General features: G+C 44.2%; 1 protein-coding gene across 1 annotated transcript; it reads right to left on the reverse strand.

Moving 5' to 3' along the window:
• Positions 1 to 10,837: 10,837 nt before the first annotated feature.
• On the reverse strand, positions 10,838 to 52,129 carry TSHR (thyroid stimulating hormone receptor). Its single transcript, XM_066607606.1, is given in 13 exon segments — positions 10,838 to 11,736; positions 11,738 to 11,814; positions 11,817 to 12,820; positions 21,808 to 21,996; positions 22,386 to 22,463; positions 27,724 to 27,792; positions 27,875 to 27,952; positions 29,130 to 29,204; positions 31,081 to 31,155; positions 37,259 to 37,333; positions 38,993 to 39,064; positions 50,449 to 50,661; positions 51,981 to 52,129. Coding segments are annotated over 12 exon segments (2,271 nt in total). The 5' UTR covers positions 50,613 to 50,661; positions 51,981 to 52,129; the 3' UTR covers positions 10,838 to 11,421.
• Between the last annotated feature and the right edge of the window lie 19,960 nt (positions 52,130 to 72,089).

The following is a 72,089-nucleotide window of genomic DNA, read 5'->3' on the forward strand; positions in this document are numbered from 1 at the left end:
AAAGCAACAGAAGAAACTCAAAACTTATTACTAAGACAAATAGAAGGTGTCAAACCGCAACAAAGTAATTATTATGGGAGACAAAAAATCTAAACTTTAGTAAAGTAAAATTTGATCAGCTAAGAACTACTCTTGACAACATTAATTGGGACAACGTCCTCAAAAATAACAGTACAAGTGACAAATGGGAGGAGTTTAAAAACATTCTAATTGCCTCATGTGAGCAGTTCATACCCTTTTAAAATAAAAGAACTACAAGTAGAAGGAAACCAATGGGGCTCAACAAGACTGTAAGGGGGGCAAAAAGTGAAAAAAAAAGGGTTTTAATTAAATGAAGGCAGCGAAAAGCGCTTAAAACATACGGAGAAAAAAGATCAAAACTGCCAAAGAGGCGGCAGAATGACCGATTGCAAAAAAGAGTAAAAATAACCCTAAAACTATTCTCAATTATGTAAACAGTAAAAAGATTTGCACTGAAAGCACTGGCCCTTTAACAAATAATGCAGGAGTAATCATAGAAAATGATGGGAGGGAGGCAAATCTATTAAATTTAGTCATTTTCTGAAGCTTATTCACAAATGAAAAAGAAATGTCACACGAGATGCAGGGGGATAAAACGAATCCCCCTCTCCTGCAAAATATTTGCCTAACTCAGGAGGACGTGCAGAGCTGGTTAAGAAGGATTAAAATCAACTAATCGATGGCCCAGATGGAATACATCCAAAGATTCAAAGGGAACTAAGTGACTTGATAGCTAGACTGCTATTTTTTATATTTATAGACACTATTGAGACCGGGGTTGTACCACTAGATTGGCGCATTGCCAATGTGGTTCCAATATACAAAAAGGAGTCAAGAAGAGAGCCTGGTAACTACAGGCCGGTAAGTCTCATTTCAATAATTGGAAAAACATTTGAGGCTTTCTGAGAGATGCCATCCTAGAATAAATCAAGGAAAACAACAGTATAACTCCTCACCAGCATGGGTTCATGACGGGTCAATCATGTCAGACCAATCTGATCAGCTTCTATGATGCAGTAAGTTCTAGGCTGGACCTGGGAGAGTCTATTGATCTCGTATATGTAGACTTCTCTAAAGCATTTGACACCGTGCCGCATAATAGACTGATGTATAAAATGAGACAGCTTGGATTGGGTGAAAACACGTGTATTTGGGTAAAGAACTGGCACAGAGATGGAAAGCAGAGGGTGGTAATAAATTGTTCGTACTCTGATTGGGCCACTGTCGCTAGCGGGGTGCCACAGGGTTCAGTATTAGGCCCCATTCTGTTTAACATATTTATCAACGACCTGATAGAGGGACTGCACAGTAAAATATCAAAATTTGCAGATGATACAAAATTATACAAGTTAATTAATACAACGGAGGACAATGTATGGCTACAAACGGACCTAGATAAGCTGGGGGTTGGGCAGAAAAATGGCAAATGAAATTCAGTATTGATAAAAGTAAGGTTATGCACATGGGCAGGAGAAACGGATGTCACCAATATACACTAAATGGGGTACCGCTAGGGATTAGTGATCTGGAAAAAGACCTGGGGGTACTATTGTGTTTTCCCCAGAAATAATTTTTGCCCTAAAAGAGGCACAGGGTCTTATTTTTGGGGGGTGTCTTATACTCACCTAGCAGTCGCCATCTGGGTCCCTCCCGATTGGCTGAGGCGGCACTCCTGAACCAATCAGACCAATAGCTTGCAGGAATAAAAGTCTCTCTGGAAAAATTGGAAAGGATACATGGATGGTAACCCAAATTTGCAAGGAATGGTGTTGGTTTAGTGGAGACATTCTGAGAATCATTATAGGAAAACTCTGCCAAGGGAAGCAAATCCGTCCCATTCTCTTGCAGATGACAAATCTAGCATTGGAGATACTGCTGCAAGGTTTGATTTGTGTGCTCAGTCTGACCATTTGACTGGATATGTAAAGCAAATGAAAAAACTGCATCACTGCAAAGTGCTGTGCAAAAACTTTGATATAAATTGTACTTCATGATCAGAAACCACTTCATCTAGTACTCCATGATGACAAAACCTCGTATTATAAGATCAGCAGAAGGCCGTCCAGAGCAAGGCTAAAATGTGCAGTGATCAATCACTACTAGAAATGAAATCTTTTCTTTGGGGATCTGTCTCTGTGAACTTTATTGTCAACCTACCCATCTCCAATGGTGAGATGGAATAGACGGGGCTGCAGCAAACCCACTGGAAGTTGTATACATAGCACAAGTGTTGCAGAAAGTAATACCCCATTTTCCCGAAAATAAGACAGTGTTTTATATTAATTTTTGCTCCCAAAGATGTGCTAGGTCTTATTTTCAGGGGATGTCTGTTAAACAAAAAAATGAACATTTATTATATACTGTAAAGTAGTTGTCATCACAAACCAGCATAACCAGACAAACTGAATCCTATCAAGAATTTCTTGTTACTACCATTATTTCCACGTACACACTGGCTGGAGACTGTAATGATTACCCCCTAAGTAATCAAAGTGACCCACTGCCTGGTACACACAGGGCCACAAAAAATAAGGGCTGTAAAGTGCCTGGCTCCCACACACTGTCTGGCGACTGTAACGTTCACCCACAGCATTTCCGGGACCACTTGTACAGCAGGGACGGTATTGCAGCTTCAGGCTACCAGGGGGAGCTCATCACAGCAGACTCTCACAGCAGGGACAGAGCTAGGTCTTACTTTTGGGGGATTCCTTATATTTAGTACTTTGGCAAAACCTCTACTAGGTCTTATTTTCAGGGATGTCTTATTTTCTGGGAAACCCGATACATCTCTTTACATCTTTTTGATAACTGGGCCACCAAAAAAAGTGAGACAAATAACTTTATGTCTTCTGAACTTCTTTATGACTTGCTCGCTTGGAGCAAAAAGAATAAAATAGGTCAGCACTTCCCAATAGAAATGTATAGGTGCATGTTAAACCATGGCTGCAACATACAATAGAAGCAGAAACCAAACATACCTATAATAAATAGAGATGAGCGAGCATACTCGCTAAGGACAATTACTCAATCGAGCATTCTCCTTAGCGAGTACCTGCCCGCTCGGAAGGAAAGGCTGCCGCCGCGGGTGAGTTGCGGGCAGTATTGCTGGGTAGAAGACATTGGCCTTACCATTTCAGGAAACGAGCCTGTAAGATCAAAGTTGAACTTTAAGAGACAGAGACACAAGCATTTGGCAGATCTGACAAATTCTAGTTTATGATGGTCCTTTCAGAGTATTATTTGCCAAGTTGCTCCTTCTAAGGTTCCTTTTACACGAGACGACTTGTCGTCCCAGCGATAATCGGCTCTGTGTTTTTGCACAGAAACGAGCATCGTTAGAGAATGAAGGTGGAGTAGCCCAGAGTTTATTCGGACACATCCGCCTCCACTTACAGTAAGAACAGCAGTCGTTCATAAGTGAATGACTGCCTGTTTACACGGGACTATGCCTAGTTCAGTCTTCTGCGTGTAGAAAATGAATGAGAAGCGAACAAATTCTTGTTTGTCGTTCAGTCGGGGCATGCATTTGCATAATTATTTTGTGGAGTAGTCAAATGTCGAGTGATATGAGTACAATGGTATAGGATATCTTTTTCTCCAGTTCTTTGTGATAGAATGGCTTCTATTGCTCAATATGAAGCATCCACTTCATCCACTTCAGCACATTTCAGGTCCCAATGAACCCGTATGGGGTCTGCTGTGAACTTTGTTTTCAGATGGAAAACTACATTCCATGCCTGAGGAGACCAAACAAAAGATGTTCCTTTCTTTGTCAGTTGAGTAATTGGTGCATTTATCCACAAAAAAATTGTTAAAACGTTTGTAAATGTTAGCAAATCCTACAAATCATTGAACGTCTTTCACATTTTTGGGACTTGGCCAGTCTGTGATTGCTTGGATCTTGCTAGTGTCCATACATAACTCTGAGGGAGAAATTATAAAACCTAGGAACTGGGTTCTGTTGGATGAAATTTGCATTTTTTCCAACTTGATAATAGAGTTGCTTTGCTCTTAGACCTTCATGTACAATCTTCATATGACTCCGATGGTCCTCTACAGAATCAGATAATAACCAGAAACCAATTGAACAAGTCCATGAAAATGATTGCACGAAATATTGCAAGAGCAATGTCCAAAACGTGATCTGAATGCCGCTTTCCATTCAACACCCGGTCTAATATGAACCAGGCTATATGTACCTCCGAGATCTAATTTCGTGAAAATCTTTCCTTGGCACGTAGTTTACAGCAACTCGAGAATCATTGGCAGGGGATATTCTTTATTGTAGTTTTTGTTCAATTATCAATACAAGGTCTCAAAGAACCACTTTTTTTTTTCTTGACAAAGAATATAGGTGCGCTTGCTGGAGATGAGGAAGAACCAATAAGCCCCTTAGCTAAATTCTAATCTATACATTGTTTAAGGGCTTTTAGTTCAGGCTCTGCCAATGGATATTAGTCTCTATGGGTGCACCAAGTAAATGTTTCATAGGACAGTCATAAGGTAGATATGGAGGGAGTTTGTCTTTTTATAACATACGTTAGTGAATTTTTTGTGTACAGAAAATAATTTTGTTGATACTTCAAGGTATCCACAGCTTTTTTTATTAGGTTATTCTGACAGATTCTCTGGAGAAGTGACCTTTGGTGAAAAATATATATTTTTGGGGGGTTTACCGGTCAATATTGGGTTTCTGAGCTTGCAGCCATGGTAATCACAAGATGATAGGGAAATGTGGAAGTGAAGTTAACTGGAAGGACAGAGCGTCATGGTGGTTAATTAGGTTCCAAGATGATCCCCAGTGGTTCAGTCTTGAGATCAACTTGGCCTAAGCTCAGGGAGAATCTAACTACAATTTTCATAACAATGGGCAATAGTCTCTCTTGTAATGTCACCCCATGTTTTTTAGCAAAAGCAATGTCCATGAGGTTCCCAGTTGCTCCAGTGTCCACCACAGCAGAAATAAGTATCCACAGACAGTTAATTTGAAACGTGATGGAAATTAAGCAATTAGAGTCTGTATTTTCCTTTTTAATATTGGATGCAATGCAGGAAATGGAGAAGATAACTGCATGCATTGGTGACATTTATTTAGAGGCAAGTGATTCCTTATCAGTTAAAGGCCCATTTAGAAGGGATGAATGTTGGGCAAACGATGCCCGACACTCGTCCCTGCACATACTCGCTCTCGTGCTGTTGCAAAGGAGCGGGTATTGTTGCTTCACAGCGGGGTAGCTGCAGTAGATTTCTCTCGACGCGCTCCTCCGCCCCTCTCCATTGACTTAACATAGCGCCCGTTCAATATTGAACGGCTGCTATTTACACTGAGCAATCAGCCCGTCTAAATGGGCCTTTACATAAACAATTTGGACAATTAATAAGGAAGTGATTAGACTTTCTACAATATAAGCACAGAATTTCCTGAAGCCTTCGGTCTTCTGTCAGCTCTTTCACGTTTGTACACTGTAAATTTCCATAGGTTCAGGTTCATGGTAATTTTTCACATGAGAATATCTTTAGGCATGGAGGCTAGAACAAATGAGTATTGGTTATTACAGGACCGTTTAGAATCCCACTTTTCTTGTCTGCACTCAGTCAGCCAAATGTCAATCTGAATACATGAAGGTATGCTGCCTTCCAATAGCTGGCACTGTGGAGGTTTTATTCCATCTCCCTAATTTGCATATTACCCAGAGAAGCATGCATGCCCATTTGAATCTCCCTAAGGAGAAAAGATAACGTTTCTGCCCCCAAAGCCAGACTCCTACTGTACACTGATGAAGTGCAAATACCCTGAAACAGCTGTATGTACATGGAGTCTGGCTTTGCTTTTAATTCCCGGTCATTGTTACAAGGCTTGAAGGAATGCTGCTTTCTAATAGGTGGCACTGTGGAGGTTTTATTCTATCTCCCTTATTTGCATATTACCCAGAGAAGTTTGCATGGCCATTTGAGTCTCCTTAAGGAGAAAAGATAGCGTTTCTGACCCCCGTCCCAGGCCGCTCACTAGCAAAGCCAGACTCCTACTGTATACTGATGAAGGGTAAATACCCTGAAACAGCTGTATGTACATGGAGTCTGGCTTTGCTTTTAATTCCCGGTCATTGTTACAAGGCTTGTATAAAAAGTCTAACTTTGGCTTGAAGGAATGCTGCTTTCTAATAGGTGGCACTGTGGAAGTTTTTATAAGGGAGTATTCCAACTTTCTTATCTTAATACATTGACGCACAAAATCATCTTTATAAGTGGGAGCTTCAATTTGTGCTAATTCACTTTTAAGTACACTAGATAGTCCGTTTCTGTAGAATGTTTTGCAGCATTATTCCAGTCATTATCAGTCACTCAACTTTTGAACTCCACAGCATATTCAGCAACAGAGCACTTGGTCTGATGTAGCTCCAATAATGTTGCTTCTGCTGTTGTGTATCCTGTGTATCTATTAATTAGGAATGTTAAGGACTTAGCTCAAGGCTCTCAAGAAGGCCTGCAAATCATTCAGCCAAGCATTATTAGTATTAATAAGTGGATTTGCCCATGCTATATAGCCTTATGTGTCAAAAGCATAATGATACACAACAATATTGATCTCTTTGTAATGAAGTAAGTAGTATGTACATAAAAGTACAGATTGCACTGCTTGAGAAGTTTCCAATTCTTGTCCCTATCCCGACCAAACTTGTAAGGTAGATGCGGGAGGGAGGGTGAAGAAGCTAGAGCCAGGCCACACGATCTGTTAGATCCCGTATAGAGCACTGCGGTTCCTTGATAGCTTGTCTATAAATTTCAACATTATGAGATGTTTGAGTTTCAAATGCTGTAAACTTGGTCTTTAAAGCTGGCATGAATGTTAGTAAGTAGCCCATTCATCTTGTTCACATGAACCTCCAAACTCTTTACTAGCAAATATCACGGTTGGGCTTGAGTATCCTGTTACAATACTGATGGCTCCCAGCTGAACTCCAGTTGCCTTTAGCCAGAGAGCTGAGCGCAGTGAAGATGTTTAGTAGGGGTCTTCAGAGAGGTAGCTTGCAAAGTGATCACTAGGAAGTGGGGAATTAGCAGGGTTATGGGAACAGCCTGGGAAAGAGAGTCCCTTGGGGCCCGAGACTGGAGTTAGGCAAACAGAGCTTATCACAATACTCAAGCAAAGGAGTAGGCTTTCCATATGAGCTGAAGAAAGCACTAACAGGAAGCAAAATGACTTCTATCAGGGGCAATATTGACCATCTTAGTTAAGGGCAAGTTTAAGGGAAAATAGTGGCCTCTAGTGGTAAGGAGTAAAAAATGCAGCACAGTACTTTTAAGTATGAAACAGCAGCCACTAGTGACTGACTTATGAAATGGCAACAAAATCCTGACAACTCACCTGTTCTCTCAGATATTCCAGCGCTGCAGAATCCTACAGTTCTCCCAGTCTGTTTACAAACAGCTGCAACGTGACCGCTGCAGCCAATCGGTGACTGCAGGAATCATGTGCCGTACTCCTGGCATCATAGTTCCCATTATTTAAGTAGTGATGCCAGGAGTACAGTACATGACTTTTGTATTGGCGGCAGCATTCCCATGGTAGCCGTTTGCCAACAAAAACCAAGATGACTCCAGGAGCTCCAACACTGGATCACCAGGGTAGAGAAGGAGTGAGTAGTGTTGCTTTCATTATTTCTCAGCATTTGCGGGGGTTTTTTTCTTACACTTTTTACAACACTTGGATCACCCCTTTTTACCGTTTTAGGGGGATATTCTGATAGAACATATCCTGATGACTGTAGATGGTGTTATTTATTAGGGCAACTAGCCCTTTAAATGTTTGATGCAGGAATTCACTGGAGATCTATTTCCTACTTTCTTCCAAGTTCACCAGCAGATGTAGATTTAGTTCACTATAGAAGATGATCCTTGTATAACCCGTACATCAGCCTCCAGCCACAGCAGTCTGTAATCCCCCTACTCAGGACTAATGTACTTCAGTAGTCCTGGATCTACTGAGCTTCTGTTCACATTAGGCATCATGGCTTCCATTTTTATAATGGGAGGATGTGATGTTAATTATAAATCCTATAGTACAAAACTGCTGTGTGTGACCAGACCCCTACCTCTTGTGAATAAGGCCCTTTCAGAATTAATGAGATCACTATATTGTCTAACCTATGTTAGATTCTCATTGGTTGACCTGTGCGGTTGCTCCATTTTCTTACCGCACACTTTTTCAGATTGGGGGCATTTTTTTGTCTTCATCATTTGATTTCAGGAACAGATTGAGTATAATACAAGTCAATAGAGAATAAGTAATGTGTGCACAGAATGACTCCATCGGCAAAAGTGAGTGCAGCTCTGGAGTATAACACACGAAGTAACTGGGGATCGGTGCAGGATAAGTAATGTACATACAGTGACTACACAAAGGATTTGGCACTAAATTCATCAACTATGCTATTCTATACTCCAAATACAATGGAAACTAACTGAATCTTTGTTAAATGGACAACAAAGTGCTGTCTGATTAATGGAAGTCAATGGTTCCGATCGGCGGTTCCGTTTTGTGATGGAACCCAGAGGCAGAATCCCACAGCGTAGTGTAAAACATTGTGGGAATGCATTGCTCCCTTGTGGTGGCTTCCCACGGGTGAGATTCTTGCGTTGCGAGATGCACAGATCTCACACAAATATGAACCTCTGGTCAGGTGTGGTGCTGTAATTACAAAAAAAGGGTCCTGTTTTTCTAGTCCCGTGCAACCCCAGTATTTCACAGGCTAAATGTAATAACATTGAGTAATGTAACTAATACTTATTTTGTACCAACTTGCTCAGATAGCTGTAATGTGGCTGTAAGATCTGGATTCCCCAGATTCAGTAGAAGCATGGGTGGTCCTGATATTATGGCCGCATTATGCACATCTGAGACTAGCCTTAGGTCAAGGGTCAGCAGTGAGATGTGAGCTCCAGCAGCCCCAGAGCTACAATATACTGATAACCAGAACTGTGACTGCAGCTGTGGTTGTGAGTGGAGTATAAGACATTAAGTAACTTTTTACAAATTTTACCTGATAAATGTTGTCAGACTCTTCTCCCTGACGCATCACCCTGTGGCTATGACACTTGTTAGCAGCAGGCAAGCCCCAGCCATATGCTCACCTATCACTGATATCCTGGATTACGTTTTCTATTACCTGCGCAGACGTCAGTCGTCTATGAATCTTCACTGATAGCGAGCAGTCAAACGACTCTCACAATGCTCTGCATTTTCAGTCATTTCAAACCCAAAATGTTGATTTAGAACTTTTAACTTTATTAAGTTGAAGAATTTTTTTTCCTTTCTTGTGATCCATCATTTCCAGGAACCGTCGGTACTGGTGTATCTTGTCGACACTGGAAGTTAGGGGTTTGACAGCCCTTAGCAGGAGCGAATGTCCTTGTCAGGCCCCTAGCTACTGATTGGCTGCATTTCAGTCCAGCAGGGAACATACTTACAGCTGCCAGCACACTGGAGGCCAATGGGGAGACTGACCGCCTGGCTGGCAACAATGTGCCACGACCAGTCCAGATGTAAGTGCTGATGGGACGCCGACGGGGAGAGTGACACCGGAGGATGGACGGTACCAGACAAGGCAGCTGCGAAAGGAAGAGCGTCAGTGGAAACAGTGACAGGTGCATCCAGGACATATTGCAGCGATTGAAGGGAGACTGGCTGGGAGACAGAGCCGGGGAAAGCACACTGAAACGAACCACCAGTGGACATGATGTGACAGCGGTGCTATTGGGAGGACGGGGGGTGAGACTATTACAGCACCGCAGCCGGGAGGGGAGAAGGAAGAGCGCCGGCAACACTTACAGGAACGGGGAGGGTAAGTGAGCAACGGCGAAAGGGACAGTGGGCTGAGACAGTTACAGCACTGCAGCCAGGAAGGGGAGAAGGGAGAGCGCCGGGGACACTTACAGCAACTGGGAGGGTAGCTGACCAGCGGCAAAATAGATAGAACCATGGCTAGAATGTTAGCTAGCCAATCGCCAGCTGTGGGCATTCTCTTTAACTCCACCAGGACAAACCCCTGCCTCCACTCCTAGTTCTGGTGGAGACAAGATACACCAGAACCGGAACAGTCTGCAGGCAACACCCTATTTGCGTGAGTGGACGTTTCTGCTGTCTCTCACTGCTTTGAGAAGTCTGCAGGATGGGCCGAGTACCAACATCTTATCCCATTTTCCAAAGGAAAAAAATTTGTTTGTGTAACTGAAATTTTATCTTCGCTGTCTGTCCCCCTAATCCCACGATGAGCACAGTCATTTAAAGGAGAAAAGCAGAAACCAAATGGAACACATTTATTTTTAGTCATTTTCTGCTTTATTACATGTAATATTTACATCTGATCATAAGTCCTTCCTTCCGCACATTGTACTGAAGTCACACAACCTCTCTATCTCACCCAGGATCCATCTCTAGTTAGATAAAAAATTTTAATGCCCTGAATCAAAGTTTTATTAACAAAAAGCATTTGCCTCAAAAATTCAACCAAAAGCAAATCTCTGTATCATCATTTCTTCGTTAGAAGGAATTTGTCACCTAATTTTAGCTCTATAAGCTAAGCATATGGGTTGAAAGTAGGTGGCCCGCCGAGTTCAAGGATATAAGTGTTACACTTACGTTCCTCGTCGTTTGCCCAATGTGAGTGCTGAATGCCGCCACTCAAAGCATTGATCGGCATGTGAAGTAGTCCGCCCGTTTTAATTTTATAATGGGAGGACTATTTAGCAGTGCCACTCAATGCACTGAGCGGTGGCTTTCAGCGCTCATTCTGAGGTGGGTTGGGGAGGGGGGGGGGGGTGGACCACAGGGCTGGTAAGTGTAACACATCCCTGGTCACTCAGCGGTTCACCTACTTTCAGCCCATAAGCATAGCTTTTAGAGCTAAAAGTAGGTGGCAGAGTCTAACTGCTTTTGGGAAACGTGGGTGGCAACCAGTATGGACAGTACCATTTACACAAGAGCTTTCATTCAGCTTTTCTAGAGTCCTGAACATCACGCTGGGCCAGCTACACAAGAATGAAGGGTATATCACTAGATAATAATACAAATTTGCCATTAGTGACTATTTCTGTATAAGCTCATGTTACTCAGCTTTCCCAGACCCTGAATGGGATACTGTATCCACCAAGTTATGCAGCAGTTTTCATTGCTACACAGCTAGAAAGATTTGCTATTCGGGGCTCTAGGAAAACCTCGTATGTTTTTTTTTTTTTTTTTTCAAAGAAAATACACTTTACGTTCTAATCTATGTCAGCACAGAGAGCTCGTACAGGTTCCACTTGAATGGAAGTGACAAAACCATCATGGTTAATAGGTAGTGGTCACTAGTTAGCACCAGGGATTCCTTGGTGGTCAGATTAGTAGTCTCATTATAGATGCTACAACGCTGTCATTCTGTAGTCCTCCAGGAGTTCACCTTGTTTTGCGGCCACTTCTTGGTTTTCTTTAAGGGAATCAGGAATGTTTGCCAGGGTCTGCCCGGTGCCCCCACTGCTCCTTTGTCCATATGAGCCGCTGCTATTTTTAGGAGAAACAGTCTGTCCACGATAAACCTGCGCCTGATGCTCACAGACACCGAACTTGCTTAGAAGGATGAAGACGTCCCTTCGGAAGGCCTTGGTAAATATGGCATAGAGAAAAGGATTGGCGCAAGAGTTGAGAGGGTAAAACAAGACCAGAAGGATCTTAGAGTTGGAAACTGTGATAAGTGGCTTATTCATTATAGCGGACAATGCATAGAAGGAAATGGGTGCCATGCAAAGGAAATCTGTGAAGATCAGGACAGCCATGCGCTTGGCGATCTTCGTGTCTTTGTCTCCAGACTTGTAATGAGGGTTTCGGACAGTTATGTAGATCTTGATGTAGCAGGCGCAGATTATGACAAATGCCACGATATTGAGCGTCAACACGAAGATGATGTAGACTTGGGCCACCGTTGTCTCTGTGTCCATCGGTAAACAGATGCTGACTTTGATGTAGCTGCTAATCCCAACCAATGGTAAGAGCGCCACAAAGAAGCAAAACACCCAACCACCCAGCATGATAAAGGCGGCTTGTCTGAGGCGAATCTTGCGATCCAGGCGCATGGCAAATGTGATAGCGTACCAGCGTTCCAGTGTTATCACAGTCAACGTATACACAGAGAGCTCACTGGCAAACATAGTAAAGAATCCGGCTGTGTTACATCCGGGCCCCGTCTGCCAGTTAATGGCATAGTTATAGTACTCGGATCGGGTGTGAAGGTCTTCAGAGGCAATGAGAAGCAGGTAGATGCCCATGCAAAAGTCCGCAAATGCCAGGTTGCACATGAGGAAACGGGGCACAGTCAGCTTGTAATGACTGGTGATGAGGATAAACAAGACGAAAGCATTGCCCAGAATGGCCAACAGATTGACAAACCAGACCACGATCCTCAGGAAGTTGTAGCCCATGATATCCTCACAGGGGTTGAATTCATCTGGTGTGGGTGTGCACACCAGTGTTTCACTGCCATCACAAATATCATACACATCATAACTCTCAAAAACAGTAGTATACTGCTCCTGAGCGTTCTTGATCTCCTGCCCAAATCCAACCTCTTCGTCTCCTTGGTCCTCAAAGAAGATAGAGAAATGGTTGCTGCTGTGAAAGGTTGTAGACTTGGTGTTCTCAGTCTGATCTTGATCTCCATCCATATAGTCTTGGTAGTATGGGCCGATTCCTACAAATGTTCTGACTGAACGCTTCCGGTGGCTGCTGTGCACATAAGACTGGTTGCATAAGAAAGACTCCAAGTCACTGCAGAGGGAACCAGACAGACAAGTAGTTAATGGATTACGATGCAAATGTGCAGAAGACAAAAATATCCAAGCAATGGGGTAACAAATGCATCAACCAAAGATCCACGGCAGCAACAACCAGGGAAATGCATGGGATTCTGCGATCTTTGACTGAGATGTTATATGGAGGTTGCACCACAGCTCTACAGGACATTGTCTAAATGTGATTTCACATCTTTTGCTAGGGATAGATTGGAACGATCTAAGCTTTCCCAATATATTATCACACAACCAGCAACCAGTCTGTCTTATAGAGCACTTGTCAGCTCTTCTGACATGTCTTGGTAAGTAAATACTTATGTTCCTCCTAATTTAACTATTCCGGAGCATGTTTTCTCAGAATTCTGCTTTGTACTGTCCAAACTAAAAATTTATGAATAAATTGACAACTGTATATTACTGTCCAATCAGAGCTCAGTTTCAGACTACGCAGGGACACACCCCTTTTACAAGGGGATGCTAAGGCCTATTTATCAATAACAGAGGAAGGGCACAGTGCAGAGACCTAAAAAAATATAATACAACCCAGAACTGATGGGGAATGTTAACACGGCCTTGTTTTATTGGAAATACAAGTATTTACCAAAACAGGTATGTCGGAATAGGTGACAGGTAGAGATGAGCGAGTATACTCGCTAAGGCACATTACTCGAGCGAGTAGTGCCTTAGCCGAGTATCTCCCCGCTCGTCTCTAAAGATTCGGGGGGCGGGGAGGAACGGAGGGGAGATCTCTCTCTCCTTCTCTGCCCCCTGCTCCCCCCCTGCTCCCCGCCGCAACTCACCTGTCACCGGCACCGGCCCCCGAATCTTTAGAGATGAGCTGGGAGATGCTCGGCTAAGGCACTACTCGCTCGAGTAATGTGCCTTAGCGAGTATACTCGCTCATCTCTAGTGAGAGGTCCAATTGGCACAGAACAGAAAGCAGAGAAGAGGTAGAAACTAGACTATGCTTTGGAACAACACAGATAGTGGGAGCTTATATCGCATATACAGCACAATTTAATCACTGTGAGGTTTATACAAAACTAGTAAGTGTTATAGTTTTTACTTTTCTACAGTAGGTTTTGGTTGCATTGTTCTGATTAGTTGCTGTTGGCCAGGCCTCAGTTCTCTGTAAGAAATATACTTGGGGATGTCTACCTCAGCTTATATTCTTTTCCACATGCTAAAGAGTCACTTCAGTTGTAAATAAGAATTCATCATTGTCTCATGCAAAGTTCTGTACCTTTCTAATAGACTTTGGGGGGAAATTTATTAAGACTGGTGTTTCATATAAAGGGTTGTACCAATAAGAAATTTTATCACCTATCCACACGTTAGGTGATACAAGTCTGATTAATGGGGTTCTCTAGTGATGATGTTGTATTTAGCTTGTAGATCATATGTGTCAAACTCAAGGCCCACAGGCTGAATCCAGATCACCACACTATTTTATGTGGCCTGTGAGGTCCAGATGCAGAAGAGCTTCTTCTAGATCAAAGGTCCTGAGCTGTGCCAGGAAGATCCTCTTGAACACCGTGGACTCGTTTGCGGCCCTGCTGCTGGGTACCGGGATTGTGGCCACCATTTTGGTCCTACACTACCATGTTGGGTGCATGCGGACCTAACGCTGTGGTAGTTATTGCAGTCCCCAGAACCTTTGGTGTGCATTTCCCTGTCTGCTTCTCCTGCTGAGCCTATCCTGCACTACAGCGCTGCTTACCGGGAATCAGACTGTGAGGCAACTTTGTACATCCCAGCAGGTCCTCGCCACCATCCTGCTGGGGATAATCTGTTCCAGCCTGCCTGTCTATATCCTGTGAGCCTGCTGCACGGATCAGAATAGGTTGTGTTATACTGCTGCTTAACCCAGTGAGTAAGGGCCCTAAGGAATTTTTGGGGAACCTTTCACCAGGTTCTGCTGACTTCCATCCTTTTTCCTCTTCTCTGACTAACCAGCAGAAGTGTTTGGAGACTTGTGCCTCAATTTGTCTGGATTAGAAATTTGCTCTTGTTACGGCACTCTGCCCCCCGAGCGCCAGTTGGGGTGCCCTGATCTCCTGCACCCCACTGTCCCTGCCTACTTGCCTCGGCCCTGGCTAACCCCAGGCGGACAACTGGGCGGCAGTCCCTGCACTGGCTAGGGACCTGGCGACTGCCTAGCTGGAACTACTAACAGGGGACAGAGTGCCGACAGAAGAGGCAGGTGTAACAAACCAACAAAACTTACAAGTACAAGCAGGGCTGGAGATGGAGCTCACAGGCAGATAGACAGGACCCGAATAGCAACTAGTGCTGACTGGGACAGACCAGACTAGGGGCTAACAGGACCAACAGAAACAGGCTGAGAAAGAATAGCAGGGCTGACAGACAACTAGGGACTGGCTGAGGTAAACTGCAGACAGACTGACTAGATGAAAGCAGAACCAATAACTGGCAGTGAGCTCACATCACTGCCAGTCTCTTAACCACAAGGTTCCGCCCCCGGGCGGAGAGTGGGAGGAGGCAACTCCACCCACTGCTGTATAAGACGAACGGAGGAGTGCGGGCGGCACCCTACGGGTGGACACGCCCATGCCGCCGCCCACCGGCCGTCCCAAGCTGCTGGGATAACCTCGACACAGGGCTCCAGGCTGCTGGAGCCGACGCCGGAGCGACGCGCGCCGACCGCGGGATCCCGTGCCGCGCTGTATGGTAACATTACCCCCCCTCTGACGGGGGACCTCCGGGCCCCCGGAAACTCGACCAGGCTTATCCAGGAGGCGGCTGCGAAAACGCTGTACCAACCCGAGAATGTGACCCACCTGGGCGGTCACCATGGGCTGATCCTCAGGTCCATGACTTCGGTAGTCTGTGGCTGCCCCATTTCCTTCAGGGCCAACCGTTGACATATCGTCATGTTTCAGGTCGTCTTCCGAGTCAATGTCCAACCATTCACCACTGTCTTTTGACCCATCCTCGCTACCAATGACGCTGCCTTCAAAATCTGAGGCATCTCCAACTTTAAAGTCACTGTCATCTGAGCTATCATACTCCAAAAAACTCTTCCGGGCCCCCAAATATTGTAAGGTTCCTGTAGCCCGGCGAGAATCCAGGATCTCCTGGGCCTCGTATTCAACTTCATCACGGACCGGGGTGGGCGGCGGGGGACCGGAGGTGGGCATCACCGAAGGGACAACAGGTTTCGACACAGACTTATGGAACCCCCTGCGACCCCTCCTTTTGCGATTTCCAGAGGACCGGTACCCCTTCTGTCCCGCCCTGTACGGCTCAACCACCGACAGACTCTCCTCACAACGCAACTGCATACGAGACCCCACCCCTTTCTTCCGTCCCCCCTGCAGGGCATCGGTGGCGACATCAGCAGCAGGGCAGGCGGACGGGGTGTGAAGGTAAGTGGGACCTCGGGGACTGAGTGCGGTCTCGACTGAGCAGGGAGGATGGGAAGCGCGATGGCTATGGCAGAACGGGCCCCACTGGGTTAGCTCCCCAGTGGCCCAATCGAATTGGGGGTTATGCAACGCCAGCCACGGCATCCCTAGTACCATGTCTACCGACATTTTCTCCATTACCAGGAATGATAGACCTTCCGAATGGCGACCCCCCACAGTGAGTTGTAACACTGGGGTCCTCCATCGTACCAAGCCCGAAGCCAGAGGAGTAGCATCAATGCTAGCAAAACGAATTGGCGTCTTCAGCGCCAAAAATTCCGCCCTCAGGGGCTCAACAAGACGCATGCTTACCAGGTTAGCGGCTGCTCCGGAATCAATAAATGCCTGCCCTAGGCGGGAGAAGTTCCGGAATCTAACCTGGCAGGGTATTAGAAGTCTAGGACGTACCTGTGGTCCTAGGCGACCCTCCCTGCAATCGCCTAGGACTGGGAGTCTTTCTGCCGATTCGGACTGTGGGCGCTGAGGCCTCAGGGGGCAGGTTATCACCCGATGTCCAGCTTTCCCGCAGTAGAGGCAGAGATGATGCAATAACCGAACTCGGCGTCGCTCCTTGGGGTCCAGCGGGTCCAGTTCCATAGGTTCGGGAACAGAGACTGGTACGGAAGAGGAAGGAACCGGACAAACGACCTCCCTGACTCTACTGGTCTGCCTGTCCTGCTTCCCAGCCCTGAGCCTCCTATCTGCCTTCACCGCTAGCTCCATGGCCTCCTTTAAGGACCCGGGAATGGGATGGGAGATCAACAGCTCTTTGACCGCGTCCGAGAGACCCTGCAGAAAAACGTCCTTCAGGGCACTCTCGTTCCATGCAGTGTCGCCCGCATAGCGTCTGAAACTGGAGCAATAATCCTCCACACAAAGCGACCCCTGATGCAGCGCCAGCAACCGTGAAACCGCCAACCCCACTCGGTCCGGCTCATCGAAGATGCCCCCGAGTTCCTGAAAAAAGGAGTCCACCGACTGCAGGGAGGGGGAACCCTCGGGAATAGAAAAGGCCCAAGTCTGGGCAGAGCCCCGCAGCAGGGACATTATAAGCCCGACCCTCTGGGCCTCTGAGCCCGAAGAACGGGGACGCATCCGAAAAAACAGGCGACACGCCTGTTGAAAAACGAAAAACTTGTTCCTCTCCCCAGAGAACACCTCGGGGAGAGGGCACTTGGGTTCGGGACTGGTAAAGGCGTTCTGCCCCTGCGACAACGCCCACTGCTCCTGGGCCACCATGCGAGCTGACAAATCCCGGATCACCGGCACCAGGTCTTGCAGCTGGTTTGCAAGGGCGCTGATCGCCGCCATGAAAAAAAAGGTATTTTAAGGGCCAGTTATTATGTTACGGCACTCTGCCCCCCGAGCGCCAGTTGGGGTGCCCTGATCTCCTGCACCCCACTGTCCCTGCCTACTTGCCTCGGCCCTGGCTAACCCCAGGCGGACAACTGGGCGGCAGTCCCTGCACTGGCTAGGGACCTGGCGACTGCCTAGCTGGAACTACTAACAGGGGACAGAGTGCCGACAGAAGAGGCAGGTGTAACAAACCAACAAAACTTACAAGTACAAGCAGGGCTGGAGATGGAGCTCACAGGCAGATAGACAGGACCCGAATAGCAACTAGTGCTGACTGGGACAGACCAGACTAGGGGCTAACAGGACCAACAGAAACAGGCTGAGAAAGAATAGCAGGGCTGACAGACAACTAGGGACTGGCTGAGGTAAACTGCAGACAGACTGACTAGATGAAAGCAGAACCAATAACTGGCAGTGAGCTCACATCACTGCCAGTCTCTTAACCACAAGGTTCCGCCCCCGGGCGGAGAGTGGGAGGAGGCAACTCCACCCACTGCTGTATAAGACGAACGGAGGAGTGCGGGCGGCACCCTACGGGTGGACACGCCCATGCCGCCGCCCACCGGCCGTCCCAAGCTGCTGGGATAACCTCGACACAGGGCTCCAGGCTGCTGGAGCCGACGCCGGAGCGACGCGCGCCGACCGCGGGATCCCGTGCCGCGCTGTATGGTAACAGCTCTGGTCTATCTGTTCTTCCCCTACCTTTTTAATATATCCTTTAAAATATATAATTACAAATGGCCATTTGAAGGCAACCATAATGCTGATGTGTCAAAACAAAAAAATCCTCTGCACTCGTTTTAAGAACAGACACCGCAAGATGACTACTAGCCGTAGGGTAAGACCTTATTTTATTAAGTGATACACAAAAAGATACAGGGCTCAACACATTTTGACACCCCATAGCTTCAAAAAGACACTATGGAGCGTCGAAAAGCGTTTAGCCTGTATCTTTTTGTGCATCACTTAATAAAATAAGGTCTTACCCTACGGCTAGTGGTCATCTTGCGGTGCCTGTTCTTAAAACATGCGCAGAGGATTTTTTTTGTTTTTGCATATCTGTTACTATGCCACTTCATGTGGAGTAGCCATATTTTCTCTAGTGGCTCTCCTGTATCGACAGGATAAAGACGGGCGTCAGAGGTCCACCATTCTATTGAAAAGTAAACCGGGACAAATAGGTTCTAGTGGAGTGTTCCCCACATGGAACCCCACTGTGCACTGGGTAAGTCCCTTTTATTCTTTCTTCACTATTGATAGCCTTTAACTTGGCTGTATATATCCTAATTTGCAGGGTGCTGACCACATTATCTTTTATAATGGTCCTTGGTGATGTGGCCCTTGGTGAAAGTAAGTTTGACACCCCTGATGTAGAGGACTGCTAAAGCCAGGACTTCTTAAAACTCTTTTTTTTTGTTCCAGAGTCTCTACAGCAGTTGACATGTGTGCCAAAAGAAGGACATGTAGCTGTAGTATGAAAAGTGTGTAGATCCATGATGCCCTATTACAATACCAATAACAGTGCTAGTCACAATGCCCCAGGGTAAGCCATGTTGCCCCAGAGTCAGCCACAATGCCCCCAAGGTGAGCTATTATGCTCTAGAGCCAAGATCCTTTTACACGGAGTAATTAATGGTTGAAATGAGCTAACGATGACCAAGTCGTTTGCTTTCAAATGATGCTTGTTTACACACGCAGATAATTGTTTACATTTTTTTGTTAGTTCACTTTATTTTTGATCCGTAAGGGCAGTAATATTTCCATCCCGGGTCTGCGGACAACTGAATGATCACTTTTTACACTAAAGTACTGACAAATGACGAATGATGATTTTTATGCTTGCAAAAAAATTAATGACAAGCAATAAGCGAATGAATTATCGGTCAGTGTTGGCTGTGTTTACAATAACTATTGTAGCAATTAATTGAACGCTAATTGTTCTGTGAAAAAAGGCCCTCACTCACAGTGCCCTCAGGCAGCAAACCACTTAAAGGGGTTGTCCCGCGCCGAAACGGTTTTTTTTTTCTTCAATAGCCCCCCCGTTCGGCGCGAGACAAACCCGATGCAGGGGTTTAAAAAAAAACGGATAGTACTTACCCGAATCCCCGCGCTCCGGTGACTTCTTACTTACCTTGCGAAGATGGCCGCCGGGATCTTCACCCACGGTGGACCGCAGGTCTTCTCCCATGGTGCACCGTGGGCTCTGTGCGTTCCATTGCCGATTCCAGCCTCCTGATTGGCTGGAATCGGCACACGTGATGGGGCGGAGCTACGAGGAGCAGCTCTCCAGCACGAGCGGCCCCATTCAGAAGGGAGAAGACCGGACTGCGCAAGCGCGTCTAATCGGGTGATTAGACGCTGAAATTAGACGGCTCCATGGAAACGAGGACGCTAGCAACGGAGCAGGTAAGTGAATAACTTCTGTTTGGCTCATATTTAATGCACGATGTATATTACAAAGTGCATTAATATGGCCATACAGAAGTGCTGAACCCCACTTGCTTTCGCGGGACAACCCCTTTAAGCTCCATTTACATGGGATGATTATCACTCAAAATTCACTCAAACAATGTCTTTTTAGCAATAATCCCTGTGTGTAAACGCTACCATCGTTTGCTTTTCGGCTGAACAATGATTTCATGTTGAGTATAAAATCCATCGATTGGCCGGGCAGCTGGTAGCAGTGACAGCATGCTGTGATTCTCCCAGGAAGCGCTCATAACATTGTTTTCACCTGCTGTCCCGGGGCTGTATGCAGATGACAGACCACCTGCTGTTATCTGCATACAGCAAATGAAACTAATCAGCTACTAATGGGCAATAGTGCCCATTAGCAGCTTATGTAAAATGATCACTCAAACTATCATTCTCCCTGCCTTTTTAATGAATTTTAAGCGATCAACTTTGTGTAAATGGGGCTTTAGGTTTGGCCAATGTAGGATACATCTAATCTACATGGCTGTCCTATCTAATGCGTATGAGAGCTTCCCATTGGCAGATTTTGGGGGAGATTTAGATCGGTTTGCAGGGTTGTCAATTGTCCAGAAATTCCTACATTCAGAACATATGCCCACTAGTTCGAGTCTGTATGTGTACGCTGGTGTCGTGTGAGAGAGTGTGTATGTGTGAGTAGCACTATTAGTTATGAACGCCTTCTGATGATGACGTTATCTTGGATAGAGATGTCTTCTGGGACAACAGCATGTCCTGAGTCAAACAGACTTTACTATTGAATCTGGAAAGTCTGAAAAAATAGCCACAGGTCATTAAAAACCGTCGGGTGCCTTACTGTTTCAGAAGCACTCAGTAAGGGCTCATGCCCACGGCCGTATGCTTACAATGCTGCGGCTCTCCCTGCAGCAGTTCACACATTTTCCAGCTGCCGGCAGAGAACCTGCAGAGACTGCGTATGGCTGCGAATCACATGCATGCGGACATGCACAGTGTAATTTTTTTCAGGGCAGAGATGCGTATGAAAACGCTACCTATACACAATGTATTGCTTATGGACAGTATATCATACGCTGCCCATACAAGTGTATAGGGCTCATGCTGCGTACGTATGCAGAGAAATAGAGCGTGCTGAGATTTATTTCTCTTGTGTATCGATACGCAGGGTCTACACACCGGTGTGTATGGATCAATGAAAGTCCATTCACTTTATATCACACAGCAATGCAACACAGGCATGATGAGCAGTGAAAATACGATTGTGGGCATGAGCCCTTAGGCTGATAAATTGTTATGAACTCATCTGCTGAGATGTAGAAAATTCTAGAGTTAAAAAAAATACAAAGGGGGGAATTATTTAAGATGGATTTTTTCATATTCTTCCAGGCTATTCATGTATCTACACAGAAATCTACACCAGCCGTGAACTGGAGTACATTTCTGGTACAATTTATATAAGTTTCTGGCACAAATTGTACATAAATCTATTGGGTAGGGCAGCTATGCCATCTTTAAAAAACAGTGGTGTGAGGTGGCATATCTGTCTGCACAAGCAAGGTTTGCACCAAAAATTTGGGCTTTTTTTTTTTTTTACAACACCCTTCCTTTCATAAATCCCCCCAAAGTCTATTAGAAATTTGCAAAATATTTAATATTTACAGTACATAGGATTGCATCCATAGACTGTCTCGTTTGGACACATGCAGTCTCTGTATGGGGGGTTACGAACCTCCTTTTCTTGGTCCAGTTGGTAAAGGCACAGCAGTGACTGGGGTAAGACAGCTCAGCCATAGCCAGGTGAACGAAGGTGTTGAGAGGCGGCAGCTTATTGAGGTACCAGGTGCTCTGTGCCTTCAGATGCTTCAGGTACTTCAGACCTTTGTTGGGTAGTGAGGAAACCGCCGTCCTGGAGATATCACTGGACAAAGAGACACAAAGAACCACGATAAGGGGGTAACATGAAAGTGGTGTATGATAAGCCCTCCTACCAGTCTATATCTGCCCGCCAGGCCCTGTAGGAACATTAAAAAAATGTAATGAGCATCAAAATATGCGGGCCCATATATGAAACTGTTTAGGAGAAGATGCAACCTCATCCATTACAACCTCCGAAAATGTTCTCTCTAATTGGCTGCAACAAGACTTGTCTTGGCCCCTTGCCTTGGTTGTCACATTTTAGCCATGTGCATTCTGGGAGTAACTCCAGTGCTATTATGGCTGGGGAATATGTTCATAAAACCATTTTACTATCATCGTGAGTCAGTGTAATGGACTTCTGTAATACGTGTTGGGAAAAACATCACTTACATAGTTGTGGGTCCAGAGATGACCCCCATAAAGATGTCCTTGTGGAGCCCACCCAGACGTTCATTGTTGTGCAAGTCCCTAGAAGAAAAGCGAGAAGGTTTGAGATATTGGCGCAGAAGCCCGCTTGTGGTTTAGGCACTGTCTCCCGCAGGATAAGTGTTACTGGGTGTTACCAGCTGGCTCTCGTCTCACGCGACTTGTTATAGCACAGGGAGACAAGTTGAGGTTTTCAGCATTTCGTACCAGTGACAAAGCCCAAACCTCTAACTTACAATATAGACCCCAGACATGAACCTGCAAATAGCACTGTCCTATTCTGCCAGCGATTGTGACTGTCTGGACGTCTCGCCTCCAAAACCCGGCATGAAAGGGGTTACCTGGCTCAATGGCAGGAGAGAATTGCTTCAGCGTGGGAAGAAGGAAACTTGCAAAACCCCAGCAGCCTGGCAAGTGGATCCCACAATCCTTTCCCTGCTTTTTAACGAGCCACCTACACCCTGTCCCTCCCTGAAGTCTGCAGTCTGCAAAATTCCTAATGTTCTCAGGCTGAGAAAATAAAAACTCCGTAGAGCCGAGATTAGAATAATAACACCCCTCATCCTCCATAACAAGGGTGCACAGTGAGAGTGATTGCTGTGAATGTATGCGGATGTGCGAGACTAACAAGTGCATCATGTGAGATGTCAGTACCGTAAGTTATGTCAGCAGAACCGTAAGTTATGTCTGTTCCTGCTATAGCTTCTTCCAGCCCTGAAAAGAACATGAACCTAGTGATGCCAGAATTCCACAACTGATCCATTGTTTTCCATGGCAATCCATTGTGCCTTTTTGTAACGCTAAAATGTATGGTATTCAGGCTGCCGTTTCCGTCATTCCCATGCCACATTCAGGTGGGTAGGAGGGGCGCCATCTATAGGCCAGCTCTACCCATCCTGCAGGATAATTTATCTTTTTTTCACAGGTGAAGGGAACTGATATATGGGATGCTGTATGACATCCACAGGTAATGTATCACATGAACCTCAGAGCTGGGAGCAGATGAGACTTGTAGTTCTACAGCACGATACAGGACAAGTCATCCTCCCTCAATTATACTGTGCCACAAGATGCCTGGAACTAGATTCTCTATTTCTCCGCATAGGAGTCAGTAAAGATACAGCGCCACCATTGGTATTGCTTGTTAGATCCAGCCATGTCTATTGCATGGGACGAGTCACAGGGAAGCTGTAGCCAACATCTACGACCATGGGCAGTGACATCGATCCATGGTGGGAATCATCGTAAACAGGGGATTCTAAGACTCGTAGCTCTGCCTCGGTATGAGCCTTTAGTCTGTTCTACACATCTAGAAACATATGATTCTGTTAAGTGGTATTGGGCACAATTATTGGTGCCGTCTGGGTGTCTGCAGATGTTTGCTTAGTACCATTCAACGTGCAGCATGGTTCAGGACAGGTATTAACGGCAGGCAGGAAATATCAGATACCTTACATCCAGGCATGAGCCGAGCTAACATCCCAATAATCTCCCTTATAACCGCCGCCACGCACAGACAGGGAATCCGAGAACTGGACTGCTCCTCTGTAAATACATGGATTGTACCAGTAATTACACGTGGAGATTTCTTCACCCCGTGTGAGGACAAGGCTGTGGTGTGTGTTATTACAGCCGCTATCCCTGTAAATCCCTGAACACTCTTGAGTTGCATCTCGTCTTCTACTCTAGTCACGTCCAAAGCTCCATGCACAATTCTGCTGGTTTCCTGCTAACTCTCAGACTGAGGGACCTCACATTTGATTGGTGCCCCCTGCTGGATCATTGTCTATCTACAGCATTCTCTACTATGGCATGGTAAAGGTAAAGTCCCCTGGTGCAGGGCACCAAGTCATGGCAGACTGTTTTTGCAAGCTGGGCACTCATTTTACCAACCTCGGAAGCATGGAAGGCTGAGTCAACCTTGATCCAGCTACCTGATCCAAGTGGGAGTTGAACCTGCAACCTTCAGGTCGTGAGCAAGAGCTTAGAACTGCGTTTCTGCTGCCTTAACACTCTGTGCCACTGTAGCATAGTGAGGAAAATATAGCGTGTACATGAGGCACACTACAGTTTAATGTAGGAAACACTGGCCTGATCTAATAAGACTGGCCTTTCGTTTGCTGGTTTTGCAACTCTGCCACCGAAAGGTGTGCCTAATACATTACGGGGCATCTCGGGCCATCCATGCTCCAAAAAAGAAATCCTTTGCTTATCGTTCATTTTATGCAGACATGAAAATCCTTGTTCAGTTGTTTCAAAGCCATTACATGTAAAAAGCAATCATTCAGTTGTTCCCATTCGCTGGCGCAGTCCCCTAAAAGACCAACGATCGAGTGAATGAATGAACACTAAAAATATTTATACAATTATCCACACATGTAAACTGACAGCATTTTAAAGCAAACGACTCTGTCATCGCTCACGTCTATGCTCGATCCAATGATTTCTCACTCCAATGTCAAGGACTCTGATGCATATTTGGGGGGTTGTCTGCTTTATCTTGTCTTTTCCCACACTCCAAGTACCTCCTGATTGTATAATTGGTCATTGGGTGTGAGAAATGGAGATAAGATTGATAGCTCCTGGGGTCAGAGTAATGGGAAAGATACAGTTCATTGTGTGTGGGGCACGGAGAATAGATGGTTAGCTCCTGGGACCAGAGAGAAAGTGGGGAAGAGTCATCCATGAGAGATACTGAGCTTTTACACCAGACACAGGAGGCATCACAATAGTCTGCTCTACCTGTGCAGAGGTATCATGACAGCTCTTATTTCTTGTTTATTATTCCGCAGACTCTCCCATAAGTCTTGATAGTTTGCTGCAGACTCCGTATCATTACAATGGAAGGAACGCCTCCGGTTTTGAGCATAACTTATTTTCTCATAAATTCTCCCTTACGGATTGTGCCAAGTCTGGTAACATTACTCTGGTGAACTGAGCAAAATTCTCAACAAGTCCAAAAAGTATTCATGGATTTACATTATGTCAATAAGCCAAAGGTTTGATGTGAAAGTCAAATTATTTCTAGTTCCCGAAATTTCAGAATTTCAAAGACTTTTTGTTACTGTATGAGAGCAGCCGTTCCATGTGCAATTTTGTTTGAGCATAGAATATTGTCTTTAAAGGGGTATTTTTTAAGTAATGACCTATCATCATCAGCGGTCAGCACAGGAAGTGGGAGCGCTGGCTTCACTCCCACTGAAATCAATGGGAGCACAGCGGTGCTATTACACGTCCTGTCTGAGACACGGAGCGGAAAGTGGACTAGAAGTGCGGTGCTCCCATTAATTTCAATGGGCGTGAAGCCGGTAGCTTTCAATTCCTCCCTTGCTGATGATGACATCCAGGTTGCTGCGCTGGACACGGGGCCAGACAATCAGCTGAAGGATGGGTATCCTGAGTGGTGGACCCCAATCCATCAACTACTGATAAGCCAGCCAGGGCATAGGTCATCAAATAAAAAAAAAGCCTAGAATAGCTCTTTATATGGTCACAAATAACGCTGTGGACCTCTACATGGCCGCCTACACAGTATAAATGCTTCACCTATCCTACAAATCCCAAGTGCTATTAATGTCTTAAGCAGTATTCAGACCAGTTTCTATTATGTCTTAAACTCCTTTTACACAGAGCAATTTTTCGATCAATTTATCATTCACTCGTTCAGCCTGTTTATACAGGCAAACAGATTGTTTGTTTGCAATTCATTCAGTTGTTCGTATTCACTGTACCAGTGATTGGGAACAAGTAAACCATCGCTGTTAAACCCTACGACATGTAAACGAGCGAACAGGGATTTTTATGCCTGTATACAATGAAGAATAAGCAAGAAGTGAACGAATTCCCGTTGGTCGTTCAATCATTGGCCGTGTTTACACTAAACAATATCATTCAAATACACACGAGTCAATGATTTTTTTGAATGATAGCACTGTGCAACACAATTTTAGTAACAGATACGCAGATAGGCGGCTTACAGTAACTTCAGTGCGCTGAATTCAAATATGATATCCGTTTTTTTCTGCCATATAAGGTTTTCCAATTATGGGGAATAATGTAATTCAAATGCCGTTATATTTTTTGGAAATCTGCCTATACAATTAATCCCGTCGGCTCGCCATTAACCTTGCTTAATAAAAAGAATGAGTGATTGCGCAACTCTTCCGAAGTCGCTGTTACACACCGTGCGCTGACTGAACACTATAAGGGTAGGTTTATGTAACATATAGGGTATGTTTCCACGTGGCGGAAACAATGCGGATCATCCACCAGTAGGTTGTATTTACTGAACTGTGTTTTTACAGGTCACTGGTTATACTAAATCAAAATCATAAAACAAAAATACATGTTTAGTATCGCTGCATCCGTAAAAGTCCGATCTATCAAAGTAATGCATTATTTACCCCGCACGGTAAACGTCATCCGAAAAAAGAATTGCAATAAAAAGTGATCAAAAAATAATATGTATTCCAAAATGGTACTAACTCAAACTACAGGACGTCCCACAAGAAAGGAACCCTCGCACAACTATCTGGACAGAAAAATGAAAACACAGAAGATGGTGGCAGAAAGTAATTTTAAAAAAAATTAAAGGTCTTTGAAAAAAAAATAAAAGTAGTACAGCAAAAAAAGACATTAGTATGGTATTGTAGTAATCGTACTGACCCATAGAATAAAGTTATCATGTCATTTTGTTGCAGTTTGTGGGCTGTAGAAACAAGACGCGCCAAAAGATTGGGGAATTTCATGGGTTTTTTCCATTTTACTCCACTTAGAACTTTTTTAAAGTTTTTCAGTACATCATATGGTACACTAAATAGCACCATTGAAAAATACAACTCGTCCCGCAGAAAACGAGCCCTCATACAGTGACGTCGATGGATAAATAAAGGAGTTATGATTTTTTTAAACTTAGCTTGGTCACTAAGGGCTTAAATAACGTGAAAATGAGACGTGCTGCTATTATGTTTTACCAGTGTAATCAGCATGTTTTAATTTTACAGAAACATTTACGGTTACGAAAATTATTTCAAAATTTGTCGCACAGTGTAATCGTTCCATGTAAAAGGGCCCTTTTTCTACAATCACAGTAAAAGCTGCATTCACAGTTCTGCTGTTTTCTCTTACTATTTAGATTGCAGTACTTTATATAGGAGGTCCTTGTAACTGATTAGTATTACAACTTGCTAGTTAGCACTAAACATATAAAACCAGTCCAGAAAGGTCTGATACTATACAAAGGGCAATGCTATTAATGGTCCCTTCAAACTTCTGGGACCCCTGTGGGTCAGTGAGTACTTACACCATAGTCAGGTTGGTGCCGTTGAAGGCATAGCCCTGCAGTTCAGTGAATCCGTTGTTGTAAAGTTTACTGAGGAGATAGATGAGAAATTAATTAAATAGAAATGCACAAAAAAACTCCAGATAAGTGAAGAAGCACGACCGCTACTCACAGGGTCAGGAATCCACTGGATAGTCCCTGGAATGCATTGGTAGGCACGAGCACCATGTTAGGGTTATCGGCAATCTCCCTGCAGAGACAAAAGGGGGGAGGAGAACTACTATGGGGGACTAGAAGTAACATGAGATATAAAGAATGATGTACTATTCAACCTGTGCTATAGGAAATGACCAGTTGCGGGTGCTCATACTTCCTTATACCAGAGGGCGCCTAGTGTAAATTCCTGGCATGTGTAAAGAAGCAGTGCAGGATGCCCCCTCACCTATGGTCATCAAGGAACAAGAGCAGGAGGGATTGGGGGCTTCCTTAAGAAGGGGGACACTATAATGCACACAACTCTATAGTAGGAGGTATTCATCTTCTTCAAGTTCCTCTCACACTAGCTCAGACCTTTATATACCATATACAGTATAAACATTGGGAGCATTGGAAAGTTCTCCTTATGCTGGGTTCACACTGGGCGGAATTGTCGCGGAATTTCTGTGTGCACACTTCCCCACAGAAATTCGACATGCGTTCTCAAGCCAACACCAAGCAGCAAAGTGGACAAGATTTGCAAAAACCTTGTCCACACGCTGTGAGCAGTCGACTGCGGACAAGCTGCATGGAAACTGATGTGCGGTACAGAATTCAAGCCTGCAACATGTCAATTGTATCGCCGTTTCCGCTGCAGGCTCTCTTCTCTCTATGGGTAGAGATTTCCACAGGCTGACAAGCCGCTTCAAACCCATGCTAAGTGGCACTGGTTTTGAAGCAGCCTTTCCGCTGTGGAAATCTCACAGAATTTCCGTGCGGTCCTGCTGTAGATATTCCATGGGATTACCATCCAGTGGGAATCCAGCCTGAGGGCGCCCACCCACTGGCGTTTTTTTACCTGCGTTTTGCGTTTTTCCTGCACAGGCATAGAGATAACATGTGTTCCTGTCCACTGGCGTTTTTTTTGCGTTGCGTTTGCGTTTTTAACATAGGAACTGTCAGTTGCATATGTGTCCTTATTTTTCTCCTAATGCACCCATGAATGTCAATGGAAATTAACGGAAAAGCCGCGAAAACGCCGCGAAAAACGCGCGGAAACGCTGCGTTTTTTTCCCGCGGAAAACGCAAACGCCAGTGGGTGGGCGCCCTTAAGCTGATGGCGGGCCCCTACAGGGCCACTGTAATTGACATGTATTTTGCAGTAATAAACTCTTTCTAGGAGACTCTAGAAGCTTTTGTAACAAATGTATCAGCTTGATCATGTGACTTACACAAAGACGCTTCCGACCAGAGAGTGTATTTGGCTTAAGTCAGGAAAAATGGAGAGGCCGGTGTTTAAAATCCCTCTGAAAAAAGGAGAGAAGATACTTAAGGCACATTCAGAAAGCCGTATTATAGGGCCTGACCGCACACAGCTTTATAACAGCCCATGAGTCTATTCCCATGACCGTCCTTTCACACGGACCATTGTTTTTTTTTTACATGGCTACTTTTATTTATTTTCATAGACAAAAGTAGGGCATGCAGTATATGGGGTCTTTGAGACAATCGGACAGCATACAGATACCATAATCATGTGTTGGCCAATTCTTTTTAGATCTGAAATCTCAGACTGAACACCGTGAAGGTCGTGTGAATAAGTCCTTAGGGTGACAGCAAAGTCACCCACATTCTAAACTCCATCCACAAGTCACCCCCAAATCACCAAGCTCTAAACTGCTGCACTGTAAACTGTTAGAGACCATGCAAGTGTAACTCCCCTTCTATCTTATGGCTATACCCTGGACAGAAAGAGGGGGTGAAAAATCATCTATTATTGTTCTGCTGTAGTAGAAAGCCTTCTTCAAGTAGAAATTCAATTTCATTTGCGCAGAGCAGGCAGCCATGACTGGTCTCCAAAGCCCCACACTCTATGCCCTTCTTCATCTCCTCCTGATCCTTAATAATTAAGATTGGGGCAGATATGAATAGAGGATTATGGGCTATTTCTGCCAGTTGTTAATGAACATGGCATGAGGAGGATGAGAGTGAAATAGTAAAGGATCTATCATTAAAGGGGTTGTACCTGAATTTCTAGTTATCCCCTATCCACAGGATAGGGCATAACTTGCTGATTGGTGGCAGCCTTACCACTGAGAACCTCGCCGATCTTTAGAACGGGGGTCCCGTGTCCCCCATCTTTCCTCACTGCAGGGTTACCTTTCCCCCTCCAGTGAGGAGGAGACTGAATGAAGCACTGGTAGTGCAAGCGCACAAGCGCTCCATTCTCTTTCAATGGACTTGCCGAGATATCTGGGTTGCACCTGCTCGGGGATTTCCATCAGCCTTTTGAAATTAATGGAGCGTTGACCGTACATGTGTGACCAGCGCTCCATTCAGAGTGACGTCACTGCAGGCAAGAAGCGACCCACGCATGTGATAGCAGAGTGGGAACCAGGATAATTTGAAATTCTGGTACAATCCCTTGTCAATTGAACTTTGAAATAACTTATGTTAATAGGATAGGCAATAGGATGATTATGTTAATATGATAGGCCATAGGATGATGCAAATCACTTTGACTAAAATTTCGTTTTTGTGCAGAAGAAACCCTCTATAGTGCTAACTACTATAGGTGTTTCTTCCTTCTAATTTGCTGTCCACTGCCTGTTGTCATATGTATATAGTATCAGAGATAGCAAGATTGACTAACAGAAATGGGTGAGGGGATTGACTTTTCTGCCTGTAGAAGTCTATGGAGAAGAGAGGAAAGCTACTGCGAAGGGAGAGAGAAGCAAAGAGAACACATATGCTGCTGCAGCTAATAGTAAGTGACTTACTGTTCCACAGCTAGTGGAATTACATCTACACTGCTTAGTACTGCTGTACGCTGTCCTCAATGCTGCTGTTATTTCTGTGTGTGTGCTACAGATAGTTAGGGAGCAGAATTTGATGTTTTCTCCATATGCAGTATATAGTAGATAGTTGGTCTCCAACCAACAAAAAAACACTGAAAATTAGAGATACAACCTGCAGAGGAGAAAACTGTTGAAAATTCCATATACAAGACATATAATGGCCAAATATAGTATTATTCATCAGATACGCATGACAACTTATTCTGAAAAGTCATCTGAAAGTACATGTATGCTTTAAGGTGTCAGTGATGGACACTGAGAAATAGCTTCTGGATAAGGCACCCCATATCTCATGCAGCACTCAACCTCTGCTGTTCGTACTCACAGATAATTCAGCATCGGCAGGTCTCGGAACGCCCCAGCTTCAATACAGTTCAGATTCATAAGACTCCGGATTTCTCTACAACCAAAACAAAAAGGTAAAGCGACTTTCATCAGATCAAGAAATGGCTTATCTCAAAGATACAGGGTGCCAATAGTGTCAGAGGTTAACATTCTCCAGTAATTTTATTGGCCACAATATACAAAATAATACAGGACTATTTACAGCCAACCCTTCCCCCCTACCCAACCCAACATGTTCTACCAAGGAACCAGCGTCTTCAGGAGTGCTGAGGCTATGATAATGATTGGCTGAGCCCTGTGTCAATTCCAACAAAGCAGAAAGCTCACCAAATTGGCTACTCAACCCCACAATCCTCTAATGACATCATCCAAGTTTATTTGTGCCTGTGTAACTTGATATCAGTCGTTACAGTCTTGGTACCCAGAAGACACTGATTCCTTGGCAAAACCTGTTGTGGGGATTGTAATCGGTTCCGTGCTTCAATGTATCAGATGAGCTGTCCCTGGAAATATCCCAGCGCATAGCATGTTTTGCAGGCATGCAATGCAATTACTGTAATTAAATAATCATGGCCAGTAAGATAAACTGGTATTGGATTTAGGAGTTGTAATTTTCACAGCATGCTAGCCTGTTGAGAGCAGAATTTCCTAGGACAAGTCTGTAATTTTAATCAGTTTTCGTAAGGTTCATAGTATTAACAAATCTTGTATACAGGATTACTATAAAAGAAAACCACTTTCATCGTCCTATAAAAAGTGAAGTATTATTGATATAACCAAAATACTTACATGTTTTTTTAGTATACGTCTTTAAGTTTGAATGACCCCGTCTCAAGTGCTCTATGCGTGAGCCTCTTCACGAACACAATCCATTTGTTCCTCTGCTACAAGTGTCTCCCAGAACTTTTCCCTTTGCACAAGCAAGCAGTGTTCTGAAAGTTCTTGCTCCATGGCCGATTACATGATGCTAATGTTCCAAACAGCTGTAGCCGCAAAATCTCTCATCCCAATTCCATGCCACTACACATATTGCATGTCTAGGTGTTTAACGGTTTTGGTTCTATATAACGTGAAAGTGTCTATTTCTTTTATAATAACTCTTTTTTAAGGTGGGGTCATAGTTTGGGATTTTGTTACTTTTGCCAAATTGTAAACCCTCATCACCTTACAGGCTCAAGTTCTTTTGTTGTTCTCAATACAGAGATATAACATACCTGCAGCCCCAATCTGCACTAAATCCCTCACTGCCTGCTTATCATCCCAATTTATCTTAAAGTTTTCTGTGTTGGAATTTCCGCTTCTGCTTGCACCTCAACATTCCATAGAGTGCAGACTATACTAGAGATGAGTGACAAGACCAAGGCATGAGGTGCAGAGCGTCTCACATACTGGTTAACGGGATATCAGTCACGAAAAAATTCCATAGCTAGTTTTCCCCGGGAAGGGTTAAGCAGGATGCTGAGCGATTATGTTATAACCCAGTCCATATGAGCTCTGATCACAAAACATTATCAGTAATAATCCCTGTTAGCATGATGTCAGTGGGCGTAGCACAGCACAGATTTGGCTGACCCTCCACACATTCTGAAAGTGATAGCAGGTTCGGCGCTGGCTGAAAGTCTAACCAGTGTGTAGAAATATGCGTCAGCAGCCTCCAAACATGGGACGCTCACATTAGTGTTAGTACCACGAGAGCTCATCCAGAACCAAAGTTGCAGAGCTGAACGCTCCTCCAGCAAAGGTGTAGGAACAGATGCTTGTCTACTGAGACTTGCAAAGCTTAAAGACTATGGACACTTTTGATATTAAAAAAATATTTTTACATATGTTAGTGATTACCTTGTGTTTAAAAAACATTGCTCTAAGTTTTCATTTTCAGACTTATAGATATGCTGTTGACAAGCTGCTCCTAGTCTCAGACTCTTCTTGTGTAGGCATGTCCCTCCCAGTAATACATGCTGGATAAAAGGGTTATGGGTGCAGGATGCTGCTGCCTTTACTAGCTCTCATATATCAGTACAGTTACATCCCTGTACTGGTTTCTCTCTCCACAGCCCCTTAGGGACCTCCTCTCCCATGTCCTGTTGGACATTGATGCTGAGTAGTCGGTAACTCTTGTGTATCTTCCCCCCAGTCTACTTTGCATGCTGACCTATGTATACTGATACACAGCCTATAATATTACCTTGAACTAAACGCCAAAGCCTAGCTGCTATGATGCCTCCCATACACAGTACACAACGAAGAGATCCTGCTCCTCCATATCTCTCTGCAGCAGATTCTCAGAAGCTTCCAGTATGGAGGACATTATACAGAAGTACTGAGCAGTGTTGCTGTGAGTTTATCTCTGGGATGAATTAGTAGAATACTTACTAGAAGCAGTGTCTTTAGTGTATCTGTCTCTGCAGCTGCTCCCTTTTCTTTTCCCTGCCCTGTCCATATATGCCTATGGACAGCAGCAATAACCTGATCTGTCAGTGAGCTGATAATCAGTTTTCATATCTGCTTCTTTGAAGACAGATTTTACTACTGAATTTGAAGAGCACGATCCGTGAAGGGGAGGAGTCAAAGTTTCTTACCTTTGCTTGTAATATTGATATATGGGAAAAAATTTAAACCATGATTAAGGTGCTTCTACAAGGAAGGGTTTTATCGTTCAAAAAAAAAATCGCTGGATCGTTCTAATTTGAACAAATTGTTTAGTGTAAACACTGCCAGCGAATGAACAATGACTACAGAGCCAAACACACACTCAATGAGAACACCCACCACCGAGACTATAGAGCCAGACCAGCCCCCCCCCCCCCCCCTCTCACCCTTCCCCAACTGGGACTGCAGAGCAGAATACTCCACTCCTTAAACTGCAGCATGTAAGGGGCAGCAAACAGACGGAATATACATTACAGTATTGACCATGAGATCTTGTCTTGGAGAATATCACTAAATGCCAGAATACAGAAGTCCTGGAGTTGTCTCATTCTGTAGGGCTGATTGAATTGCACCATTTCTTATTTTCACTGACCAAACTATAAAGAGTTAAATGCCGCACACAATGGGTATCACTGATGGAGCAAACTAAAATATAACATTTAATCGTCTAAAAACAACAAATAATACAAAATATACAGGGTGTCCCAGTTAATGTTGTGATAGGGCAAATACTGTACATCACTGCATTGCTGATGCAGCTGAACTGTCAAATTCAAGTAGTTTTAGCAGTATTTTCTCTGTTGGATGATGTGCTTGTTTCCTGCCCTGCCTGGAATCCAATCACGTTCCCCTACTGCCTACTTAAACCAGCACCCCCTAGGAAAGGTGACGGTTATAGTTTTAGGGCATGTCTGGTTCTTGCTGCTAGTTTGTGCTTTTCATTGTCCTCTGTTATCTAACGGCTCACTTTTTTTTTCCAACCCGACCATCGGTCGGTGACTACTCCACTGATACATCTTGGCGGGATCACCCTTTTCGAGTGCTTTACTGTCTGGTGCAGTGGCTGGTGCCATGACAAGCAGTAAATAATGCCACGCATGAATGCAGAGTTTAGGCTCATGCCCACGGCCGTGACAGGCTCCGCCAGCAGAATATTGCAGCAGAGTCCATTACGGCGCCCCCCAGAAGACCCCATACTCACCTCCCAGATACGCTGTGTGCGTCCCGCGTGACGCACCAACGCGCATGCGCAATACAGCGTGTGATGCGGTGGGCAGGGTACTGACAGCGGAAGTATAGCGTGACGGCTGTCTTCCATTGACTACAATGGAAGCTGGCTGTGCGTGTTCCCGCGGCAAATAGAACATGCCGCGGGTTATTTCACGCTGCGGAATTCCGCAATAGAATTCCGCAGCGTGAACATTTAGCTATTAGGTTCAATAGAACCTAATAGCTGCAATGCAACGCCGCGGATTTCTGCCCCAGGCATTAGCCCACGATCTTCTAATAACGTATGGAAAATGCAGACAAATACTAAATGGGCACAACAAATGTTTGCAGAAAAGTAACAATTTTACAAGAATGTCAGAGATGTTTATCAACTAACTGATTAGTCAATCTAACAGGGCAAGTTGTTTTGTAGCATGCTGGGCATCTTCGAAGACGGCAACAGCAATGATCTACTGTAGCTAGGAAGTTACAGAAGCTGCAGTTTTGACTATCTTTGAGCAAAATCCCATGTCCAGTGTTCAGGCAGCAGCATGATACACCGGTGTTCCAAAATCCAAATTGCAGCAAATTCGAAAGAGAAGCAGTTGTTACCTTTATCAACTTCACAGCAGCAATGTTATCCTGTTGCATTATTTACTATGATTCGCTGTTATGAAATGCAGAACAGGATCCGGATTTTACAGTCTTCATCATTATAGACTGATAAGTCCAAATTCAACTGAGATGGGGTATTTAACATGCATAATCAATATTTGGGGGGGGGGGGGGCGGGCGGGTGCTGTCAGCTGTGAGGCATATAGGCAAAGCAGTGTCCGACAATTTGTGGCAGGGATGGAGGGTTAGGGTGAGGGCTACATGTAACAGTTAGCCTTATATTATATCTATAACACTAACTGTTACACTTTGCCCTCATCCTAACCCTCCATCCCTCTCACAAATTAGTGCAGCTGCCAGGACCTGCAGCCCATCGAGCTCTGCAGCCAATCAGGTATAGGGGGCGTCACCCCCCCCCCCCCCCCCCTTCCTGTCAATCTTGACTCTACCAGTTCTTCCTGGTGGCGTCAAGATACATTAATACCGTTCAACTATTTGATTTTCTTGTAAAATTGTGATGTTCACTGCAGTGCATCGTGATTTACAGGTGCGAGCTTTGTCCGTGTGAATGCACCCTAAACCTATTTCTCCTCACTTTAGTAACTTTATGTGCTTTACATAATTCCAGGTAACCTCACATTAGGAACATTGGGGTTACCTTGTTTTAACTCCATGCATTTAACATGGGTATTTTTACATTTAATGGTATTTGTAAACGTTTTTGATGTGCATGTTAATTGCACATCAAAACCGCTGCTGAAAACTGCACAGATAAGGCACATATTCTCATATCGTACAGAATTCAGAAGAATCCGCACTTGCTGCCTGCCTTCCTGCCAGCTCCTCTATGCTGGAAGCTAAGAAGTGTCAGAATTTCCTCGCCCCACAATTCACCAGGATCGGGCTTACAAACAGACGCCATCTGCCGCAGGTTTGTTTTCATTTCCCCCTCTTACACAAAGTTTGCACAGACTGGGAGCTTAGAATAACACAACTGGCAATTACCTGCGGTGTCTGCTCGCATCTGGGGGAGGGAACAGAAACTGGGGCTGTAGAACTGCAAGTCCCAGGACATCTACAGTCTTCGTTGTTTATGGCCGAATGCCCGCGAACAGATTATCGCTGCGGAATTCACAGCCAGACACCCAGTGCGAATTCCGTATCAATGTCTGTCCATAGACATGCTATGATAAAAGATTCTCCCCTGCCGACAAGCGGAAATCAGCTGCGATTTTCCGCTCGCTATCTTGGCACGTATTATGTGCGCACACATGCCAAGATAACGTATGGCGATTGGTGGCACACAACAAGTACGCATTGTCATTGTGTAGCTCTCACGCACAGCACACCAGAATCGCAGTTGTGTGCATCAATGTATGTGAGTGTGGCTCTGTCCATTGTCAGTCAGCAGATGACTTGCATGCCCCATCACACACTTTCTGCAAGTCCAGCTGCTGTGGTCTTCCGACCAGCTCTTGCAATCACCAGATGAAGGTTAGATTAATTGAGAAGCAGCAGATGAGGATGTTGCTCAGTGGATGGAGATGTCGCAGGTGCTCCTCGCCCGCAGCGTCGCAACATCTCTCTAACCTGTATCATTAAGACCTTGTCTGTCAGGCATAAAGAGCCTCATCTGCCCCAACCACTCAACCACAGTCATCAAGAGACCCTGTTCCCATCTACGACAGACGCAGCACACACACAGACTCATCTTCACCAGCTAATACAGTCTGTACTAACAAAAATAAGGGTGGACATTTTGGAGCATTCTAATAATACAATATATAATGTATCATCTCATTACACATAACCACCCAGACCCCCGTCCCTATAACTCCACATGAATGTGATGGTGCCGGAATAGTCACAACATGGATGTGAAATCCGGAGAGGATGATACTCACATTTCAGTGATCTTTCCAAGTCCCTGAAAGGCTCCAGATTCCACTTTCCTCAGTTCAGTGTCCAACGTTATAACACTACAGAGAGCAGAAGTCACTGCATTATGTACTATACGATATATACTGTGCTCTAATAATGTATAGACGTGTGCAGGCCACATATGACGTGACTATATGTCTATATAGTGATTAGGGGTACAAGCTGACTCCAAAGGTATAAATTGATTACAGGGGTACATTGCTGGTCCTGAACCAGGGTTGCGAACCTGAATTTTTCTTTTTTCCTGGACGAATTATCCAAAATTCTTGGAGAGCCAACATTATTTATGAACACATTGGAAAGCCATAATGAACGATAAAGACTGTATGTGATACATATATGTCAGAGTCTGGTGTGACCTCATTACCGCCATTTACTGTGAGCTGTAAAATGATGATAATTACAGTCATAATAACCCACTCAAGTACCAACAGCCTAAAAATTATCACCAAAGTATCTTTTTGTTTTTATTTTCACGGTTACTGGTGAAAAAAGTGCCCTAGTTTTACAGACTGTCCAGGAATTTCTAGATGGTTGGCAACCCTGTTCTGAGCTGATCATATGCCGTTAAGAATACATAACTATTACATCTAGTGATTTGCAGAGACATCACATCTTCTCTGATTGAAAACACTCTCTTTCATTTTCTTCTCCATCCAGCCCAGACCAGTTGAAGATTGCAGAATTTGCTGCCCAGACATCTCCGCACTTTAATACTGCCATCCTGCTACTACTACAGTACCAATATTGTGCCTGCTGTTGCCCCATTTGTGCCCATTAATGTATCTACAGTGCAGCCCAATCCTGCATATACTATTCTTCAGATATAATAGTACCTGAGAAAGTGGATGAGGATGAAAGCAGGGTTATGACTAAAAAATGATGGGCTCCGGACCAAACCGCTAAATGTAGACACCTAACTTCAAAAGCAAACCTCCAAATTCATTCACAGCTTAAACCAGATACCCAAGCAAATGTAGACACCAGACAAAAAAACTAAATAAAACCACTATAGTTTGGATGCAGATTACATAAATGCAACTAGCAGCTATGCCTCTCTCTCCTGCTCTTTTCACAAAAAATGACAGGCAGACGCCAGGTTACATGAGGGGATGTACTTCAAACAAATTTCTCTCCTTGCACTCCCCTGCCCCTCTCCAATCACTCTAAGCAGCAGTCGTTCAGTAGTGAACGGCCATTGTGTTAAGTGAATGGAGAGCGGTGGGGGAGTGCGAGGAGAGAAATCTCCTCCAACCTCCCTGGCCCCTTGCTGGCCGCTCTGTCAGAGACCCAGCAATACTCGCTTCTGGGCAGCAGCACGGGAGTGAGTATGTGCGGGGGCGAGTGTTGGGCATCATTTGCCCAACATTTGTCCCGTGTAGATGGGTCTTAAAAGATGCAAGCAATGACAATTGAGTGAATTATTGCAGATGGTTTGCTTGCTGCACGTTTAGGCCTCATTCACATAAATGTTTTTGCGCAGCTAAGTTAGCCGTGCAATAAAATTGCAACCATCAGAATCAATGGTTTTCAATGCATTCGTTCAGACGAACGATTTTTAACTGCGCAAAAACATCAGACTGAAAAAAATAGCACATTGCAGACCAAAATCAGCGAACGAAATTTCCTGCTGCCGAAAAATATAGGTCTATAAGACTCTCATCGTTAGCTGGCTGCAGACCTCCCTGCATACTTACATCCTGCTGATGTTAGGGACATTCGTGAAAGCTCCTCTGGGAATCGCCAGGATCCGCGTCTCCACCAGACGCCTGCAAAAATGGCATAAATAATTATTACAGATCATTCAATGAAGACATCTGTATTACACTGATCCCCCACAATCACTCTCATAATGATCAGGTCAGGGGCGTCCATCATGATTCCACACAGGTACTGTCACTATCCCTGTATTCTATGGACACGGGTGCTTGGCGCCTATCAGTACAGGTACCAAAGCTTTGTTTTATAATGAGCTGTGTACTTGTGTGTCCATCACATGACCAGGGCAGATTACTGTTACCTAGATGTTAACAGTGAAGCTCCCTATTAAAAGAGAGCAAACAGAGATCTTGAGACCCATGAAGAAAAGATCAAGAAAGTATATTGGAGAATTGTTATAACTTTTCTTGCTACAGAGAATTAATAACATTTATATGATGACTTTGGGTGGAATTTGTCTTTAGTTTTGATTCCCTTGTTATAATAATCACATTGTTATGATCGTACGATCAGTGAATATGCAATTGTTTCCTGGAAAAATCTAACATGAAGAAGGATCGGTGGGACGGGCTCAGCCACGAGTGCAGGGAGATGGTGCCAGGGGCCGCAGAACGGCTGCAGAACAAGATCATCACCTAATTGAGGCAATTATACAAACCCTGAGAGTTTTAGTTTCAGGAAAAGAAAGTTGAAGATTAGAGTAAACACAACCCAGGAAATTCCATCTGCATGAACGCACACGTCCCGTTCTGATCACGCAAATATGGGAAAGATGTGGGGAGCTGATGGATGGAGCACAGAGCGAGGCACCTGTCCTGTTACTGGCAGCAGGAATTGACATAAAGCAATGCAAATTCCAGTAATATACATGATTGGGAATGTATCGCTGCACGGGTCTATCACACATGAGAAGCTTTGATACACAGTATCTAAGTACAGTACAACAGTAGCACAACATATAATATATAATACATTTATGCAAACAAGCATAATATGCATAATATTTGTAAAAGGTCCAAATGTACATACACAGTGACATGGCTCAAACGCCTGATAAAAATAAAATCACACTTAATCACATAATCATAAAACAACACATCATAATACCACATCGATCCTATATATCACATAAACACATTTTTATACATTACAACGTTACAATTACTAATCTACCTCCACTAATAGAGTAGCACACAATATCACACGCTATTCACCCCAAAACAATCCCATTCAGCAGTGACCAAATGCTGCTACCTTTTATAATCCCAATCCCACACCAAACACAAAGGATACAAAACATAAAATGCCAATAATGAGATAATCCCAACTTTTTAAGAAAATAAAACCAAATATTAAACATAACAATAGCCACAGCGTTCCGTTCCACATCCACATACATCACTTTTTTAAACTCCTTTACCCTTTCCAATACAATTTTGGATCAGGGTTTCCTAAAAAGCTTTTTCTTTCTCGACAGTGGAATGCCTGGCAATAGACGGTAAGAATACCCTGTTGGATGTTTTCTGACATTGGAGCTGAACAAGCTAAAATCAGAATGTAGGAAGACAGTGGATTGAAAAGGGTTAATGACCAAGGCAGATTTTGGAAATCTACAATGCCTGACTTGATCAGAAAATAACAGGTTTTACATATCCAGGTAATTGTGACACTGCTTTTTGTCACAGACTCACCTCATATATGTGCTAAAAGCAGCCCCATACAATCTGCTCAGTTTTAAAAAAAAATGAAAAATTGATAATTTTTTTGACAGTAGTCTTTTTTTCTATTGCGTGATTTATAAGACACATACATTCTGGACAACTATGTTCTCAGTTATATACTTCTGTATGTTCACTTTATTTTTGGAAACACTTTAAGAAAACTTTTAAATGTTCCAGCAATTTAGGGGTCTTTAATTTAACATTACTTTTTCACATTTTGAAATAGCCATTGTTTTCCTGCACCAAGCCAAGTTTGCAGAGACTCTTCGTTGTCAGAATAACCGAAACCCCCAGAAATTATGTCATTTTGAAAATTACAACCCTTAGGGCTATTTCAGACGACCGTATATCGGCTCAGTTTTCACGCCTTGTCTGCAGGGGGAGGAGGATGGAAGAGCCAGGAGAGGGGACTGAGCTCCCGCCCCCTCTCCACTATTTGCAATAGGAGGGGGTGAGACGGGGGTGGAGCTAAGTACCAGCGCTTAGCTCCGCCCGCCCCTCCCCTCTCATTGCAAATAGTGGCAAGGGGCGGGGAAGGGACGGGAGCTCAGTTACTGCTCCTGGCTCTTCCATTCTCCCCCCCTCCTGCAGACAAGGACGTGAAAACCGAGCCGATATATGGTTGTCTAAATAAGCCCTTAATGTATTCATCTGGGGATGTAGTGAATAGTTTGACCCAACGTTTTTACAGGAATTCATTCAAAGCTGGTAAAATAAATTTAAATTTCTGTTTTCTTCAAAAATTGCTATTTTAAAGACAGGTTTTTTTTTACATTTGTACAACACAAATAAAAAATGAAAAAACACACCCCAATATATATGATCTAGTTTCACTTGTGTTCAGAAAAATTTGCATTTGGGCTCCTTCACATGAACGTATGCGCAAATGCACATGACTCAGCACAACGTATTGCGGCTGTTTCGCCACATTTTACCGTACTTTTTGTGCTCACAGGGCATGTTTTTTTTTACACACAGGGCACAACTATGTCCCGATTTAAATGGCTATTTAGCCTTATGAGTTCCAAATGTGTTCTATTTCCCGCTGAATTGCAAATGGTATATGCATCCCATGCTGTGTGCGCATTTGTGTACCACGATAGACTTCTATGGGGACCTTTGGTGCCTAAATGTGTACAAAAGTAGAACATGCTGCGTTTCTTTCTGTGTGCACAGAAAAAGAAAATGTGAACGTACCATTGAAATCAATTGGTTCCATGCTCTGCATAATGAGCGCGCAAATTTTGCACACATAAAAACACGCACAAATTCACTTGTATGAAGGAGCCCTTATGCACATAATCTTATGTCTGGACACATAACATAGACAAAGCCAACATTGATCACTTGTAGAGGCATTTAGCTGCTAGAACGACAGAAAATCCCCACAAATTATCCCATTTGAAAAACTAGAGCCCTTAACATATTTATCTGGTGGTGTAGTTAGTCGTTTAACCCGGGTGTAGAAAATTAAAATTAGCATTTTTTCACAAATGTCACTTTCATGATGTTTTTTGTGTACAAAGCAAAGGATACTGAGTAAACCCCAAATTTTATCTAGAATAGGCTGGTTTAGACCCAACGATTCTCGCTCAAAAATCGCTCAAAGCCGTCTTTTGAGCGAGAATCGTTGAGTCTAACTGCACTGACAACAGACTCCTTTCTCAAGCAAAAATCTGGGGGTGGTTGCTGTCTTACTCATTTAGGGGGCATTCAGACGACCGTATATCGGCCGGGTATCTCTCTCTGCAGGGGGAGGAGGCTGGAAGATCCGGGAGCAGTGCTCTGAGCTCCCTCCCCCTCTCTGCCTCCTCTCCACCCTCTCTCTTCCCCTCTGCACTATTTGCAATGAGAGGAGGTGGGATGGGGCTAAGTTTCAGGAATTAGCTCCACCCCCATCCTGCCTTTCCTCATTGAAAATAGTGCAGGGGGGTGGAGAAGAGGCAGAGAGGGGGTGGGAGCTCAGAGCACTGCTCCTGGCTCTTCCAGCCTCCTCCCACTGCAGAGAGAGACGCCGTATATCAGCCGGCGTGAATACCCGGCTGATATACGGTCGTCTGAATGCGCCCCAAGGGGGATCTCCTCCTTCCCAAGTAAGTTCTAATACACTTCTGGTCTTGACCCCATTGGAGCACGCATGCTTTGTTCTAATTTTCTTTGTACCCCCACCTGTTGGGGAGGGGGGGGGGTCTTTTTCTTATGCATGTGCTGCTCTCCACCACTGTGGATTCCATGAGAGGTCAAGAAGAACTCATTAAGGAATTTTCCCCTAGGATCTTCTTTGTCATAAATCTAAGACGCTGTCCATCCCTCCCAATGAATATATTGAGAGAGTGAATGAATTTAAAAAAATCACCACAGTAGTCCTTTAAATATGGAGCATAAAAAAACATCATTTTTGGTTATATTCACTGATAGATATACTACTTACTTATTTTCTGGACTACCAGGGCATGATAATAAAAATTATACATTTTATGGCATTGCATCTTTTCTCTGCACATTTGTCATCAACTGTCACAAATGCTATTACAGACATAGCCATTGTCCTATGGTATGTTCCTTTAAGCTAGTTCAATGATATAAATCACAAGAATGTCCTTAACACTTTATTTGCAGAATTGGTTACATTTTATGTAATTTACAATTAAAGTCAATAAAAAAACAGGTTTGAAAAGAAAGATGATTTCATGACACTATGTGAATAAAAAGGGATTCATTAGAGCAGTGGTTCCCAAACTTATTCAGCCATAGAGCCCTTTTTGAAGCAAAAGTTTTTAGTGGAGATCCAAGGTGTGGTCAGGGGAGGGGTTAGGGGCGTGGCTTATCGCAGCATGATTTTAACCTCCATCTTTATAAAAAGGACTGGGCCGTTTAAAAAATAATACAGGGAGGAATGCTGGAGTGCTGGAGGGCTGGATGGGCTATTTATACTGTATACATTATATTTAAAATTAACTTTAAATCCCGCACCATGTTTCAATATCTGCACAGGTTTTGTGCAGATTTTTTCCACAGCGTTTGGATGAGATATTGAAAATCGCATCCACTTTGTTGCTACAGCTACTATTAATTCCACAGCAAATCCACCCCGTGTAGCAGTAATGACGCCCTATACTGGTGGCTCCCTTAGTAATAGTGTCCCCTATATTGGCCCCAGTAGTAATAGATGACCCCTATATTGGCCCCAGTAGTAATAGGTGACCCCAGTGGTAATAGTCTCTCCCACAGTGGGCTCAGTAGTAATTGTGTCCCCTATATTGGCCCCAGTATTAATAGCGTCCCGTATATTGGCCACAGTAGTAATAGCGCCCCGTATCGCAGACCCAGTAGTAACAGCGATCCCTATTGTAGCCCCAGTAGTAATAGCGACCCCTATTGTGGCCTCAATAGTAAAAGGTGACCTCTATTGCGGCCCCAGTAATAAAAGATGACCCCTATTGTGGCCCCAGTAATAAAACGTGACCGCTATTGCAGCCCCAGTAGTAATAGTGACCCCTATTGTGGCCCTAGTAGTAATATTAACCCCACAGTAGCCCCAGTAGTATTAACACCCTCTGTAGCAGTATTAACTCAACAGTAGCCCCATTAATAATATTAACTCCTCAGTAATATTAACCCTACAGTAATATTAACCTCCTCAGTGAAATTAACCATACAGTACCCACAGTAGTATTATTAACCCCAGAGTAGCCACAGTAATAATATTAACCCCCTTAGTAATATTAACCCTTCAGTAATATTAACCCCAGAGTAACTACAGTAATAATATTAACCCCCTCAGTAATATTAACCTCACAGTAGCCACAGTAATAATATTAACTCCCTCAGTAATATCAATCCCACAGTAGCCCCAGTAGTAATAGCCCCCCAACCCATATACTTACCTCCTCCTTGAAGTCAGTGTCGCTCCTCCTCTTTTTGGCACTGATCCCTAGTTAACACTGATGTCAGTGTGTGCATCCGCTACGTTTCCTCCCTTGTCCTCTTATGCGGAACCAAGGAGGAGAGGTTTCAAGGGAAGAGGATTCTGGGTGCACACTGACGTCAGAGTGTGCACCAGGATCAGCGTTGCTGCATGATTACCGTCGGGGAGCAGCGGCACCCTAGCCGGTAAGCACTACAGTAGCGAGCAGCCAGTTTGGGAACCGCTGCATTAGAGAAATCTCTGGCTCTGTTTAAAAAGTAGACACCCCCGTTACAGTAAATAAAATAGAGAGAAGGAAAATCAAATAAACAAAAGATACAAAAAATTGTTTGTCAACCCCCCCCCCCCCCCCCCACACACACACGCTTGAACATTGTGTAATAACGTATTATTTTTGTAATATGGAAAAGTGTGGAACATTTCAAAGAATGGATGAATACAGAGGCCAGGCTTTCAGGGACACTTGGAGTAATTGTATACCCCAAATTTAATGCTGTCTCCTAGTGGCCAAATAAAAGAGACACTCTTCCCGAAGACTTAGTTGAGCAACCTTTGGCAACAACCAGCCTCTGAACATTTTTTGTAGCCCTCCGTGAGCGTCTTGCACCTATCTGCCGGTAGTATCTTCCACTGCAGTTCTTTCAAGCTCTTGACTGTTTGCAGGGTCCCTTTTTCTAATTGCAGATTCTAGCTTTCTCCAAAGATTCTATTGGATTGAGATCAGTAGTCATTGCTGGCCAGTTTTTCCCTCTTAAACATTCTTGTGCACTTTTGGATGTGTGCCTTGGGTCATTATCCTGTTGTAGGACCTGTTTTGTCCAACTCAGACCCAGTTTATTTTTACACTTGTGAGCACAGTTTTTTCTTAACTATTCTGATAATCCTCTGCTTTGATTTTATTGTTCCTGTAACATGTTCAAGGCCTCCATTTCCAGAAGCAGCAGTTTTCATTGGTGACCTCTCCTCACTTTATGCTCCGCAGGTTGTTTCTGAAGTCTCTTGCCCCCTTCAGCATGCTAGTCACCTCCTTGTAATCATGTAGGTTTCTCCTGTCTTTGAACCATATGTGGTCAGGCACTCATGATGTCTTGGAGTTGCCAAGGACTCTACCTTGCTGTCTACCTTCTCAAGATTTTCCATCTTGCTGGTCTTCAGAGGAACTCACATGGATGGTCTCTTTTCTCTCATCTCCATGCTTGTTGCCTCAGTGTCATGACTGGGCAAACACCTCTCTAGCTTAGCTCCATGGCCCACGTGGCTTACAGACATATCAAGCTTTCCAGCTTCTGCATATACTTCATGCCTCCCTTAGGTGGTCCCCATAGGGGGATCAGTTATGACTGGCTTGGAGATAGAGTCGGCAGCAGAGGGTACTTTTCTGTACCCTTTGTTTGCTCTCCTGGTCCCAGAAGCCTGATATGGGCTGCTCTAATATACACATCTTCTCTGCTCGGTGTTCACAGCACAAATGACTAACATACAGCGACTCAGTAGACTGTCACACATGATAAGATAAAATACAGTAACTCATGATGGGGATGTAGATTTGTGTGCTCTGTAGTTCGTGTATTTGTGTTGGGGTTTCAGATTCGCCAACATCATCCTTGCTATGTCCAACGTTCGCTTGCTACCTTGGGCAGATGAAAGGACAGGCCAATGAAATAGAATGTGCATAATGATGCTCAGCAGAGAGTGTCAACGCACAGGAGTGGCTGCAGGCAGGATGTAGGGGGCGCAGCATGCGTCTTCCCCTTAACAATGCTGTCTTATTCAAAGCCGCACAATACTCCGTCAACCATGCAGCCAAACAGTTGAGATGAGATGCTAATTCAGAGATGTTTTACCAGCTCCCAATAATCCCAACCAGAGGAATCTCCACTATGCAAATAAACAATTACCGAACATTGGAGGGACGATGCAAGAAGGGCGCTGCGCCAGGAGAATGACACGGGATGGCCTTGGCTACTGAGAGATAAATTATCATTTGAACAGTGAAACTTCAGCAGTTCGGGGAGATTATGTAAAATCTCTCCCAGAGCAAGAGGTTTCATGGTATCTGTATGCATTGTATGTTTTATCTGTGTTCTTGCGGTTCCCTCCTACACTTGAAATATTTACTAATAGGCAATAGTCTTCCAGTGTCTGATAGGGAGAATAGATTGTGAGTTCTTGTGCTGAGGGATTATGGGAGTAATATATTGTGCATGAGACTGCAAGATTAGATTGCGAGTTCCTGGGGTCAGGAATGGTAGGAGAGATACACTGTGTGAGATAAGGAGAATAGACCATTGGCCCTTTTACAGAGACTGACAGTCGTTTAAACAACTGCATGAGCGCTGATGTCACCGCTAAGGTCGTCAGCACTCGTGCAGAGCATTAACACTAAAAGACTGCACTGCCGGATCGCGGGCTTTTCGCTCAGCGATTCACTTTCTATGTGAAGTTTGAACAAATTTTGAGCGATAGTCATTATGTGTAGATGGGCTATAAGAGTATCCGTGGCAAGGGATCAGACAGGGAGTTTATTAGATTGTGAACACTTTGGGATGGGAATACCGAGGGTGAGTCTGTATTAATGCGACACAGTTGAGGTGCGGACAAAGCCACACCGGATACCACGCTAGAAAAACACTCGCTATTTTGCCAAAATTTCCTGTGGTTTCTGACTTGGTCACAGTAAAAACTGCGACTACGTTGAAAACTGTGATAAAAATGTGCATGATCGTCCCAGTGCGATTTTCACTTGAAATGCACCATATGAATACAGCCTGACACACTGTGTGTGAGAGAGGGAAATTATTAGTTGTGGAGTACCTGGAGGTGATACACTATGTGTGTGAATGTAATTACATCCCGGAGCATGCAGTGTCTTCTGATGTTTGTGTCCTCTCCTGGATACATAACATCCACTACTGGACACACTGCTGCCACCTAATGGGGACTAGTGGTGCTGCAAATGGCAAGAATCTGTTTGACTTGCGCAGGAATATTATATAGTGATTTGATATAATGGGGTTTTACCCCCTCCAGCTGCCTGCATCTATCTCCAGACAGACTACAGAAACTATAAACCCCAGAAATAAAGAAACCTCATAATGAAAACCATGTTGTTGTATAAATAAAAGAACTCTGACAACTGAGTCAAGTAGTGATGTTTCCCATATCACTACACAACAAAACTGATGTGCCATTCAGGAGTCTAGGAAAGCTGAGTGACAATACTTATTGAAACTGTAATGTCTGCCATATAATTTATCATCCTGATAATATAACTAAGGAAGGGCTGTACGGAAATAGTAAGAACTTGACAAAAGAGGACAGCTCAAACACTTGAAGCTGTAGAGCTTGTTCGGCTCAGGAAGCACTGCTATGAACAATGGGCAAGTATTTGGAGTACTGGGTGGGCAGTTGGTCGCTGGAGGTTCACTGCAGGCTCAATCATGTGTTGATTATGTATCTCTGGACATCGCTCCATTTTTATGTTATTTTTCCAGTCAATTCCCAGTGCCATTGAGCAGAGAGGCGTTGTCTCCAGAGGGAACATCAGGAAGGTTCTTATAGTGGATGCCACCTCCATACAATGAGACCCTTACATAGAGATCCAGGGATTTACCAGCTACTGCTCTGTTCATTCATCTCCATAACTCCCCTGATTCTACAAAGTGCCGTAAGCAACCAGATAGTGAAGCTAAATCCCCTGTGCACCCCAGGATTAGAGGGTGTCTGCTAATTACCTGCTTGTCATCAGGAAGACATTAATCTGCAGAAACCAGAATAGAATGTAATGCTTGTTTTGCTTGCAGTAAAATATTCACGTGTAGGGCTCCCTCACATGTGTATTTTTGATGCACGTTATACGCGGTGCTAATAGCCTGTTGATTTTTTATTGGGAAACTCACCCCCCATGTCCTATTTTGGTGCAGATTACGCACTAATATAGACTATGGGCATTTGAATATGCAGCAGGTATGCATGCATATGTGTACCGCCTATTTTATGCTTTTATGCTCAATTCTGACAGCAGCATTTAAATCCCCTGAACGATGTTCAGCAGTCCCGTACAGCTCCCCGCGATGAGATCACTGGGAGCCGTGTGTATGTCATGCATGGCAGCCAAGGGCCTTGTGAATGGCCCCAGGGCTGTCTTGGCAGTATGCCTATCAAGCTATCCTCGTGGGGTGGCTTGATAGGCTGACTGTCAGATCGCAGTATGATGTAATGATATGGTATTACATCATACTTCAGGAGCGATCAAAGCATCACTAGTTGTGGTCCCCTAGGAGGGCTAAAAGAAAATGTAAAAATAAGAACAATAAAGTTTTACTAATTATTTAAACAAAACAAACGGTGAAAGTTGTCCGAAAAACAAAATAAAGAACGCCAGAAATGCGCTTTTTTGGTCACCATGTCTCCAAGACAAAATGCAATGTAAAACTATCAAAAAGTCGTATGTATTCAAAAATGATACCAACGGAAACTACAGAACATACAGCACAAAATGAGCCTTTACACAACTATGCTGCGGAAAACTTAGAAAGTTATTGTGCGCAGAAGATGGAGACAGAAAATCATTAAAAAAATTAAATATCTTTAAAAAAAATACAAGTAGTACAGCAAAAAAAAAACTATATAAGTTTGGCATCGTAGTAATCATACTGACCCATAGAATAAAGTTATCGCATCATTTTTGTTGCAGTTTGTGCGCCGTAGAAACAAGACGCACTGAAAGATGACGGAATGTCATTTTATTTCCATTTCTCACCACTTACAATTTTTAAAAAGTTTTTCAGTACATTATATGGTACAGTAAATAACACCATTGAAAAATGCAACTCGTCTCGCAAAAAACAAGCCCTCATACAGCGACGTCGATGGATAAATAAAGGAGTTACGATTTTTTAAAAGGGGGGAGGAAAAAACGAAAATAGAAAAAACAAAAAAGCTCCGTCACTAAGGGGTTAAAAAAGCATTTTAAAAAACGTGCGTTTTTGCTAAGTTTGCAGCCAAAAAAAAGCACAAACGCGACAACATTTTGGAAAAACGATCATAGTTTTTTCCACCACAATTTTTTTTGTACTCGAAACCATCTTATGTGAATGCACCCTGTGCTTGTCTAGTGAGGGGGTAGAACAGTTTCTAAGCAGTGATCTGTCCAGTTGGGTAGACAGAGGTGATGACAGTGGAAAGTGGTTGGTGCAGGTGCTGGCACTGATGTGTTGGAGGTCCTGGCAGTGATCTACGCAGTGTGGTGGAAGGGTATGCCGGTGCTAACAGTGTAGAGATGTTGCTGGGCAAGTCAGCATAGTGGTGGCACTGAGCACTATGTGCTGCAACTTGGAAGCCTTGTAGTAAATGTACATTATTGCTCATCTTGCAGAATCTGGTGCAGATGAGTTTGTCCAAGCGCTGACTGCGTAAATGTTCCAATCAGCTGTGCAAATAAATGCCATTTATCCCTAAGACCACTCAACATGGAAAGGGCTGACATATTCTGCACTGAAGTGGCTGACCATTCCAAGTACGGACTGAAAAGTAATTGGCTTCCTATAAGACAGTGTATAATTGGGATAATGGGAGTGATACAGTGTGGTAAATAGGAAAATTAGATTATGAGTTCCTGTGGATAGGAGTGATACATTTTGTGTGAGATCAAAGATTAGATTGTGTGCGCCGGGGGACATGGACAATGATGTGCATACAACCTGTGTACAGAATTGTGGATTATATCGTGGCTATATAAATAGGAGATAATAAATAAAAGGTGATATATGTGCGGGGTACTCACAGGATTTCGCTGTTGCGTGGCAGTTGAGGCATAGTAGATCGATGCCTACAGGTGACGCTGTAGCTCGGCTCCTTCTCACATCTGCAGTTGTCTGGGCAGCTGGAGGCTGAGCCGTCTTCCAAGAGGAATAGGGACAGGAGGAAGAGAGACAGATCGTGTAGCATCTCAAATACTGAGGGTCACATGAGTCAGTATAATGATGACTTTTCACTCCTGCAGAAAATACACATAGATTGTTAGCTCTTAGGTCCACTGCAGTGTTACAGACACTAGGCACAGTTCTAAGTCAGAGCACTATCCCCCTCACACACACATCTGCCAGTTCAGATATCATCACAATTCTCTATGACTTCTCCTGTGCTGCATTTACACTCTGGAAGACGTCCATACATTTAAGCCTGTCCTGAAAAACACATCATTGCAAGACGCTTAGAAATTTCTAGCTGCTACGGTATTTGCTGGAGTCAGAACCAAGAGTTCAGTGTATGAATAACAACCATATCCCCTGTTATTCACACCATTCCCAATCCCATGTCCAGGAGATGTCCCCATTTACTTAATCTGTACACAATATCCCCCTATGTGGTGTGGTTCTATGACAAGGTATCACCCCTAAACATAGCAAGCAGCTCAGCACCCATGATAGGATAAGGGCTTGTTCACATTAGCATCGTGGATTCCCTTTTCCTACTCTATTATGGGAGCAGAAAAGCAGAATCCACTTGCCAAATGGATCTAATAATCTATCTTGTGACGGAACCAAACAGACCCCATTGACTATAATGGGGTCTGTTTGGATTTGAGCCCTGCTGTGCAGTATTTTACAAAGCAAAATGGTGCTGCGTTATTTCGGCCGGCATTTAACGGAATTCAGCGGCAGAGCCCTGAATGCTAATGTTCACAAAGCCTTAGATAAAGCAGCTCAGCAGACTGTATTACACTGTAGAGATACTGACTGCTGAATCTATCACGCCTGATAGGAGTATATACAGCAGCTCAGACAGTATCACTCATGATAAGCTTAGATACAGAAGATTATCAGATGGTATCACATGATAGGATTAGGTAAATCAGTTCAACTGACTGTACCACATATTATACAGTATCCGTCGTGATAGGATTAGATACAGCGGCTCAGCTGTATCACACACACATATGTTATATTGGTTCCGCGAAAAGTTCCTGAATATTAAATTGTATTGCTGGCTGCTATGACAACCTAACACAAAGCGTCGAGAACATAATTCCATTTAATGCTGTAAAATCCCCAGTATAGTTGATCAGTTTGATTAAACTTTTCTAAGCTTTCCTGTGTAGTTTGCCTGAGCTGGGTAACACATTAATAGGGGATGATGGTGTAAAGTGGCTCCATATAATGGAGAACCCATCTGTGAGGCAATGTTACAGCAGGCAGAACACTCTGTTCCCGTACAGAAGAGGAATTCTCTCTATTTCCTGATACAAGAATCCTTTTTTCCTATGGAGCAACTCCTGTTGATGGTGGATACTGTGCTCATCATCCAGATACGCACCTGCTCCTGCTTTGCTCCTGATGCCCAGCTCTGCCAGTGGCAAAGGGCTCTGCTGTGGTGATGCCCAGGGTCTGCTTTCCCAAGGATGAGATGCTTTACCAGCTTAGTGTTCTTCTGCTGTCTCAGCCTCTCTGTAGCTTTTTCAGGTTTCATTGCAGCTTCTTAAGTGCTGCTTCAAAACTCAAGTTGCGTTTTGCACACATTCAGTTTCCCCCTGTGCTGCCTGTGGGGAGGGGGTCCCAGACCAGCCAAGTGTGAGCCTCCCCAACATCACAAGGGCTAAGCACCAACAGGACAGCAGCATCACCTGCTGCTCATAGCAGAAATTGCACAATATAAAAGCTACATTACAGGGACCTCAATCCAGTTTGAGAGGAAGAGTAACCTTCTTGTTGTGCATAAGAATTAGATACTTCATTTTTCCAGTACAGTTTTGAAAAAAAAGCAGCATTTTGATTAATTGCCACTTCATATCTGTATAGGGGAGCTGACCTACTCTTGGACTATCATGGATAAGTGCTGCCGGCATACACCATCTGGTACTCTGCTTCCCCCCTGTCCCTACACCACCCAGCCCGCACATGCCGATTCGCTAATACACTCAGAGTAAACATCCCTCTTAAACGAACCTCACATGCTCGCGTCTAGGACTTCTCCAGAGCAGCACCCATCCTCTGGAACGCTCTACCCCAAGGCTTCTGGACAAATCCCGATGCACGAAATTTCAGATGCGCCTTAAAAATGCAACTCTTCAGGGAGGCATGCCAAATCTGCTGACCTAGCCCCCCGCCCCTCCCTATGGCTCCCCACATCTTCCACACTGCTTATTGCATTCGACCTCTACACCTGCACCTCCTTACCGCCCCACCCCGTTTGCTTCCTAATAATCGATCTCCACATGTAATTCCCGTACTACCTGTGTTCCCCAATGCCTCATCTTTTGGCCCCTCCTGTACCTCCTGTATCACCCCCACAGCGTTGACTTTAAACTGATTGTATATCACATGTAATTGTTGTATTGTCTGTGTTTCTCCCATGCCTGAAAGAGCTGCAGAATAAGTTGGCGCTATACAAATAAAGATTATTATTATTACTCCGTGATCGCTCTCTGCTCCTGGCTTAGCCTCTGTAATATATGTAACGTGTAATTCCAGCGTATAGGCACATGACAGATGAGACGGTTGGGTGGTAGCCCGAATTGTCATTGCACCTCCACCAGGAAAGATGAAGCTGGGTGTGAACGCCATAAGTGTGAGCACAGTTTCCTGGCCTTTTCCAGCACTGGATGTAAACTTGGGTAATTCTTTAGGAAGCGCTGCACTACCACGTTTATCACATGGGCCAGGCAAGGTACATGTGTGAGATTGCCAAGCGAAGGGCTGCCAGCAGGTTGGCCCCATTGTCACACACAACCTTGCCCGGCTTTGGATTACGTGGGGTTAGCCATGTGTCAGCCTGGGCCTGCAGAGCCAACAACTTTTCAGCCATGTGGCTGCACTCCCCTAGATAAATGAGTTTTGGGACAGCATTTTGGCATTTACCACGTGCACAGCTGTATGGAGGTTGGATTGTGTCACATATGGATATCTGTGCCAATTTGGAGGGTATTGAAACGTGGTATAAAGAGGTGGAGGAAGAGAATGAGGAGGAGGAGGGAGATGAGAAGGGGACAGACAAATATGAATATCCCACAACTCTTAGGGGTACCATTAAACATGGGCCACCACATTCGGCTTCATGCCCCACCTGCAGGACATTGACTCAGTGTGCTGTAACGCCCCTGGCTCTGCTTGCTGGACCACATATCTGTGGTCAGCTGCACCGTACCTAAGACAGTATTTGACATTGCCAGGGACACATTATCACTCACATTGCGTTGAGGGCAGGAACAGCTTTTTTTCAAAGAAATGGCAGCTGGGCAGCTGATACTATGCATTAGCATGGAGCATCACATTGCGGAAGGCATCTGTGTCCACTAGCCTGAAGGGCAGCATTTCCATTGCAAGTAGCTGTGCAATGCTTGTGTTCAGGCTCTGTGCTCGTGGATGGTTGGGGTGGTTTTTTTTTTACATTCCTATAGCTGGGGTTATGGATGGTTGGCTGCTGACCTAGGACATGCTGGGATAAAGGGTAGATGTCAATGTTGGTGAAGGTGATGGTGAGAGCTCAACTTCTGCTCTCCCTTTACCACTGCTGCCTAATCATCAATTGCAGAGGAGAGGCCTGAAGTAGGCGTGCTACTGCCCCTACACAACTGTCTCTCTGTGCTCAGAGACTACTGCATGAACAGGGAGGGAGATGGAGGAAGAGGCAACATAAGAGGAAGCAGAATAAGGCTGACTCATTGCCCTCTAGCCCAGGTGGCCTTTTCAAGGCAGCGGGTTGTGGGAGTTCATGTGACTTTTCATACATGTTGTGTTGAAGTTGTTTACGCTCTTGCTGTGTTTTAAATCCATACTGCAGATCTTACAGATGACTGCTCTTCTGTCGTCATGTGCGGTTTCAAAGGATGTCCAGGCTACACAAGTCCTGTGAGTAGACCAGCTGTGGGCCTGATGTTGGTGCTGCTGCAACTATTCGTAGCTGAGGATAACAGTGCAGCCCTTATATTTGTCTGCGACACCCTACTTCCCGTCTTAGCATGGTGCTGCCCAGTAACGTTCTCAACTTCCTTCCCCTCTGCGAGCTGCTATCGTGACTCTCTGTGTATGTCCATGTTGGGTCAAGCACCCTATCATCTTCCACTTCCTCTTTATTGTCCTTCTCCTCCTGAGTGGAATGTATGTCACAGTGACCACCAGGAGCTGACAACTCTGTTTCCACATCCCCCTGAGTATACATTTCCTGTGGAGGGCTGACCATGAGCACTGATCTACCCTGATCTTCCTCTTCGGAGGTAAAAAGTGCATTCAATGTCTTGGTCTTCTCCCTTCTGGTTGTTTGGTCTGCCCAGTTGACATCCATGACTTTGAATGATCAAACAGCTCCATCCATGTGGACTGCTTTGGATGGGGTGGAGGATTGTGATAGACATGATGATTAGTCAGTGTAAAATGTCTATCGATTTGTACTAAACTAGACGTATTATGTGTGTTTTGTGACTTCAGCCTAATGTGGAACTCTGCTGCATAAGGAAAGAGTTAAATCACAGTGTTATGTTACTGCTTATGTGTTCATCTTGAGTGTTTTCCCAGTCCTCCCCATCCCCCCACACAGAATCTTCTTCAACAAAGAGATATCTACTTTCAGTTTCAGGTTCAAGCACATGTTTGTGAGACAAAGACTTGCTTATACATTGGACTTGAGAGAAGGTGGGCAGGAAGGAGGGGGGATTCTATATGATCCGACAAATGAGAATCCTATATGTTACTGATGTAATTTGTTGCACGCCCATTTTATGCTTTACAATAAAAGGGGCTGTCTGGGTGTTTCTGACCAGAGAGCCATTTTGGATATGAGACTGATAGCTTATGTCTGACCTGCTCGATGATGTGTGCACACTATACAATTCGGAAGCTACAAAATACCCTGAAACCTGCTGGAGAAAACCATAATCCAGCACAAATTGGCGTTCCTGGGTGCGCGGGTGGATCTGTGAGGTCAGAGCCTGGAACGTATCGAGACCGGCAGATAGCATGCGGAACTCAGGGGCCCAAAATCTACAGAACACGGTAAGATTGCTTTATCTACCTGTGTCAAACTGATTTCCAAATGCTAATCTGCCTGTATCTGATCCAGACTGGACCTTCACTGAAAGGCAGGTAATACCTCTAGTTCTGTCCACCCGATTATCACCATGTTACCTGTCTAGGGGTATTTTGTATGCTGTGGCTGCTATGTCTGAGACGGTTAAAAATTGTGTATACAAGACCAAGAGATAAATTCTGTGAGGGTTAATGTGTCAGAAGGGCGGACTCGGCTGTTTAAGTCTGAGGGAGCGCGCCAGACACTTACTCCTAGGTAACTAGTGAGGTTAGGAAGATTTATGATACGCATATATACCTTTATGATTGAGCGTGTTATGTTCTCATATGTGAAAAAGTATATACGCGGGAATATAGCCGTGGTGTGACGGCTGATGTCTCCAGAATATTGTTGAGGTTTTGGTCATTGAAAATAATCGTCAGTCTCTGTGTATAGCTAAATGTCCTGTCTAGATCGTGTACAAGGAGTGCTCTTGGGGATTACTAGTAGACGGTGGGTTGATATAAAGGTAGATGAGATATATACCTTGAGCCGTTGTGGGTATTCTCCAGTAATCCCGTCTGTTTGGTATTTTAGAAAGAATGTGCAGTGTTTATTATTGGGGGAGGGTTGCTGATAAGAGAGTGGACTGAAAGCTTTTCTCAATTAACCCTTCCGTTCCCGTTGTCTTGTATTTTGTAGAATTAATGTGCATTGTAATCTGAGTGGGGAAGAGAGGTTATATTGGAAGGATTTGAAGAAAGCAGATTTTACAAGAGAAACACTACTGTGTCCAGAAACTTCGAATAGGATAGAATAAGCAGGTAGAATAGAATGAGGGATCAGTACAGGATGTTTTGGAATATGCAAAACATGTAGAAACGTTTTACAAAGAAAAGAACCAGGAAAAGTTGCAGAAAGAAATGTCAGGTTATGGACAGATAAGCAGAAATGAATATGGTAAGAGACTGTAGAAAGTTTTCAGAAGATGAGCAGGAAGCCCAGCAGAAAGAAAAGGTGTATTAGCTAGTTTTTTGGTATAACGTAGTTAAGAGATTCAAGAGGGGAAAGCATGTAGGGGGGTATGTGTATTGCTTATGAACAATGTAATGCCTTTGTGTTGACTACAGCCCCTCCCTGTAATGGCGGCCGCGCTTGCAATGTTTATAACCCCACATAGTGTGACTCTGCAGTAAATGTGGTGAGCCCTGCCCCCACCCTGAAGTTACTTCCCCCATGTGCTCACTTTCAGGGTGTGTGATGTTACTTCTGGTCCCTCCCCATCCGGGACAGGACCTGGCCCCGCCCCTTCCTCCACCAGCGGCCATTTTGCCTCACCTGGAAGTGCTGCCGCCCCTGGCCCCACCTCTTTCTCCGGCAGCCATCTTGCCTCATCTGGGAGATTTGTAGCCCCGCCCTTTCTGCCTCTGGCGGCCATTTTGCTGCACTTGGGAGGCCTATATTCCCCAATGCCACTGTATCCAGTGCTAACCTCATGATTGTCTGAAGCAAGGTCTTGTTTGACCGGACTTTGTTACACTCCAAGATGTGGCCACTTTGGATGTGTGATAAGTTCAGGGAAACAAACCTTTGTGAAGATGCAGCTTGGGACATAGTAGATGACTAAGCTGGTTTATAGTGTATGGAAGATTGGAGTTGATGCATGGGGGACAGAGGCCGGGAATACATGACAGGGGACGCTCTCTCATGTTCCCAGGGGCTCCGTTTTCCACTGCCCGCTTCTCCAATGGATGCTCAGACAGAGGATGTTATGGAAGGCTCCTACAGATGGAATAATTTCCCTATAGTCACCCAGCAAACTTTTTCACGCAATTTGATGAAGTAATTTTACTTTTTATGTGAAGAAAGAGGGACTAAATTGCCCAGAGTAGGATGTTAAGTCATCCGTATTCTTTAGTTTTTTCCCTAAGTCTTTTGTATATTCTAGTGTCAGTCTACACTGAAGCTATAATTATATTCCTACAGGAGAGTGAAAGTTAAACGCTGAACGTTCCCTGAAATACTATTACACTGGGTGACATAAAATTTTACTTGTGTTGCGCCCCCTTGTGTTAAAAAAATGCTAACTGCGACCTGAAAAAAAAAAAATCTAAAGGATATTTTCGCTCAGACTTTGCTGCATACAATGTCACCTTGACCTACAAAGTGCTTGTTTTTGTGCCTCTTGGTTTCCTTTTTCAACTTGTACTAGTTTGAACGCAATTACTCTTTTTTTTGCCATTGAGTATTCCGGTTCAAAAGGGGGGAGGCATAGGTGATCTGGGTCATAGATGATCTAGGTGTTGTAGATCAGCTATTGGGTTTAAAAAAAATAAATAAATGAAATAAGATAAAAAGGAAATAAATGATTTTGTGCTACAAGATTCCGAGCCATGTGAAATAGAACATCAGCACGATTATTTAGTACTAATACAGTAAGAAACTGCAGGTATGCAAACAGTTACCAGAACCCCTGTTGATAATGCATATGTTGAGCTTTTTTGCAGATGGTACCAGGGTGAGGATTGATGACTCCACATCGGATATGCAGTGGTCACACAACAAGATGTCCTAGAAGCAGAAGCTCTGCCTCCGCATGTCTCAGCACAAGAAGCGGAATTGAAGGCCCTCACTGAGGCGTGTAGAGTGTCGAGAGGTAAGACGGCAACCATTTACACTGACTCCTGGTATGCATTTGGCATAGCTCATGATTACGGCCCAATATGGAAGGCCAGACAGTTTTTTACCTTAGCAGGACAACCAATTGAGAATGGTGCAGCGGTACAGAGTCGCATGGAGGCCCTACTTCTACCTGACAAAGTTGAGAGTTTGCACCGATTCCTACACTGGAGAGGCGAGAGACGACACCCTCGCTGACAGCATAGCAAAGGCAGCGGCCCTCAAGCCGTGGAAGAAAGAAGAAAAGATACTGACGGCATGAGTCAGTGGTAAAAACTTTGGACATTGACAAAAATTTGGACTTTGATATGCTAAAGACTTTTACAGTTACAAGCCAGCAAGGAAGGAAAGGATAAATGGACTAATATGGGAGCAGCAGAAACAGGACAGCGTATGGTGAACAGTCAACAGCACTTGCCCACCACAGTTCCTGTATCCCATGATGGCCCAGCTGATGGACGGAAAGACCCACCTAGTAAAGCAGCAATGACGACGATGCTTGAAAGACGATGGGCGATTTCTGGGTTCTCTGTAGCTGCTGCATCATTTGTCCAGTTTAGCATGATCTATGCCATAGGTGAGTCAGGGCAGAAGTAAATTTGCCACATCACACTTGCCGGGACCACTCTACCCATTTCAGGGATTGCAAATTGACTACGTTCAGCTCCCACTTGTTGGGAAGTATGAATACGTGCTTGTTGTTGTTGATGTCTTTGCAGGTTGGAGGCCGACCCTGTTACCAAGGCAAACAAGTAGGTAACCGCAAAGAAGCTCATGAACGAGGTAAACTGTGAATATGGGGTACCAGAAGTGATTCAGAGTCAGACAGAGGTATAAACTTCGCAGGTGAATGTAACATATCATGTCTGCTCTGGGTGTATCCCAGGCCTTTTACATACTGTACCATCTTTAGAGTAGTGGAAAGGTGGAGAGACGTAGTGGCACGCTAAAAAGTAAGATACTTAAAAATGACGCCACTTTGGAAAGACTGTCATCCAATAGCCTTATACAGTGTTAGATATGAACCCAGGGGGGATCATACGTTATCTCCCTACGAGATTGTTTGGGCTAGCCCCAAGGCTAGGTCGTTACCATCCTCAGTAGTTACAATTACAATCTGATGTGTTGACTAATTATGTGATTTCCGTTGTTAAAGAACTAACCAAAGCCTATGCACAGGTGTTCTCTTCCAGACTCAGAGGCAGACACTGGGACACATATCTTGCAGCCTGGGGATTGGGTGTGCGTCAAGAAGTTCCTCAGGAAGCACCCTCTTGAGCCCCGATTTGATGGCCCCTACCAGGTGCTTCTGACTACTGCCACAGCTGTGAAACTAGCCGAAAGACTTACATGGATCCATGCTTCATACTGTAAGAAAGCTTCAGATCCGGGAGACCAGTCTTAGCTGTGCCAAAGACATTACTCTGGTTAGGGCTAGTGAGAGAGGAGGGTGGCAACTGGAATCCTTAGTCGGAAGAATATGAGGGTATGGTTACCTTCTGGTATAACTCGTTCAATGCTCAAGTAGCCGCATATTCCTTCGACTATTGTACTGTGATCCCGTGTCTAGGCTACAAACGGACCTGGATAAGATGGGGGCTTGGGCAGAAAAATGGCAAATGAAGTTCAATGTTGAAAAATGTAAGACTATGCACATGGGCAGGAGGAACGGATGTCACAAATACTCACTTAATGGGGTACCACTAGGGAAAAGTGATATGGAAAAGGATCTGGGGGTATTAGTGGATAATAGACTAAACTGGAGTAACCAATGCCAGTCAGCCGCTGCAAAGGCAAATAAAGTCTTGGGGTGCATCAAAAGAGGTATAGTGGCGAAGGACGAGAACATTATCCTTCCATTATATAAGGCACTTGTCAGGCCTCACATGGAATACTGCGTACAATTCTGGACACCGGTGCTCAGGAAAGATGTCACAGTGCTTGAGGGGGTTCAAAGAAGAGCGACTAAACTAATACATGGAATGACGGGACTGGAATACCCCGAGAGGTTATCAATATTGGGACTATTTACTCTAGAAAAAAGAAGGTTAAGAGGCGACCAAATAACCATGTATAAGTACATGAGGGGACAACACATGGATCTCTCCCGCGATCTGTTTACACCCAGGACCACGAAGGTAACAAGAGGACATCCGCTACAATTAGAGGAAAGTAGGTTTCATCACCAACACAGAAAGGGGTTCTTTACTGTAAGAGCAGTTAGACTGTGGAACTCTCTACCGGAGGAAGTGGTGATGGCAAAATCCATAGAGGAGTTTAAAAGGGGACTTGATGTCTTTCTGGAGAAGGATATTACAGGATATAAATATTAGGTTAAGTGTCAATCCTGGTATATAGGCAGGTAGGAACTAGTAGGGGTTGATCCAGGGAACAGTCTGATTGCCATTAGGGAGTCGGGAAGGAATTTTTCCCCCAAAAGGGCTAATTGGCTTCTGGCCTTGGGGTTTTTTTGCCTTCCTCTGGATCAACACAGTAGGATAGACAGGCTGGACTAGATGGACAATGTCTTCATTCGGCCTTACATTCTATGTTACTATGTTACTATGTAGGCGCAAGATCCCACCGCAGGCCAGATTTAGCTCAGTCCCGCTGGTTATATGACTTACATACCCGGGGAATACAATATGTTTGCGCCACTGATAACGTCTGGGGAGAAGACTGCCGTTATTGGGGATTAGTGGGATGGAACGCAGGAACAGACTGGTCCTATAAACCGCGAAGTGCCTTAAATAAGAAAGATAAGAGCGGGAAATCCCTAATTAGTCGTATAACCCTCCTTGAAAATAATAAGGACACCAGGTATTGGAAGGCTGAACTTAGTATGTTGCTTGGTTTTAATGCGGTTTTTACATTAACCATGGGAGATCCAAGCCCGGGGGACGGAGGGACTTATAGTCTGGGGACATACCGGTACGGGAGGACAGATCCCTTAGGGAAGTTTAAAATAAGGGATATGGTAGATGCACCCGAATGGAAGCCTTCACTTAGTCCCGTGCCCATAATTAACCCCCTCCGCCGTAAGATAAAGACCTTGACGAACATGATGATCATAGCCGACCCTACCTTTGAGGACACCTTGACAGTAGCGACTGGCTACTCTGACCAGAATCTCTGGTTGGAGTTGATGAGGTACAATGCTAACAGGAGCAACAAGTCTAACTGTTGCATGTGCGGTAGTGCCCGACCACACTCGGGGATGGTCCCCCTAAATCTCCCTGTAGATGCTGAAGAGTGGTTTATTAGTCTCTTCACGAACATTTCCGCTAATTACACTGTCCGTGAGAAATGTAAGAAGGAATACTCTATAACTACTCTATAACTACTTAAGTGTTTGCACCGGAGAGAGTATTACTGACTACCCTGGAAACTACACCTGCCAGGCAAATAGGCAGGGTGGAGGGAGATTTTTGGGGAACTCACCAACGGGTATTGCTCCTCCTACGGAACGTTTACTGGCTTTGTGGAGACATGAGGTAGAGGACCCGCCTGGAGGGTAATTGGACAGGGGAGTGTGCCTTAGTAAAGCCCTTATGCTCCTCCACATCCTGTCAGACAACATTGAGGATAATGAGGTTACCCCCAATAGTTAATTTATCTCGATCCAACTCAGTCTGTGTTTTGTGGTTATCCCGTCATGTTGGTCTATCCTTGTTTTCCGCATAGGTACGGCGGTTCCTTCCAGTCTTGTCACTAGGTAGTGTAGGGTCAGGGTGAGGCGGCCTGGACGTGTTCACCATTAGCACTATCTCCAGGAGGGACATTGGTGTGGGTGAAGATTAGGGAGTCCCAGGCCGTGCGTACCTGTGCACGCTACTAGTATTGTAACATTATACTAGAGCGAGAAGAGAGACCCCTGGTGGTAGTTTTGATCTACACGTATATATTGACGTCATAGGATAGCCAAGGGGGGTACCTGACAAGTTTTAAAAACTAGAGACGCCTTATAGGGACTAGTCGACCAATAGGACCTACCTTGACTATGACTTTTCAAAATAGAATGGCCTTAGATATGACTTTAGCTAAAAAGGGGAGTGTCTGTAAGATGATAGGGGAGACTTGTTGTACCTACATCCTAGACGACACGTGACCCGCGGGTAAAGACACAGTTGCCATTAAGAAGCTGACCGCACTAACTAAAAAGAGCTAACTTTTGGGACCAGCACTCGCCATGGATGAGCGGGTGGTAAAGGATCCTGGCACAGACGGGCGTTGCTGTTGTATGTGAACTGATGATTACCTTTTCTGTTCTAGTCTGCTGTGTTATCCCCTGTGTCAGAGAGACCTGTGAAACTGATGCTGGAAAAGCCGCTCCCACCATGAGTTCGCTGAATGCATCCCCAGAAGGAGTGGACAAGTCCTACACCCCCTTGAAGACCCTAAAACGAACCTTCAACGCGCTCCAGTTATAGGCTCATGCGTAGAGAACTGTGAAAATCAGATAGAGAGTTAGAGGATAGACATTTTAAGGGGGGATTGTGATAGACATGATGATTAGTCAGTGTAAAATGTCTATCGATTTGTACTAAACTAGACGTATTATGTGTGTTTTGTGACTTCAGCCTAATGTGGAACTCTGCTGCATAAGGAAAGAGTTAAATCACAGTGTTATGTTACTGCTTATGTGTTCATCTTGAGTGTTTTCCCAGTCCTCCCCATCCCCCCACACAGAATCTTCTTCAACAAAGAGATATCTACTTTCAGTTTCAGGTTCAAGCACATGTTTGTGAGACAAAGACTTGCTTATACATTGGACTTGAGAGAAGGTGGGCAGGAAGGAGGGGGGATTCTATATGATCCGACAAATGAGAATCCTATATGTTACTGATGTAATTTGTTGCACGCCCATTTTATGCTTTACAATAAAAGGGGCTGTCTGGGTGTTTCTGACCAGAGAGCCATTTTGGATATGAGACTGATAGCTTATGTCTGACCTGCTCGATGATGTGTGCACACTATACAATTCGGAAGCTACAAAATACCCCGAAACCTGCTGGAGAAAACCATAATCCAGCACAGGATTTGGCATGGGAAGTAAAGGGGGATTGCTCATGGCCAACTGATGCAGACTGACTGTTGTGCACCTGTGACTGGGAGGAAGAGGAGGTGATGGTACTTGAGGCATGCTGTGTCATCCACTCTACAACATGTTCTGTGTGCTGCGGATGTAGTGCACAGGCAGAACCACTTCTAAGGAATGGCAGTGGGCTTCCTGTGCCTCCTTCAGAACGTGGAGCTGTTACTTTAGTGGGAGCCGCTTGAAGTGCCAACTTGGCTGGTCCTCTACCACCTCCATCAACACCACTGACACATCCCCTACCCCTTACTTTCTTCATTTTTTCTTATTATTTATTTTTTTTAGGGGGGGGGGGGGGGTCACTTTTTAGTGAAGCTTTATGCAATTTAGCTAACCTTGTAGTTTGCAGAAAATCACTGCTAGCTGTGTAAGGCCTGCAAATAATTTGTAGTGGCAAGACTGATGACTTTCAACGATGTATGAGGCCGCTGACATACACTGTGTCTAATTTCTGTTTTCTTGTTTAGTTTTCTTTTTGTTTATATCAACAAAAAAGGCACTGCCAACTATAGCCTCCTGCACACGGGCGGAAATTCTGCGGCAGGATTTCCCGCAGAATTTCCGCCCATGGAAGCTGCCATAGGATTACGTTAAAAAACGCAATCCTTTGCAGATGACCGTGATTTGTCCGCGCGAAAGTTCACGGGGAAAACAAATCGCGGCATGCTCTATTTCTGTGCGTGGCTCGTAGAGCCCCACACAGAAATGTCACTCCCCGGCCGCTGGCTCCGCTATGCACATGCGCCGGCTGGGCGGCAGCCAGCACATCACAGAGCCGGAGCTGCAGGAGCAGGTGAGTGCCGCGCAGGTCCTTGCAGGGGCTCGGGTTGGGTCCCACTGCGAGAATTCTCGCAGCATGATATGACCCGGCCATCTGCAGGCGGCCTAAATAAGCCACAACCCCTGGGAGGCATATGTGAGAACAGAAGGCTACAGAGTATAGCTTGTATCTTTGTGCATTCTCCCTGTTTGGGGCAGTGTAACTGAATTCTCCAAACTCCACTGCTAGCTGCGTAAGGTCTGCAGATAATTTGCAGTAGCCAGACTGGCGACTTTGAATAATGAGTGAAGCCACAAACCGATAACTTCAATATTTCCCACGCCAACGCATATTTTGTCTGTTTGCTTTGCTGTTATATACGTTGACAGCAGCAGAAATACACCCTCTCCCAATGTACAGACCATGTATCATATTGACATATAAATGTGATGCAGCAACTTTCTCTTCTCCCTCCAACAGAACCCTGTTTAAGTCCTGTGCTGGTATACAAGCTTTCAAACCAAGCTGCAATGTACCCTCTGTAGAATATCTGTCTCTATTAGGGCTCTTCCACACTGGCGATACATATGCCTGCGATGGGAGAGTAAGTGAAAACACATGACTTTGAAACCAATGACTTTCAATGGTCTCATTCTCATTTGCGATGTTTTCACTCACTCCAAGTTGAGATTAACAAAATTATGCGATATTGCCTATTGTTTGAGAGGAGATCACGTAAGAGCTTTGGAATCCACCATAGCAAGGGGAGAGAGGGGGCGGAGCTACAGGGGATCTCTTACATATCTCCCCATACCCCTCCTTTAGTTAGAGAAGAATCACTATGAGAACCCATTTAGCCCCACTCCCGGGGGAACCATGGAAAAGCCCTCTAGACACGCCCCCTATCCCTCCAAATATAGGGGAGATATGTAGGAGACCCCCTGTAGCTCTGCCCCTCTCTTTTTTCTCAGTATGAGAGATTCCAAAGCTCTTACGTGATCTTCTCCCATTGATTTCAATGGGGTCGGCGCTGCTGCCGCCGGCCCTATTGAATACAATGGGCGATATCGCATATTTTTTAATCACATCTTGGAGTGAGTGAAAACATTTCAAATGAGAATGAGAACATTGAAAATCATCATTTATTTTCATGCACTTTTGCATCGCAGGAAAATCTATCGCCAGTGCGGAAGAGCCCTTAACAACAGACCACATATAGGTATATAAATGTGATGCAGCTTCTCTGTCCTGTACAATGGCCAAGAGTTACACTGTGCCTACGTTATATATGGCTAGATCAGGTGGTGCCATCATTCAGTGAAACTGCTGCCCATATGCAAGATAGGAGGACACATTTGGTGAAGCGCCCTGACTGCTGATTGCTGCACACTGACCTCAGCAGCAGTTATTATGGGAAACTCGATTTTCCTATTATTTTCGTCAAAAATCAGTTTGGGCTAACCTGATTTGATTTTTCGAAGTTCGGGACAATTTAATTGTCTGGCCAATTAAGATGAGCAACACTACTCTTAAATATTTCAAAGCAACTCAGAGACAGAACAATTAAAGGGTAGGTGAGCAGTCTCTTATAAATAAATGATAATCCTAGTTTAAGGACAAGACCTACGACTTTTAAAATGTTTCATAGCAGTTGCTGAAAACCGGTCCTAATCATGTCCAACTACAAGGCTCTCTGTGCAAGGTTCTGCCATGTGTAGTGTACTCGAAATTTTGGGAACCCTTCGGAATTTTCCATATCTCTGCTTGTATTAGACCTAAAACTCCATCAGTCCTAAAAAGTAGCTAAAGAGACCCAAATAAGAAAATGAGTCAAAAATATAGTCTAATATATTTTTACTAATTTGTTTGATTTTGTAACTTATTTAGTAAGAACAATGATCCAATATAACATGTCTTTCAGTGGCAAAAGTATGTGAACCCATACTTTCAGTATCTGGTGTGACCTCCCCTTGTACAGCAATGACTGCATCGAAAGGTTTCTGGTAATTGTTGATTTGTACTGCAGATCGGCTTGGAGGAATTCTAGCCCATTCCTCATACAAAACCACTTCAGCTCTGTGATGTAAGGGGTTTCCTCCAATGAGCTGCTGGCTTTAGGTTCTTCCACAACATATCTATAGGATTAAGAACAGGACTATGACTTGGCCATTCCAAAATGTTAACTTTCTTTAACTATTCTTTTGCAGAACGACGTGTGCTTTGGGTCGTTGTCTAGCTGCATGACCCTTGTTCTCTTGAGATTCTGCTCATTGACAGATGTACGGAAAGTTTTCTTTAGAATTTGCTGGTATAATTCAATATTTATTGTTCCTTAAATGATGGCTCAGCCCAGATGCAGCAAAACAGTCCCAAACCCTGGAACTACCACCACTGTGCTTTACAGATTAGATGAGGTTTTTATGCTGTATTTTCTCCAAAAATAACACTTTTCTTTTAAGCCCAAAAGGTCTATTTTGGTTTCATCCATCCACAAAACACTGTTTTAATAGCCTTCTGGTTGGTCCAGTCGATCTCTTGCAAACTACAGAAAGACAGCAATGTTCTTTTTGGGGAAGAGGAGCTTTCTCCTTGCAGTCCTGCCAATCACAGCATTGTTGTTCAGTATCCTCTTGATGGATGACTCATGAATGTTAAAATTAGCCAACGTGAGAAAGGCCTTTAGTTCCTTAGATGTTACCTTGGGTTCCTTTGTGACCTCGCAGACCACTCCAGGGAGTGTAATAATGGTCTTAAATGTCCTCCATTTGTATACAATCTACTCTACTGTGGATTGGTAGTCTCCAAACTCTTTGGAGATGTTTTTATAACCTTTTCCAGCCTGATGAGCATCAATAACTCTTCCTCTGGGGTCCTCAGAAGTCTCCTTTGTTCATGCCATAATACACTTCCATAAACATTGTGAAGATCAGACTTTGATAAATCCCTGCTCATTTAACCAATCCAATTTGTATCCTGGCTTTCCTAGGGGGCTTACTCTTTTTCTTCTGTTATACAGCAGCGCTATCTGCTGGCTAAAGCCAGTACTACATGAGGTGATAGGTTGGATAAGCTCTGACAGCAGAGAGGCTCGCAATATACAGTAAGAGAACCCCGACAGACGTCTTCCAACATTGGAGCTGTACAGCCTTAAATCATAATGTCTTCAGAGGTCAGACAGTGGATTGGAAAGGGTTAAAAAAAGACACTATTTTTACCTTCAAGTTAACTGCTAATCCTAAAAGTTCACAAACCTTTTACATCAACAGACATGTGATATTGGATCATTTTCCTCAGTAAATAGTCTAATATTTTTGGCTCATTTCTTTGATTTGCTCCTCTATACCTACTTTTAGGACTTGTGTGAAAATCTGATGCAGTATTAGATCAAATATAAGCAGAAATATGGTAATTTCTGAAGGATTCACAAGCTTCTAAGCACCACTGTATATGAACCCAAGTTAGGAGTAAATGTGAAAAAAACGCGCTGTCATAAGGTGAAATCGGCAACTGTTTTCGGTCACCGATTTTTCTCGCTGCATCAAAAGCCAGGTCTTGACCTATCTTTTAATGAAAAACGCTGGAAGCTCCCATTGACTCCTATGGGAGTGGAAAAAAAGGGGAAGGGAGTTTACATGCGTCCGGTGTCAGAAAAGAAGACAGCTGCTGCTATTTAAGCTATTAGAAGTTATTCTGAGGATTTCTGGCAATCAATTCCATGCTGCAGTGTATTTTACACGCGATACGCCTGTGTGAATGGTCGAGAAAACGCTAGTTAAGCTCGGGGCTTAATCGCGGTTATTCATTGATGGGATTATCGCCCGCAATGCAGCCAGCGTGAAAACGCATCGCTCATGTGAATGAGGCCTTAGGTTGGATTTACACGTCTGTATGCCAGTTGCACGCGATAAACTTGGGCATAACTCACATAAGACAGCACACTGACACCCGTCCACGTGCTGTCTGATCTACGTATATCTGTAGGAACTCTCTCCTGGTATCTCTCTCTCCTGTCAGTCACTTACTTTTTCCTTGCTCTCTTGTGGTTTCTCTCTTTCTCAGGACACATGCAGTTCTTGCGCGACTTTTCCCTTGTCCGGGCTCATACACTCCTTGCGGCTAGTGGTTTTGGTGAGTATCTGTAAAATGGCCAAGCAGGGATAGCGGACTACCTTTCAGCCTCCTCCATGTCTCACTAACTCGACATCTCCTATCTAGCCTCTCGAACTCCAACTGGGACTGGAATCCCTCGAACTCTCTGAGCTCACACGTGACCATTTTTTTAATACTGCATACAGGACAAAACTATACATTACCAGATATTAACCCTTTCATGCCTGCAAACTCTAATACACATAAATCTGATTCATTCCACATACAAAACCAACATATATTCTGAGGTGCTGGAGGGGACCCCAAACTCTGGGCCTCTACACAAGCATGTTGAGATCCAATGTTTCCGGTAGTTAACCCCCCCCCCCCCCCACCCCTTTACCCCCTCACACACAATAGATGGTCATCCAGTCCTGTCAAAAATGTCCAGTGTGTATGGCCACCTTAACTCATGAGTATTTCAATTTGGGCGTTACTGATGGAATTTTCATTGTAGCCGATTTATTGCCTTGGAAGTTATGTGGCTGACGCTTTAATGTAAGATAACTGATTCCACTTCCATGCATCATGAAATTTCTTGCGCTTCCTTGTTGGGATTGGTGGATGGTGATTGATTTAAAGCAGATTGGACTTTATGTCCACGGTTGAGACATCAGCATTGCATCCGTGTTCATATAGATGATGTATCTGCAGTGTCAGGCTGCTACATTTACCCACAACAGACTGGCCTCGTTCTTGCTTCTGTCTATTTAGTGTAAACAAGCATATTCTATTCATTTCTTACTTAGCAAAGAACAGCACCATTTATTAGAATTTATCACCAGGTTCCTATCTGAGGGCAGTATATAATAGTGACTGAAAACCTTATTCCAGCAGTATATCTCTTAGGCCTCCTGCCTACAGGCGGATATTTACTGCAGAATCCGCTGCGGGCGTCCACACTGCAGATCTGCAACAAATAGTGCCTATAGAATGCTATGGGACATTGATTCTTTCTCCACACTTGTGGAAACCCGTTGCAGTTTCCGCAAGCTGAGGAAAAATGGCAGCATGTTCCATTTTTGTGCAGATTCCACGCACACAACTTCCATTGAAGTAGAAAAAAAAGTCTGTACTGCGCATGTGTGACGGCGAGCCTCCAGGTTCATCCGCAGTTCAGAAAAGAAGTCGACAGAGCAGGTACGCACGGATGCCGCTGCTGCCAGAGCCGGATTCCGCAGTGTGCAGGAGGCCTTTTTTTCTTGCCGTATTTTTCATAAAATCATTGTTTATCTTCTGCACAGGTACGGAGGCTGGAGTCATTGCAATGCTCAGTGCATGCTGCTAAGTCCTAGATAATCAGGCACTTCCTACCCCAACTTTGCCCTTATACACAATATATGAATACGAACAGGGGTATGCAAAGAACTTATGCGACATATAGCAATAGTCAGAATATTCCCCTTTTAAAAAAATGTTGCGCCAGCCCCATTGAAATCAATGGGAGATCGCTAGAGGAATCCCCCTCTGCAGCTGTCACAGCTGCAGCAGGGGATCGTGATGTTCTTTCATTGTTTTCAATGGGGCCGGGGGCAGCGGCTCTAGCCCCATTGAAATAAAAAAAAATACTCTTTTTCTTTTAAAGATCTGCTTATCTGTCACTGGATTCTCAGACCCATAGCATTTTTTCCATCGATGGAGCTCTATAAGGGCTTGTTTTTTGCAGGATGAACTCTACTCTTCATGTATGCAATTTTTGGGAAAATATAACATTTTGCTTGCTTTTCATTGCCTTTTTTTCTAGAGGCAAGAATAACAAAATCTGCAATTCTGGCATTTTTATATTTTTATTATATTATGGCATTAACCGTGCAGTATAAACGATATGTTACATTGATTCTGCAGGCCAGTACAGTTATGTCAATACTAAATTTATATAGTTTTTTTTAAAATAAATGTATTTTTTGTTTATCACTGCATACATAGACCCCTAACTTTTTTCTTTTTTGTCAACGGTGCTGTGCAAAGATTTTTTGTTTTGCAAGATGAGTTGTTCTTTTTAATAGCACCATTTGTTGATCTGTGTGATGGCTGATCACTTTCTATTTTGTTTTTTGTAAGGTGAAAAGTAGGCAAATGTAACTATTTTCACAATGTTTTTTACATATTTTTTTAATGACGTGTACCATGCGGGTGAAATAACATATATCACTTTTTTCCCTGGATCATTACGAACGTGGCATTACCACATAAGTGATTTTTAACATTTTTTATACTTTTTCTTTTTGTCCCCCCTATAGTAGTGTATTAGAAAGCCTGTGAAACTGAGCCTCGTAGGCCACCATAGCTGACAGACCTAGAGGCCGTATTCAAGCCTCCGGGTACCTAAGCAATCCATAGGGACCCTGCAATCACATCGTGGGGGTCTGATGGGTGACAGAGAGAGCACCCCCCCTCTGTGAGCTTTGCAATGACTGCAGCGTGCAAAGGGTTAAACACCGGGGAATCTGTGTTTTGTTTGGTCCCCAGTGTTACAGCGAATTCCCAGCTGTCATACCCCTGGCACGAGAGACTTGAGAACCTGGCTTCTAATGCAGCGCTATCAAAAGACGGCGCTGTAGAATTAAGCCCATTAACAGGAGCTGTCAAAATACATATTAAGGGGTTAACAATACTCCATAAGTAGTTTACAGGAATCAATGGTACAAGCACTTCTAGTGGCTTATGGTTTTTCACAGTACAAGCAATTCAAAAAACACTTGAGTTCCAAAGTATAGACAATTCAAGTGATTTATGAGATGCAGAACATTGTAACATAATTTTGAAGAATCTGATGATATAAACAGAACACTTGGCAGCACGGAATCATTGTAACACTGTATTGACTCGTATTTAGACTAATCCAAGATCGGTGGAAGAAACATCAACAGTCTCAGATATGTAGATGATACAACCTTGCTGGCTGAAAGTCAGGAAGATCTTGAACAACCGATACGAAAAGTTAAAGAAGGAAGTGACAAAGCAGACCTATACTTGACCAAGAAAACTAAGATCATGGCAACAATGAAGAAACCGAAGCAGTTCACGACTTCTTCTTCCTCGAATTGAATATTGACCGCAATGGAGAATCAGGACCTGAAATAAAATGACGAATCACGCTAGATCACAAATATTCAAATATGTGTGGATTATATCTGGAAAAACAGAAATAAGCATTGCAACGAAATGCCGGATAGTCAACGCAATCATCTTCCCAATCCCAATTTACGGCTACAAAAGTTGGAAGCTTTCGAACTTTTGTGCTGGAGGAAATTCCTACAAATTCCTTGGACCGCCAAGATCACGAACAAAACAGACATAGACCGCATCAAACCAAAGTTTTCATTGGAAGGCAAAATTAGGAAACAGAAGCTTTCATACTTCGGTCACATAATGCAATGAATTCATTAGAAATATTGATAATGCTTCTAGTGGTGAGCAGCAAAAGACTTGGCTGCCCAAAAAAGTGCTGGCTTGATACTATCAAAGTCGACAGCAACATGCAAATGATCTCACTGAAATAAGCAGTACAAAACAGAATTGCGTAGAGAGGGCTGATGTATAAAATGTTTAAATCGGACCGACTAAAAGGATAAAGATAGATTATTGGCTACATTTGCAGCGTTCTGTAGGGTGACCACGGACGCAGGGCATACGTTGAGGATCGGGGAAGATGCTGGCTTGTCATGGCGGCACTTACCAGGCTCCCTCCAGAAGGGACGCACGTCGCCTCAGCCAGGGCAGCGCTGGGCCTCTTCCAGAC

The sequence above is a fragment of the Eleutherodactylus coqui genome, chromosome 6 (genome assembly GCF_035609145.1).
Source record: "Eleutherodactylus coqui strain aEleCoq1 chromosome 6, aEleCoq1.hap1, whole genome shotgun sequence".
NCBI lineage: Eukaryota > Metazoa > Chordata > Amphibia > Anura > Eleutherodactylidae > Eleutherodactylus > Eleutherodactylus coqui.